Below are 63,425 nucleotides of genomic sequence, written 5' to 3'. Positions count from 1 at the left end.
GGAAATTCATTTTTTCTTATAAAATATGGCAATTCATTTTTCTCGTGGTACCAATTGTTTGAAAATTTGTAAATCAGAAGGCAACTAATTTCGTGTTTGTATCTACGTTCAGTCCGACTGCACCAATCCGGGGACTCCTTGCTTTTCCGTTTTTACATGGGAAAGTGAGAAACTACCCTTCAATGTGGTTGGAATGGTTTTCTAAATACACCTCAAGACAATGAGAGTTGGTTTGAAAACGCTATTGCCACTCCCTAGATGGTCCTGGATGATATTTTAGTCAAAATTGACTTTGGTTGGGATGTGCCAAATAGGGGTATAAGTGAACATAGTAAATGTTGTAATATTGATAAAAAGATTAAAGGGAATGATTAACTTCAAACTTAAATTTTTGGAGTTAAATGAGTATGGGTATGGGTATATGCCTAGAAATTTTAGCAAGAATTTGAGGATGAAATTACATGTTTCTAAGTTTAAGTATCCAAAATCAATGTTATAAAACTATGAAGAAATTAAGAAAGATGTCACACATATAATACAACTTTGATAGTTAAAAAGAAAAAGAAAAAAAATACATTAAAAATTATGTGACTGTAAAATGTCTACGAAATTAAGATTTTTTTTATTATGCTTTAATACATAATCTATTGTATTACATGGTAATAAATATTGTGATTTAGAAGGGTTATGAGAAAATTTAACCTAAAAAAACATGATTTTTTTTTTTACCTAAAAACATGAGAAAGTTTGAGAGTAGTATAAATGAAAAATGTTAACTATGTTTGGTTGTACATTCATGATCTATATTTACTTATATATATATATATATATTCATGTCAAAATTATTAATTTAACGTGGAAGCAAGTATTACGAACTTCCAAGTTGATGCATGTTATAATTATTTGACGCTCGACTAAAAGTGTAGCGTAGTTGATACATGATAAGATGGATGTATTTTAATAATAATGAATATTGATTGTATACGAAAGCATATTAGCATGAGATCTATCGAGAAAATGTTTGGAAAATGATTTAGACATGAACAAAAGGGCCACTAAAAATATCAGTATAGAGATTAAATTACCTAGTTTTTAATTATGTGAAAATTTTGTCATTTCGTTTCCTAAATATAAAGACGAAGCTATAAGTGATCATCCACTGATATTCCGCGACTAACAAACTCGAAGAATGATCTCACTCACAACACCATCAACAAATTACTATGAAGATGAAGATATTAGATAGCAATAACAAGAAGTAGTTTTTAATTTTAAAATGATAAAAATAAGATATTGGATAAGATTTGTCTATTATGATGTTAAAGTTGTAGGACCATTAGTGTACTATTTTTTTTTTTGTTTTTACATTAAATATAGGTTGCAAATATTATTCTAGTACTTTTTTTTTTCTCGATCCACACTTTTTATCTCCTATTAAAAAAGTTGAGACATAAATTTAATCCCTAATTTTTTAAAACGAGAAAATTTACTCCTAACGTTCAATTTAATATTTGACCATAGTTATTAAACTCTTTAGTTAACTCGTTGACTTTTACAAGTTTACGAAGTTCACTTATTCTTTGTTAGTTGACTATTGAGTAAACTCTTTTTTTTAGCATATTATAGCTAGATTCTATAAACTTTAAGTAAACTATAGAGTCAACAAGTTGAAAAAGTTAGACTAAAATGTAAGTCATTTTAAGTTATTTTCTGTTTATTTAGTATTTAACATTTTTTCATTTAGTGTGTTATTCTCAAATACGAAAATTCTCTCCTTTAATAACATCAAACTCTAATTCTCTAAGCTATTATCTAATATTCATATATTATTAGACTTAATTATTTAAATATTGTGAAATTTATGATTTATCATTTTGTTTTATTATATTGTTGAAATATTTAATTAGTATATTATTTATAGATATTTTATTATTATCTTTATATGAAGTGAATTCTTATACGTCTACAAAATTAAATTCACGAATTAAATTTATGAAACTCTCACAAATTAAGTAAAGTTTCGAATTTAATAATCTTAATTTTAACTATTAAGTTTTTAATGTTGACTTTGAGTTGTTACAATCAATACTTATAATAAAACCATCTAATTTCCAATTCGTTGTCCGCATGTCATTACTGTTTTTTAACACGTGTCACCATTTGATGTATGTTGAATTCATATTTGTTTCCTTTTCTCTCAGAATGTCTTTAACGCGGATTCTTGACTTCAAGAATTCATATCCATCATATCTAGTGTTATTTTTAATAAGAAGTTCTTCGTATTAGAAGATGAATTTTAGGAGAATAACTTTAAAGAATTTTACTTTTATCAAAAAATATTATTTTTTAATGTCATTTAAGAATAAAAACAAGTTTTTTTAATAAGTAAAATTTAAAAACTCAAATTAAATTCTATTAGCAGACAAAAATAATAAACGTTCTTATATCCAATATGTAATATCATAATACTCACTAAAAAATATCCAAGAACCCAAATGGGTTATGCTATTAGTCTCTCTTTCTTTTCTTTTTGCCTTTGTGTAACTTCTAATTTGCTAACACTTAATGCACTGGCACACTCCTCTGCCTCTCACTTTTTTTTACGGCATTCATATTTTATTTATTTATTTTGCATTTATCATTTTTAGTTTCATAAAAATTGAATTGTCTACTACCGTGCAAAAGCACGGGAAACTCATCTAGTTTATTTTACTTCACATTTGGTTATTAGCCTTTTATCTTTCTTTCGATTGGTCACAATTGTCTACTACCTTGCATTTATTAAATTTAGTTAATTTTTGAGTGCTCATTATTTTTTAAATGAAAATTAAAAAATTAATATTTTTATATATTTTTAAATAATAATTTATTAAATTGAATAATCCAATCATCAATAAATAAAATAAAAACACAATTAACGTTAATAACTTAACATTCAACTTACTGATTTAGACACTCAAACCAATTTTTTTAATTTTTTAACCTAGAAAGTAAATGCCTCTATTTGAATTAAATGGCTTTATTTTTAATAGAACTACCAAAATAGAAAAATCAAAATTATATATTAGTCTTAAATATAACATTTTACATAACTAATATGTATAGAACGAGTTGGATACTAAAATCCTCATACAACCAAATTTATTTAATTATTAATTCCTCTCTCTTTCATAAGTATTTATAATAGTTACTTGTTGATTTATTTTTTTGAGGCAAGTTACTTGTTGAATTGGTATTCAATTATCATTCATATATGTAGCAAAGGTGTCTGAAATTGAAACACCAAGTTAAGCTACTAGAATGTTCTCAAACTCAACAATTCATGATAACTTTTGTCTAATTAATAAAAAAATTAATCTTATTATAATAAATAAATACATCATAAAAAAATTCAAAGTACAAGGAAAAAGAACAACATCAACCAAATGGATAAAATACAAGCTGTCCAAGAGGACAGATCTTTATTCTTCTAAACTACAAAGAATACAAATAGGAAACTAGCAATGTGAAAAAAAAAATGGTGACAAACACAAATATGTGCTATGATTCAATCAGAAGCAACAATCCAGGACCCAGCAGCAACATAAGGCAGCACAACTGCAAGAAAAGAAGGTAATTAAAACAAATGTTTGGTGCATGTTTATGAAAATAGAAGGTGTAGTGATTTTTGCTATGTATGAACTTACCATCCTTTCCAAAATCCATCACCCCTGCTTGTGGTTTCCTCTGGAACTCTTTGTTGGGGGTACCCTACAGCTGTAGGATCATCTTTGGAAGGATAACCCATAGGTGGTGGGGCACTAACATATGGAGCTGGAGGATATGATACTGCTGCATCAAAATATCATGTCATTAATCCCACATTTAGAAAGATATTCACAATTCTCAAGGAAAGTAACGAATTAATTTTAGCTTAAGCTTTATGTAAAAGAAAGTACATATTATTGAGTATTGAGCATGCAAATACGGTGTCAATTGATTTGGATCAAATGAAAATTCACATATGAAACCATATTATGCTGTGCCATTTTGCTGAATGATATTATAATCAAAACTCACCAGGGGCTTCTTGCTGATTGTTGAAGCGACTCATGTTGATGATGATCAAGTTATTACTCTTTTCTTGTGCAAACAAAGGGTTTAATTAACAATAAGAGGATGTGAAATTGGAAACTATGGAAGCCAATATGCATGCCTGACGGTATATATAGATTCGTCGGGGACTATGATCTATGGTTCCTTAATGCAATAGAACATCAAATAACGTGTGGGACAGTTATAAACGCGTTATTATATTTTATTATATGATGAAAATAAATGAGGTCGGTGTTTGCATTAGAACCTCTGTTGCCAGGTGGATGTACAATTGGCTTGCCACGTATCACATTTCTTATTCTTCGAAATTAATTCACAATTTTTTATTCTAAATGGTTTTCATGTACAATCGGTCTTTGTTGACTGCGTTGGCGTTGGTCTTTTCTTCATGCACTTCATTTACATTCTTTATATGATTTTGCACCAGATAAACCTATGTGACCCCCCCCCCCCCCCAAAGCAACTCAATTTATTTTACCAATCTAAGAAACTTATTTTCTTTCTAATTTTTCTACCTATCATTTCCTTGAATTTTAGTTTATTGTGCCTTTTCCTCCATTCTGAAATAAGTATGATTTATCTTGAAAAAGAAAAGAAAAAGTATGATTTTAGTTCACCCCCAAAATATATATTTTTTTCTTTTAATAGTACAACATTTGTTCTGGATCCGTCTCAAAAGATTTGGTCTCATAATTAAGGCTAAAATTCACTTTCAGCCCTTTATTTTATTTTTATTTGTTCAATTTAATCTGCATCAATCTCCTAAATTTTTTACTTCAATCCTTTATGTTTTGAAAATGATTCAAATTTATTCTTACCATTACAGTACTAACAAAAAACGTTAATAGACCATTTTGAACATTTGTAAAAACTTCAAATATAATGTCTCTTATTTGAATTATTGGTTTTAGAGTAGCCTCTTAAATTTTTAAAGTTTCACTTTATCATTTTTTCAGCACAACCAAAGATATTTTAATAGAATAAATAAGGGAAGATTGACACCAGGCGTGGCAATCACCCTTGGGATTACAATATTTTGTTAGATCAAAATAGTTAATTCATCAGTTTTTTTTACTAATCGTGTTAATTTTGATTGAGTTGACAAATATTTATCAGACGTGACATCTTTCAGTTTATCACATGTTATCAAATTGATTATTTCAATTTTTTCAAAAATTAAATTTCAATATCTTTATTTTAAAAATTAAATAGGTAAAAAAATAATTGTATATCACAATATAAATTACTTATCCTAAGTCTAAAATATAGTTTATATATTAAAAAAAATTATTTATTATAAAATAATTTATGTATTAAAAATATTTATTTATTATAAATTTTAGTTATATAAAAATATATGTTCATACTAAAATACTAGTAAAAAACCCAGAAGGGGATTTATACTTTTTTTTAATCAGCGATAATGATTTCATTAAAAAGCACCAGTAGTGCTGTAAAATAAAAATACAGTAACAAGTTCAACACTGCACCATCTAAGAAAATACAAATCAAGGGTGTTTATGGAGGCCCTTAAGCCATGAACATGCCAAAAACAGTATATTATGCCACAACTTCTCATTATCCAGAGAATGTCCTTAAAACAATTGCATTTCTATGTAACCATAAATTCCAAAATAATGGAACACCAACCCACCATCCATGAGAGTGTAGGCAAAAGTGCTTAATAGGTGTATGAGGAAGTGCCGAACTTAGCCCAATCAAATAATACCATCTTTTCCAAATATTTTGTGAGGTTGTGAAATTGAACAAGAAGTGTGATGTGTCTTCCGGCATGTCATTACAAAATACACAAAGTAACTCTTGAGCTTGAATGTTGATATGCCTTCTAAGTAAGTTCATTTTTGCTGGGATCCTATTAAAAAATATTCTCCACAATAAAAATACACCTTGAGTGGAATTTTAATCCCTCTCAATTTTTTGAAGACCTCTACCTCGGAACAACCAATCATCCTCATGTTATAGAGTGCTTTATACGTGGATTACTTTACAGAAAAATAAATAAATGACGGGTAAGTAATAAATTAACTATTTTTATATAACATAGATCATAATTTAATTCAATTGAAATAATTTAATTTTAGTATCTATTCCAAACACATCTTAAGTCTTAATATAACTATATTTTTTAAAAAAATTAAATCTATATTATCAAAACTGTTTAAGATGCGACATCAAATTAAGTCCACTATTAGAATTTTTGGGTAAATCAATGTATCTTTTTTTCATATACAAACTTGAGAATCAAACCCCTAGTATACGTTAAAAAGGTAAAGTTACTTATCAATAAGATCATACTAACACTACTATTTCAACCGTTAGAATGTCAACGCAATAATTTTATGATAACTTTTTTCTTACTAATACAAAATGACTAAATATACATAATAAAAAAGTAAAATTCAAAGTATATATAACGAAAAAAGAACAGCATCCGCCAAAGGATAAAATACACGCTGTCCAAGAGGACATAAATTCTTGTTCTTCCACAAACTACTAGAATGAATACACTAGAAAGCTGGCAATGTGAAATGACAAACACAAATCTGTGCTATGATTCAATCAGAAGCAACAATCCAGGACACAGCAGCAACATAAAGCAGCACAACTGCAAGAAAAGAGAAAAAGAAAAATGGTCAAAATAAAATAATAAAATACGTGTTTATGAAAAGTTAGAACAATAAAATTAAGGTGTAGTGATTTTGGCAATCAATACTCCCCATCCCTCCCAAAATCCATCACCCCTGGTTTTGGTTTCCTCTGGAAGTCTTTGTTGGGTGTACCCTACAGCTGCAGGACCATCCTTGGAAGGATAACCCATATGTGGTGTGGCAGAAGGTGCTGGATATGATACTGCTTCATCGTAATATTATGTCTTTACATTTAGAAAGATATCCACAATTCATATGAAAATTAACAAATAATTTAATAGTCATTTATGATGGTATAAAATACCTTTGCATGTCATATTTAATCTTAAATGATTATTCACATAACTTTTAAAATAATTATTATAAAAATTAACAAATTTATCATAAAAAAATAAATTGTAATTGAATGACCCTATAAAACAAGTTGTAATTGAATGACCCTATAAAACATGTTAGTGTATAATTTTTTTTTCTCATTAATAAATTATCTACAGCTTAAGCTTTATGTTAAATCTAACTAGGACATTAATTTAAGGAAGACAAAGTAGACATTATTGAATATTGAGCATGTAAAGATGGTCGATCGATTTGGATACATGAAAATATAACACAGGAAACCATGCATGTTTTCTTGTTAAAAAATAGGAACGTTTTGAATGATATAATAAAGACTCACCAGGGGCTTCTTGCTCAATGTTGGAGTGACTGCTCATTATGATGATGATGAAGTTTTTCTTATACAACCAAAGGGTTTAAGTTTAACGGTAAGAGGATATGAAATTGGAAACTGTGGAAGCAAATATGCATGTGTAGTATATATAGGTTCATTTGGTTCAATTCCTTAATGTAATCGAAATCCGAATGGCTTCTGCGACAACTACAAACGTGAGTTAAGAAAACAAAGTCTTTTTCATTTGGTCTTTCTAGGCTGCGTCGTCGTTGTTCTTTTCACTTTTGATGCCCCTAACTAATTCACCATCTTTATATGGTTTTGTACCACATACTACCTCCCTAGATGGCATTTTATAGACATTATTTAATTATTTCACCTTTTTATAGGATTTAATTTTTTAGAGGAGAATTTAATTACTTTATAGGAGTAGTTAATAAACAATAAATGCTACTAATTTCATAATACTTTTCACAATGCAAATTTATAATAATTTTAACATTACTAATTAAATTCACCAACTTTTTTTTAATTCTTGTAAATTAATTAAAACAATCTTATAGAAAGAAGAAGGTAATAAATATATAGTTGAAGAATTTAAGCAGAATACATGGCTTAAAATTTTTTTATGTTGTTATTTAATTATGATAGTCATGTATTATAAAATTACTATCTTTTATATTAATTAATTTAATACTTATATTTGAATAATTTCTTTTTGAAGACTGACTTTATTACGCAAGTGTTTATCATGCATACATGATGTATCTCCCTCTTTGATCTTCTTTTCATTGGTAACACTTGTCGAAACATGGGAGTGATGTTCAATTGCAATTACTGGAAAATTTAAATTGATTTTTTCTTGAATTTTCACGTACTTTTTTTTTTTATTTTTACATTTCTCAAAGAACTGGTTACCAAGTCATGAAGAAAAAGACACACATGGATCCTGAATGTAGTGCTGACAGAGAAAACTGACTCTTTATTTTAAATTTGATTTTTTTTATTTAAACTTATTTATTTTATAATTAATATATAGCATTATAATTAAAGCAAAAAAGTCACGTGACATTGAAAATTGTTACATGACTTAATGTCTTTCAAATAATATGACTTCAATTTAATAAAACATTTCAAAACAATCATATTATAATAATTTTTTTTTATTTTTATTTTTTACTAATAAACTACCCATATCAGTCTCTCTGTCCATATTTTTTTTATAGTCAAACCCTTCCCGAAAGTGTTATTCGGCAATAAATTGTTTCATCAAACATGAAAAATATAAATTCAAGTTATCAGATTTACAAAAAGGGTAACAAATTAGTTCTAAAGTTAAATTTGTGAAACTATTTTATCGTTAAGTTATAATGTTCAAGGATTAATTTGACAATAAATTATATTTTTTAAAGATTGAGTTAACATTAAGTTACAAAGTTTAGGAATCAAATTGTCATTAAATTGTTTATAAAATTAATTTGTTGTACTTTTTACACATTCACGAATTAAATTTAAATATTTTAATTTGTCGTGCAAAACTAATTTTTTAGACTATCACACTTTAAGAAATAAATTTGACTATTTTTTCTTTGAAATTCAAAACATCAATTACTGAATTTGTTGTTTTAAATAAAATAAAAATGTGAGTCTGGGATATGTTACGCGTGGTGTTCCGCAAGTGTACCGAGTCGCACAAGTAGTATAAAATGATAAGACCGAGTATCGTATCCACAGGAACTTTGACTGTACTCTTTGACTGTACTCAGAGTTTGTATATATCCAATTTTAAGCAATCAATGAACTAAAATTGATATCGATCAAATAACAATACGAAATATAAAATTTGACATAAATGAAGATAATTAAACAAAACACATTAAAGAGATAAAATACAAACACTCAGGAGGTGAGTTGTCGGTTGAAGTAGAATTACGGAGCATGTTGAGACTCAACCTAGCGAAACCACTCACTACTAGAAATCGTGTTTTCAACATCGATCAAAAATGGGATTCAACAACATTGACTAACCGTTGTTGTATGTAACGTTGTTGAAACTACAAATTTTCAACAACAGTCCATAATTGACCCGTTGTAGAATTACATTTATTTCTACATCGGTGCCTACGCCAACACCGATGTAGTAAACTACACTTTCAACATCGTTTCTCGCCAGCATCGATATAATAACCGGCGCTTTCAACATCGTTTCTAGTCAGCACTGATGTAGTAACCGGTGCTTTCAACATCGTTTCTTGCCAGCACCGATGTAGTAACCTGTGTTTTCAACATCGTTTCTTGCCTTAGCAACGATGTAGAAATATTTGATTTCTACATCATTGTTTACGCCAACACCGATGTAAAAAAATTAACAACCTGCTTAGTATTTAATCAATATGCTTGATGTAATAATTGTTTATATATAAAAACTGAGAATGAGTGGTAAAAATCATCTATATTTTTAATAATCAATAAATATAATAAAATAATACTTAATTAATTAAAACCTAACAATGAATAATAAAATTATCTATATTACTAATAATGAATAAATATACTTATATAATTTCTTCAGGTTTTAAGTAAACTAAGATTAGTTAAGTATTTTTCCTAGTATGACGCCAGTCCATTAAATAAAAATATAACAACATAAACATATGATTACCAAGAAAAGAAGTAAATAAAATTTTTCAAACCTTCTATACATTTGAAAAAGATCCTTTGGCATACAATCTTCAGCTAGGTGGCCAGGTCTTTGACATTTCAACCTACAATAAAAATAATCCCATAAACATAGACCAAAGCAGATAAGGACGATGTACTATGTATATTCATGCAAGTGAATAGCTGTGAAACATGTACATGCATTTGCCATCAAGCAAAGTCATTTAATTAATTAATTGACTTAAACTATATATCTTTGCCAAGCAAATATAATTATATAGGACATGGGTTGGGGAATTCCTTAACATTTTGGGCATATTTTAAGATCATCGGACAAAGCTTGATATGTACCTAGAGACTTTTTCCAGAAGAATTTCTATAGTAATTAGAAGTGACTAATGATGTAGAAAAAGTTAAATTATATGATTACTTATTAATTTATTACCTGTATTTTCTGAAGGGTCTTGTATAACTCTTCAAAAGCATGGATGCCACTAGTGTCAATATCAATAACAGCTACAAGAATATGGTTGGGCGAATAAATTCATTCATCAAAATTAATCAAAATAGGATGAAAGAATTTGGTAGAAAGCCTTACGTGACATTTCAACCGTGAGATACTCTATTCCTGACAATCCACTTGTCCTTTGGGCTTCTTCATCAGCCAGCCATCTCAAAATTCTGCAAATTGTGATGGAATTATTCATCAAGCTAAATTTAATCAAGTGAATCAACATCTAGACTTTCTTAACCTTGAAGTGGGAGTGTCCATAAAACTTAATTAAAGATAATGTTATACCTCAATGGTCACGGTTCAATTTTCAAAGCAATTTTTACTAACAATAAAACTAGAGACAAAACTTAAATACAACAGTTCTATAGGGTGCTCTAAGTGTTGATCTTTTATTAGAATTAGAATTTTACCTCTGTAATTTATGTTTATCTTAAATTCCATCCTTTACTAGTATATTAAGCAAGGTGAAACTCGTTAGAAAACAGTAACAAAAGCACTTAACATACAACATTTAAGTTTTATCCTAAAACTTATCCATGAAAACACTTGATTCCAAAAGGTTCCCACCTCCAATGTCATAGTAATAATTGTTTCCGAGTTCCAAAAGACATCACAAGGTTCTTAAATTGTCATATTAGTCACTTCTAGTTAGTATATGGAGTGTACAATGCTACATGCACAAGGTTCCAACACAAAAGGTAGACATTATAACAGAGATCATAGGAGAAATTGCAGCCACCCAAAGAGCTTCTTATTCTTTTTAGCCTGTCCATTACAACAGAAAAATTAAGTTATGATAATGAAAGTTCCAATGGAAAGGGGCAGAAAAGAAGGAAAGTTGTTCTTGGCATTCTTACAATATACTTGGTTATAAGAAGGAAAGCCAAGAATGCTACTGCAATGACTATTGTCTTGCAATTCCACTGCAAGCAAAGATTAAGCAAATGAATATGATCCCCATTTTGAAGTGAACTTCTAAACAGAAATGAAACCTTACCCCATGATGTGCTGCATTGAAAACCGAGCGCATGACAGAAACAATATCAGTTTTCTTGGTGAATGTTTTTATGCCAAGAAAACCCTTAAGTTGTTGTAGTGCAATAGTAATGGCAGCTCTATCCATGAATCCCACAATGGAAGCATGGGACAAAAAGTCAATCAAGAAACCAAGCCTGCAAAAATTCACGTTTAGATTGTAGCACTAGAATAATTTAGGAAAAGCAAGAAAGAACAATGCATGAGAAGAGAATCATTTACTATACCTGAGAACATCGAGTGCCATTTGAGTGGCTCCTGCAAGACGCAGGTATTCATGAGATTTGAAGTCACTGATCTCATCGGTTAGCAAAGTCCCAAGCAAGAGGGACACCACAACTACAGGTACTATGGAAATATCTCTTGAGCTTCCCATGATTGCATACACAAGAGGACACACAAAACTGGTGTCTGCACAGAGTGATGGAAAGCCAAGTCAAACACAACTGAAGAACTAATATATCCAAGTTTTGCATTCTTAAAATAAATCAAGATGCTCACAGAGTGCATATTGGGGATCCAAATTTGCAAGCTTTGCGTATGCAATGTCCTATCATGCATTCATATGTTAGAAAGTGATCATCCAAATTCTCAGAATCAACATATTCTTTTATCACACTCTTTTCAACACATTTCTTTTTTTTTCAAGTTGAAATTCATGTAGGTCTCACTAGTTTGGACTGAGACCCCAAATGAGAAATAGGATCTACATATTTCACGTGGTACCCATGAATTTCATCTGATAAGAAAATGTCGAAAAAGAGTGCTATAAATGGGTCAACAAGCTTAGGAAACAATAGACAGATCATTCAACCCTTTTAAAAAAAAAGAAGAAAAGATAGATATAATTCAAAATAGGCCTGTTAAAAAAAACTATATGCATGAAATATCCATTAGATTAAAAGTAAAGAAAAAGGTATCAGATTAAAAGTCTAGCAAGTAATGAATGCAAAACATTTAGTAAGTAATGCCACTCTGGGGTGTCAAAGTCAGAATTGATGGTGATTTCTTGAAAATACACACACGATTAGCAAGACAAAAACCACAGTATATCAAAATTCCTAACATTTGAGAGCTTATACAGTTAACAGCTATTGCATAAATAAAAATTAAGGAGAAGAAATGTTCTAAATGCATTACCTTGTGCAGCCTTTGTTTTTTATCTTCTTTCAGCTGAATGAACTTAGTTACCTGAAGCTTTTTTAACAAGGAACCACATGTGTTTTCTACAAGAAGAGGATTCTGAGCTTCGGTCACTGCCATTGAAGTCCCAACGACACCTAGCCTGCACCTCAAAATATTAAAATGACTTGAAAATTCTTTCTGCTTCCACCAAACGCATAGAGAAACATTTCTTCTCTTCTACGATGATCAAGGAAGTAGAAGACATCTGCAATAAGACAATGCAAATACAATTAAAGCATAATTAAATGCAAAGCCGTAATCCATCATGGGTAAATGTTGAATTCCGGTAACCCAAAATTACCCATCCCGACAGCTAAACTAACGTAACGAATTCAAATAATGATCTTTGAATAGATCAGCAACAAGTAGCAAGAAAATGCGATTATCGAGAGAAAAAAAGGGAAATGTTCACAATCAAGCTTAAGAAAAGAACGAAGCTTGAAAAGAATAGACGAAAGAAAGATACGAACGAAGCGTGAATAATTATTTAACCTAAAAAATCAGAGGATAGGAAAACTCCATACATGGGCAAAGGCAAAGGGCGCGGCCAGGGATAGGGTTGTCATCACGAATCCAACACATCTCTCTCCAACGACGAGGAAAAACCCTAACAACGACGATTGGAACTTCGGTGCGAAAGAAGGAAGAGAAATGGAACCTCTGATTGGACGCATATGACCCACAACATAGTTTTGCCACGACTGAGGCCACGACGGCGGAGATGAAGACCTTTTTCTGAGATGAAGGGGGTTACGCGGCTAGGGATGAAGGGGGTTACACGGCTAGGGTTCTGAGATGAAGGTTTTTGGAGATAAAAAACAATTTAAAAAATACAATCAAAGACAGTGGTGTGTGCACAAACGATGTTATATTGAATGGTGTATGGGTATACGACAACATTGTTTACGGTAACGTAGTCGTTTAATGAGCCACGTCAAAGACCACTACGGCCTTTGCAAAGAACGATGTCATTCGTTTCGTGGTATTTACAAAAATGTCACTGCGTGTATTCTACAACGGTCCCCGACTAACCGATGTTGTCTTCTAGTCGTAGAATGTTGTTTTTCTGGTAGTGACTCTTGATAGAACATTAAGTGTTTTTCACTATTTAACGTTATTTCGATTATTACATTTATCCACTAACATACCCTAACCATGATTCCTCATGTGAAAGAGCCTAAATTACCTAATTTCACTCCTAATCTATCAAATAATTTGCTTTAAGAATAAAGATGCATAAATAAGGCTAAATAATACCATTCTATCCCTAGACATAGATTACCTAGATGCTTTTTTCAGGTTCTTAGGAGATAAACATTTTTCAATGCATAAACCCTATAACACTACATGAGCATGGGTGATCAAGCCATAAACATGACATCAAGCACAGAAAAGAGACTATAATATCAAAATAACATTAAATAGATAGTTAAAATCATTACATCAAGAGTGTTTGATAGTTGAGCTCCCAACAATGGATGGTTTAGCCTCTCATTGTCATGAGAGACCTACTAATACAAAAAGAAAGCAAGAGGTGTGGAAGAAAATGGAAGAAAGGGTCCCCAAGTGAGTGAGTTTTCTCTCTTTTCTCGTGCCCTAGCTTCTCATTTTGGTCCTCCAAAAGAACTACTTGATTTTCCCCCTTTTTTCCCTTTAAAACGCGGCACAATCTTGTTTTGCGATATTGAGCGTGCGCTAAGTCGGCATGTGCTCGTTAAGCACACGTGCAAAGTCCAGCTGACATAAGTGACTGTGCGCTATGCCGCAATGTGCAGGCTAAATCGTAGATGCGTGCTAAGCCGTCAGATGCGCGCTAAGCCTAACCTTCAAGTTGGCTCCTTGCACTGATCCGTTATTGATGTGCTTAGCGAGCTTCTCGAATTCTTCAACCATCTTCCCGGCCTCCTACAGTGTAATTCTACTAAAAGTACACTCTAAAATATTGTAAATTAGATAACTTTAGCATCTATTGGACAAAAACTCAAAAGAAGCTAAATTCCTAATGTTTTAACACAAAAGAAACAATAAAAAAGAAAAAAAATTAGATAATTACTATATAATTTAAATATTTAAATTACGTAAACATATCAATTATCAAGAGACTTTTCTAATAAACCACAGTCTTATCCAAAAGTTGGCCAAAATGTCAAAGGTCAAGATAGTTACAACATGCACTACGAGTGTTGAGCTAATCCATCTCCTATGCACTTATTCATTTCCTTGGAACTTTTATGAATTAATAACGTACATTCAACCGATTTTTTTTAATTTGGACTCCTGCTATGGTGGATGTCGATCTCTCAACTAATGAGTTTGCAGTGTGTCTGATTGTTGTTGTTATAAAGAAATTTTGTATATGTGAAAAGCAAACATATTTTTTTCCGTTAAATAAAGTGATTTTATCAACACTTTGAATTATACATTCAATCTGCTTGACTTTCTAAGACGATTATTTGGATAACCGTCTTAATATGTCAAATAAAAGAGCGTCATTCTAAAACGGTTATTCAAATGAATGTCTTAGATTTTGAATACTTTTTAAGACGGTTATAGAATAATTGTAGTAGAAAGTCTAGTTTACAACGACGATTTTTCACAATCAACTAATATTTTTTAGTATTTTATGACACTCATTTAACCGTCGTAAAAATTTCATTTTCCAGTAGTGAAGATAATGTTATGCTAGAGTATATAAGTAGTTAAAGATATCATTCATCTTATAAACTGAATTTTGTAGGATTAAATTAAATCTAAACTTATATTTTACGGTCTCATACCCTAATTAATTAGACAAAGTGAGATTTTGGGTATAAATGAACTTACCATCCCTTCTAGAAACCATCACCCCTGCTAGTGGGATAGCCCACACTGCTGGATATGCAGTCACTGGTGGAAAATAAAATCCAATTGAGTTTTATATATATATATATATATATATATATATATATATATATATATATATATATATATAAAAGAGTATTTTCCTATATAAATTAATAATTCTAGTTTTGAATATAAAACATGGACTTTTAATTAAGCACCCAAATATAATCAACCCATCCATTAATTCTAGGACGTGAAAACCATAAAAGACTTAGCATGAGATTGTTGTTGGTGATTCATGGTTAGAACTTAGATGAGGTTGCTCTTGATATTTTTTGTATGCAGAGAAAAGAGAGGTTGGGATTAGCTGATTGTGGGAAGGGGTGGAAGATTATGTGTATATAAATAGATTTGTCAAGGGGTAGATGATTAAATGAAGTGTGTAAGTTATTATAAATTTTGTATATTATTTTTTATTTTCACAGAAAAAAAAAAGATTTTTGGGACATCTGTGATGACCTTATGGAATAAAGAAAAGCGCATTTTAGGAGAGAGAGACAAACAGAATAAGGACTTAAGAAGGTGCAAGGAACAATATTTGACCAATCATTGACAATTGTTTCTTTTCAATTTTGTTTAATTTCATCCCTTTAACATGCATGTTCATTTTCTTTCAATTCCGTTTCTTTTTTGACACATTCTTTCAATTCCGTTAACATGCATGTTTCCCATTTTTCTTTCCAATTGCTTAAGTTTTGTCTCTCAATAGCATTTTTTTTTCAATTGTATTTGTTGCCATCACGTTAATTAATTTCCTTTCGTGACCCTTTTTATTCCTTTAATAATAGAAAAGCACCATCAAGCAAAACTAAATGAAATGAAGAAATATAATTAAGTTGGTTAATCGTTATACGTGAGTTATTATTATTGTTATTATTTTTTTTTATTTGGAATGGATATAAAACCCGAATGATATATATATATATATATATATATATATATATATATATATATATATATATATATATATATACACGTGCATAACTTCAACTATTGAATTTACTGTTTTCATAATATGTTAAAACGCAGTCTTGTGAAAGATTTGGCAAAAAATGTCAGGGGTTAAAGGTAACGAATGTTGAACTAATCCATCTACTGTACCTAACTTACCGATTCATTTCCTTGGAATTGGAACTGATAACTGATCAAATTCTTAACTGAAAATTGCAATAATGGTCCATGCATGTTATTAGTTCCCTTCCACAAAGTACAAAAAGATCAACAAGATACAAAATTAATCTGGTAAAGAAAATAACAAAAGACAGAGAGAACAAGCTCAAATCCATAAAGTGAAGGGATGTTCAAGAGGAGAAACAACATTGCAGACAGTGTATGCAACAGCAACCATAGCGGAGTGCCGTACAACTGCAAGAAAAAGAAAGTACATGCTTTTGAGAAATCAAAACATGATGAGATGATGTAAAGTGCTCTTGATTAATGAATTAATTTTTTTTTATCGGTAGGAATAAAAATATTATTAAAATTTATAACAATTGATGCATGCATTCTTCAGTCAATTAAATTAGATCTTTTCACAAAAAATTGACTTAATTATTTAGACGAAGTAAGATTTTGGATATAAATTAACTGACCATCCGCTCCAGAAGCCACCACCCCTGGTAGTGGTTTTGACAGGAACATTTTGTTGGGAAGGAAGATCATCCTTAGTGGGATAACCTACAGGTGGTGGTGGAGCTGCTAGGTTGCTCTGAGCCCCTGCTGGATATGCAGTCACTGCTGGAAAATACAACACCACTTAGATATAATTTATGTACAATATTTTCTTATGCTCCTTTTCAATTATAAATTATATTTTTTATCCATAAATATTATTGGTTATGGGAAAAAGAAAAAAAGAAAAAGTCACGAGAGTTTAATTTTTTCTGTTAACAAAAATTAAATATTCTAATGACTAATATTTATCAATTTAAAAAATAATGATCATTAACTTTTTGTTAGTAGGAATTTAAACTCATAATTTCTCTTTTCTTTTTCTTCCTTCACTACTAATAAAATCTTTAATCATAAACTATTATGTATAATAAGTTTCTTAATTTTAATAATAATCATCCTTTAAGTTCCGTCAAAACAGATTTTTAACTGATGAGTTGCATAAAATCTTTTATACTGTGTATATCCATTGAATTCTAATTTAAGTGATCAATATATATCTTCCTATAGAAATTTATAATTCTAGCTTTGAATATAAAACATGGATTTGTAATTAAACACCCAAATATGATCAACCCATCCATTAATTCTATGATATAAAACATGCATATTTGGTATGAAACTGAGAAAGAATTTTTCCAAATGATGGAGATCAATTATGATGAAGGAATATTGATAATTATCCAGTATAAAAAATATATATACACGAGAGACTTGCCAGGAGATTGTTGTTGGTGATTCATCGTTAGAACTTAGATGATTTTTTTTTTTTGTAGGTAGAGAAAAGAGAGTGTGGGATTAGCTGATTGTGGGAAGCATCGGAAGATGGCGTCTATATAAATAGATTTTTTGGGATAAGTGAATAAAAATCTATATTGAGAAGGAACAACCCTCAACGGCAACAAGTGGACCGGCCAATGCCAAGTTGCTCTAGATCAAGTTAGTCATTACGGCCAATGCCAACCATGCATAGTTGCATACGGTTAAAATTCCAAAAAATTATAAAATCTATATTGAGTTCTGTTATTAAATGTGATAAGTGAATAAAAAAAAGAATAAGATTATATGGAAATAAATAGGAGAAAGATTAATATGTAATTGAATTGAATAACATTGTGGATGAAAAAACATAACACAGAAGAAAGATTCACAATCTTACACAGTTATATGTCTTCATCATACATTCCTTTTTTCTTGATATTCTTTTATTCTCTCACTTTCTTGTTAATCTCACCATCCTACTTTTTATTATTCTAAAACAAATGTAAAAAAACATATTATACTTTTTTTAAAAAAAAGAATAACGAGCAAAACAAAACTATAAGAGCGCAAAAAGGACAATTGAAAAATCGCGTTACAGTCCTGGTCATATTGGCATAAATAATTATAATCTTATACTCCCTTTTTTTTATCTTCATATTATTTTAATCAGTCACTTTCTTTTTAAACACGTCATACTACTTTTTATTTCTAAAATAAATATAAAAAATATGATGAATAATGCAATAAAAAATAAAATAAAAAGCGGAAAAAGAGACTTACAAAAGAACAAAGATGTACAAAAAAATTAATAGGTGAATGAATGGAGTCCAAAGTTTACAGTGTGAAAAGACAGAGACTAGGTTGCATGTTTTTGTCTAATATAATAGCTTCACGTGACACCCCCGAATACACATTAGAAACGTCCCTGCTAATCGCAATCAACAAGTGGACATGCAGAATCAAATGAGAACGATCGCGAGCACATGCAATCCATTAGCAGAAAGAGACGGAGCAAAAGACTAGCTAGAGAAGGAGCAAGGATTTAATATTTGATTTAAGCGGCAAATGTCTACTTTTAAAATAATTTTTAAGAATAAATAATTATTTTAAAGGTTAATCCCTCAACTTTTTCACATTCAAATTTTTAGCCTTAATTTTTTTAAAAATAAATCTTGGTTCCTTCGTTAATTTTCTCTCAGTATTTTTAGTCCCTTAATTATTTTTTTCATTTCTAATCCCTTATTTTTTTTTTATATTTTAAATTAATTTTGAACAATAAAAATAAATAAAAGATTAAAAAGAAAACTCTAGAAAGCTGGCAATGTGAAATGACAAACACAAATCCGTGCTATGATTCAATCAGAAGCAACAATCCAGGACACAGCAGCAACATAAAGCAGCACAACTGCAAGAAAAGAGAAAAAGAAAAATGGTCAAAATAAAAAAATATGTGTTTATGAAAAGTTAGAACTAAATAAAATTAAGGTGTAGTGGTCATGATTTTGGCAATCAATACTCACCATTCCTCTCAAAATCCATCACCCCTGGTTTTGGTTTCCTCTGGAAGTCTTTGTGTTGGGTGTACCCTACAGCTGCAGGACCATCCTTGGAAGGATAACCCATGGGTGGTGTTGCAGATGGTGCTAGATATGATACTTCTTCATCGTAATATTATGTCTTTACATTTAGAAAGATATCCACAATTCATATGGAAATTAACAAATAATTTAATAGTCATTTATGATGGTATAAAATACCTTTACATGTCATATTTAATCTTAAATGATTGTTGGTATAACTTTTAAAATAATTATTATAAATAAATTTATCTTATAAAATAAATTTTGTAATTGAATGATACTATAAAATATGTTAATGTATAAATATCTTTACACTTTTTTTTTTCTTTTTTACATTTCTCAAATAACTGGTTACCAAGTGATGAAAGAAGATAGCCTACCACTGTAGTGAAGAAAAAGACACATATGGATCCTGAATGTAGCGTGCTGACAGAGAAAACTGACTCTTTATTTTAAATTTGATTTTTTTATTTAAACTTATTTATTTTATAATTAATATATAGCAGAATAATTAAAACAAAAAAGTCACAAGTGACATTGAAAATTGTTACATGACTTAATGTCTTTCAAATAATATGACTTCAATTTAATAAAACATTTCAAAACAATCATATTATAATAATTTGTTTTTTATTTTTATTCTTTTACTAATAAACAACCCATATCAGTCTCTGTCCATATATTTTTTTATAAATAGTCAAACCCTTCCCGAACGTGTTATTCGGCAATAAATTGTTTCAACATGAAAAATATATATAAATTCGGTCATTGGATTTACAAAAAGTATTAGTTCAAATGTTAAATTTGTGAGATTATTTTATTATTAAGTTATAATATTTAAGGATTAATTTGATGATAAATTATATCTTTTGAGAATTGATTTAATATTAAGTTATAAAATTTAGGAATCAAATTATCATTAAATTATTTGTAAGACTAATTTATTATATTTTTTACATATTCATAAATTAAATTTAAATTTTTTAATTTATTGTGCAAAACTAATTTTTTTAGAGTCTCACACTTTAAGAAACAAATTTGATTATTTTTTTTGTTCTAAATTCAAAACATCAATTACTGAATTTGCTGTTTTAAATAAAATAAAAACGTGAGTCTGGGAGACTTTTATAATAAAGTGCAGTCTTATGCAAAAGTTGGCCAAAATGTCAAAGGTCAAGATAGTTACAACATGCACTACGAGTGTTGAGCTAATCCATCTACTATGCACCTATTCATTTCCTTGGAACTTTTATGAATTAATAACGTACATTCAACCAGTTTTTTTAATTTGGACTCTAGGTATGGTGGATGTCTCCCAACTAACGACTTCGCAGCGTGTCTGATTGCGGTTGATATAAAGAAACTTTACATATGTGAAAAGCAAACATAGAGTGTGTTTGGGAAACAGAGATAATTTTTCTCAAAACAATATCACCATAATTTTTCTAAAGTAATTATATGTTGTTTTACATCCATCATGATATAATAATTGATTTTAGTTTATCTCACCACCACTCTAAATATTTAATAATTTTTTTCGTTAAATAAAGTAGTTTTATTCATGTGAACATAATAAAATTTTAAACTACTGTATGAATTCTTTGAATTATACATTCAATCGGTTAATAACACATATCAAATTGTTGATTGAAAATATTAAACTATTTTTTTTTAAGGAATTAAACTTTTATGGGGGCGTGACGTGTTTCTTTTGTCTTTTTCTTTTTTATAAATTATGAGCAAGAGCATTATGGCTTCTAATTAGTGATGTTTTAGGTAATTCTAATTAGTGATTGCAATAATGGTTTATGTGATTAATTACCCTTTCCAAAGTACAAAAAATCAACAAGATACAAATTCGGTCACATAAGTAAATTTTTGCTGTCCTAGAGGACACAAATATCCTTATTACAGTAGACAACTACAAAATTAATTAGGTAAGGAGAAAAAAAGGAAATTGCTTGGAATACCCAGCAATTTTCTAAGATGCTGAAAATACCCTTATGATATTTTCAGTTATAAATAGCAGCAGGATTATTTCATTTTTGTAGTGTCATTTTTTTTTTGTAAAATTTCTGTCATTTAGTGTAATTTGCTTTTGTTAAGGGTGATTTGGGAGCATATTTGATTTCTGGTGGTGTACATACATTTGTTAAGAGTATACGGTAATTTTTGGGTCAGTTTTCATCGTCAAAGAAGGAAAGGTAAAAAAAAAATGATATACACATACGGATCAACAATCTGGATTGGCATGATTATACGGATTGTTAATCCATATTGGACCTACGGATTGTCAATTTGTATGTGACCCATAAGATTTATTTTTATTTTTCAAAAATATAATTTACGATTTAATTTAAAATTAATTGTCCAATAAGGGAACGAACTTATGTCACTTACTTTATTAATAAAATACTTAAATCAACTAAGCTAATAAACACATTATGTTATAAACAAATAATATCATTATATATAACACTAAATTTTTTAATTTATATTTAACATATATGTAAATTTACATAATAAATTTTGTGATAATTATTTTTTATATAATAATTAACTTGTTTTCATATATAAATTATAAATAAAAATGATAGGTTTAATAAGTATTTACAGATGTAAAAAATATCAAATTTATTTAACTATCAATTATTATAAAAAACATCTAAATATAATATTCAATTAAATATCATATTTATTTAATTTTTAGTCATTATAATAAACATCTAAATACATCATTCAATTAAATAATAATTTATTAAATTGAATCTTCCTATCATCAATAAATAAAATAAAAACATAATTAACGTTAATAACTTAACACTCAACTTATTGATTAAGACACCCAAACCAATTTTTTTTTAATTTTTTAACCTAGAAAGTAAATGCCTCTATTTGAATTAAATGGCTTTATTTTTAATAGAACTACCAAAATTATAAATTAAAAAACTAGAAAAATCAAATTTGTATATTAGTCTTAAATATAACATTTTACATAACTAATATGTATAGAACGAGTTGGATACTAAAATCCTCATACAACCAAATTAATTTAATGATCAATTCCTCTCTCTTTCATAAGTATTTATAATAGTTACTTGTTTTATTTTTTTGAGGCAAGTTCCTTGTTGAATTGGTATTTAATTATCATTCATATATGTAGCAAAGGTGTCTGAAATTGAAACACCAAGTTAGTTAAGCTACTAGAATGTTCTCAAACTCAACAATTAATGATAACTTTTGTCTTATTAATAAAAAAAATCTTATTATAATAACTAAATACATCATAAAAAAATTCAAAGTACAAGGAAAAAGAACAACATCAACCAAATGGATAAAATACAAGCTGTCCAAGAGGACAAAGATCTTTATTCTTCTAAACTACAAAGAATACAAATAGGAAACTAGCAATGTGAAAAAAAAAAAACATGGTGACAAACACAAATATGTGCTATAATTCAATCAGAAGCAACAATCCAGGACCCAGAAGCAACATAAAGCAGCACAACTACAAGAAAAGAAGGTAATTAAAACAAATATTTGGTGCATGTTTATGAAAATAGAAGGTGCAGTGATTTTTGCTATGTATGAACTTACCATCCTTTCCAAAATCCATCACCCCTGCTTGTGGTTTCCTCTGGAACTCTTTGTTGGGGGTACCCTACAGCTGTAGGATCATCTTTGGAAGGATAACCCATAGGTGGTGGGGCACTAACATATGGAGCTGGAGGATATGATACTGCTGCATCAAAATATCATGTCATTAATCCCACATTTAGAAAGATATTCACAATTCTCAAGGAAAGTAACAAATTAATTTTAGCTTTAGCTTTATGTAAAAGAAAGTACATATTATTGAGTATTGAGCATGCAAATACGGTGTCAATTGATTTGGATCAAATGAAAATTCACATATGAAACCATATTATGCTGTGCCATTTTGCTGAATGATATTATAATCAAAACTCACCAGGGGCTTCTTGCTGATTGTTGAAGCGACTCATGTTGATGATGATCAAGTTATTACTCTTTTCTTGTGCAAACAAAGGGTTTAATTAACAATAAGAGGATGTGAAATCGGAAACTATGGAAGCGAATATGCATTAGAACCTCTGTTGCCAGGTGGATGTACAATTGGCTTGGCACGTATCACATTTCTTATTCTTCGAAATTAATTCACAATTTTTTATTCTAAATGGTTTTCATGTACAATCGGTCTTTGTTGTCTGCGTTGGCGTTGGTCTTTTCTTCATGCACTTCATTTACATTCTTTATATGATTTTGCACTAGATAAACCTATGTGAAACTTATTTTCTTTCTAATTTTCTCCCTATCATTTCCTTGAAGTTTAGTTTATTGTGCCTTTTCCTCCATTCTGAAATAAGTATGATTTATCTTGAAAAAGAAAAGAAAAAGTATGATTTTAATAGTACAACATTTGTTCTGGATCCGTCTCAAAAGATTTGGTCACATAATTAAGGCTAAAATTCACTTTCAGCCCTTTATTTTATTTTTATTTGTTCAATTTAATCTGCATCAATCTCCTAAATTTTTTCTTCAATCCTTTATGTTTTGAAAATGATTCAAATTTATTCTTACCATTATAGTACTAACAAAAAACGTTAATAGACCATTTTGAACATTTGTAAAAACTTCAAATATAATGTCTCTTATTTGAATTATTGGTTTTAGAGTAGCCTCTTAAATTTTTAAAGTTTCACTTTATCATTTTTCAGCACAACCAGAGATATTTTAATAGAATAAATAAGGGAAGATTGACACTAGGCGTGGCAATCACCCTTGGGATTACAATATTTTGTTAGATCAAAATAGTTAATTCATCAGTTTTTTTTTACTAATCGTGTTAATTTTGATTGAGTTGACAAATATTTATAAGACGTGACATCTTTCAGTTTATCACATGTTATCAAATTGATTATTTCTATTTTTTTAAAATTAAATTTCAATATCTTTATTTTAAAAATTAAATAGGTAAAAAAATAATTGTATATCATAATATAAATTACTTATCCTAAGTCTAAAATATAGTTTATATATTAACAAAATTTATTTATTATAAAATAATTTATGTATTAAAAATATTTATTTATTATAAATTTTAGTTATATAAAAATATATGTTCATACTAAAATACTAGTAAAAAACCCAGAAGGGGATTTATACTTTTTTTTTAATCAGCGATAATGATTTCATTAAAAAGCACCAGTAGTGCTGTAAAATAAAAATACAGTAACAAGTTCAACACTGCACCATCTAAGAAAATACAAATCAAGGGTGTTTATGGAGGCCCTTAAGCCATGAACATGCCAAAAACAGTATATTATGCCACAACTTCTCATTATCCAGAGAATGTCCTTAAAACAATTGCATTTCTATGTAACCATAAATTCCAAAATAATGGAACACCAACCCACCATCCATGAGAGTGTAGGCAAAAGTGCTTAATAGGTGTATGAGGAAGTGCCGAACTTAGCCCAATCAAATAATACCATCTTTTCCAAATATTTTGTGAGGTTGTGAAATTGAACAAGAAGTGTGATGTGTCTTCCGGCATGTCATTACAAAATACACAAAGTAACTCTTGAGCTTGAATGTTGATATGCCTTCTAAGTAAGTTCATTTTTGCTGGGATCCTATTAAAAAATATTCTCCACAATAAAAATACACCTTGAGTGGAATTTTAATCCCTCTCAATTTTTTGAAGACCTCTACCTCGGAACAACCAATCATCCTCATGTTATAGAGTGCTTTATACGTGGATTACTTTACAGAAAAATAAATAAATGACGGGTAAGTAATAAATTAACTATTTTTATATAACATAGATCATAATTTAATTCAATTGAAATAATTTAATTTTAGTATCTATTCCAAACACATCTTAAGTTTTAATATAACTATTTTAAAAAAAAATTTAAATCCATATTATCAAAACTGTTTAAGATGCGACATCAAATTAAGTCCACTATTAGAATTTTTGGGTAGATCAATGTATCTTTTTTTTCATACACAAACTTGAGAATCAAACCCCTAGTATACGTTAAAAAGGTAAAGTTATTTATCAATAAGATCATACTAACACTACTATATCAACCGTTAGAATGTCAACGCAATAATTTTATGATAACTTTTTTCTTACTAATACAAAATGACTAAATATACATAATACAAAGGTAAAATTCAAAGTATAACGAAAAAAGAACAGCATCGGCCAAAGGATATAAAATACACGCTGTCCAAGAGGACATAAATTCTTGTTCTTCCACAAACTACTACAAAGAATACACTAGAAAGCTGGCAATGTGAAATGATCGACAAACACAAATCCGTGCTATGATTCAATCAGAAGCAACAATCCAGGACACAGCAGCAACATAAAGCAGCACAACTGCAAGAAAAGAGAAAAAGAAAAATGGTCAAAATAAAATAAAATAATAAAATATGTGTTTATGAAAAGTTAGAACTAAATAAAATTAAGGTGTAGTGATTTTGGCAATCAATACTCACCATCCCTCCCAAAATCCATCACCCCTGGTTTTGGTTTCCTCTGGAAGTCTTTGTTGGGTGTACCCTACAGCTGCAGGACCATCCTTGGAAGGATAACCCATAGGTGGTGTGGCAGAAGGTGCTGGATATGATACTGCTTCATCGTAATATTATGTCTTTACATTTAGAAAGATATCCACAATTCATATGAAAATTAACAAATAATTTAATAGTTATTTATGATGATATAAAATACCTTTACATGTTATATTTAATCTTAAATTATTGTTCGTATGATTTTTAAAATAATTATTATAAAAATTAATAAATTTATTATAACAAATAAATTGTAATTGAATGGTACTATAAAACATGTTAGTGTATAATTTTTTTTTCTCATTAATAAATTATCTAGAGCTTAAGCTTTATGTTAAATCTAACTAGGACATTAATTTAAGGAAGACAAAGTAGACATTACTGAATATTGAGCATGTAAAGATGGCCGATCGATTTGGATAAAGTGAAAATATAACACAGGAAACCATGCATGTTTTATTGTTCCAAAATAGGAACGTTTTGAATGATATAATAAAGACTCACCAGGGGCTTCTTGCTCAATATTGGAGTGACTGCTCATTATGATGATGATGAAGTTTTTCTTATACAACCAAAGGGTTTAAGTTTAACGGTAAGAGGATATGAAATTGGAAACTGTGGAAGCAAATATGCATGTGTAGTATATATAGGTTCATTTGGTTCAATTCCTTAATGTAATCGAAATCCGAATGGCTTCTGCGACAACTACAAACGTGAGTTAAGAAAACAAAGTCTTTTTCATTTGGTCTTTCTAGGCCGCGTCGTCGTTGTTCTTTTCACTTTTGATGCCCTTAACTAATTCGCCATCTTTATATGGTTTTGTACCACATACTACCTCCCTAGATGCCATTTTATAGACATTATTTAATTATTTCACCTTTTTATAGGATTTAATTTTTTAGACGAGAATTTAATTACTTTATAGGAGTAGTTAATAAACAATAAAGGCTACTAATTTCATAATACTTTTTACAATGCAAATTTATAATAATTTTAATATCACTAATTAAATTCACCAATTTTTTTAATTCTTGTAAATTAATTAAAACAATCTTATAGAAAGAAGAAGGTAATAAATATATAGTTGAAGAATTTAAGTAGAATACATGGGTTAAAAGTTTTTTTATGTTGTTATTTAATTATTATAGTCATATATTATAAATTTACAATCTTTTATATTAATTAATTTCATACTTATATTTAAATAATTTCTTTTTGAAGACCGACTTTATTACGCAAGTGTTTATCATGCATACATGATGTATCTCCCTCTTTGATCTTCTTTTCATTGGTAACACTTATCGAAACATGGGAGTGATGTTCAATTGCAATTACTGGAAAATTTAAATTGATTTTTTCTTGAATTTTCACTTTTTTTTTCTTTTTTACATTTCTCAAAGAACTGGTTACCAAGTGATGAAAGAAGATAGCCTACCACTGTAGTGAAGAAAAAGACACATATGGATCCTGAATGTAGTGCAAACAGAGAAAACTGACTCTTTATTTTAAATTTGATTTTTTATTTAAACTTATTTATTTTATAATTAATATATAGCAGTATAATTAAAACAAAAAAGTCACGTGACATTGAAAATTGTTACATGCATATGACTTGATGTCTTTCAAATAATATGACTTCAATTTAATAAAACATTTCAAAATTAAACAATCATATTATAATAATTTGTTTTTTATTTTTATATTATTTTTTTACTAATAAACTACCCATATCAGTCTCTTTCCATATTTTTTTTTATAAATAGTCAAACCCTTCCCGAAAGTGTTATTCGCCAATAAATTATTTCCTCAAACATGAAAAATATAAATTCAGTCATTGAATTTACAAAAAGTATAACAAATTAGTTCTAATATTAAATTTGTGAGATTATTTTATTATTAAATTATAATGTTCAACGATCAATTTAACGATAAATTATATTTTTCGAGGACTGATTTAACATTAAATTACAAAGTTTAGGAATCAAATTGTTAGTAAATTATTCGTAAAATTAATTTGTTATACGTTTTATATATTTATGGATTAAATTTAAATTTTTAATTTGTCGCGCAAAATTAATTTTTTAGAGTTTCACACTTTAAGAAACAAATTTGACTATTTTTTTGTTCGAAATTCAAAACATCAATTACTGAATTTGCTGTTTTAAATAAAATAAAAAAATGTGAGTCTGGGAGACTTTTCTAATAAACTGCAGTCTTATCCAAAAGTTGGCCAAAATGTCAAAGGTCAAGATAGTTACAACATGCACTACGAGTGTTGAGCTAACGAGTTTGCAGCGTGTCTGATTGCGGTTGTTATAAAGAAATTTTGCATATGTGAAAAGCAAACATAATTTTTTCCGTTAAATAAAGTGGTTTTATTGATGTGAACCGTTATGGTTTCTAATTGCAATAATGGTCCATGTGATTAGTTACCTTCCACAAAGTACAAAAAGATCAACAAGATACAAAATTCCGTCACATAAATACATTTTGCTGTCCCTTAGGACACAAATATCCTTATTAGCGTAGACAAATACAAAATTAATCTGCTAAAGAAAATAACAAAAGACAGAGAGAACAAGCTCAAATCCATAAAGTACTGCAGGGATGTTCAATCAGAGACAACAATCCAGGGCACAGCAACAGCACAAGCCCGCACAACTGCAAGAAAAACAAAGTACATGCTTTTCAGAAATCAAAACATGATGAGATGATGTAAAGTGCTATTGATTAATGAATTAAAATAACATTTTTTTTTATCGGTAAGAATCAAAGATATTATTAAAATTTATAACAATTCATGTATTCTTGGGTCAATTAAATTAGATCTTTTTACAAAAAAATGCCTTAATTATTTAGACGAAGTAAGATTTTGGATATAAATTAACTGACCATCCCTTCCAGAAGCCATCACCCCTGGTAGTGGTTTTGACAGGAACATTTTGTTGGGAAGGAAGATCATCCTTAGTGGGATAACCTACAGGTGGTGGTGGAGCTGCTAGGTTGCTCTGAGCCCCTGCTGGATATGCAGTCACTGCTGGAAAATACAACACCACTTAGATATAATTTATGTACAATATTTTCTTATGCTCCTTTTCAATTGTAAATTATATTTTTTATCCATAAATATTATTGGTTATGGGAGAAAGAAAAAAAGAAAAAGTCACGAGAGTTTAATTTTTTCTGTTAACAAAAATTAAATATTCTAATAACTAATATTTATCAATTAAAAAAATTATCATCATTAACTTTTTTGTTAGTAGGAATTTAAACTTATAATTTCTCTTTCCTTTTTCTTCCTTCACTACTAATAAAATCTTTAATCATAAACTATTGTGCATAATAAATTTCTTAACTTTAATAATAATCATCCTTTAAGTTCCGTCAAAACTGATTTTTAACTGATGAATTGCATAAAATCTTTTATACTGTGTATATCCATTGAATTCTAATTTAAGTGATAAATATATATCTTCCTATAGAAATTTATAATTCTAGCTTTGAATATAAAACATGGATTTGTAATTAAACACCCAAATATGATCAACCCATCCATTAATTCTATGATATAAAACATGCATATTTGGTATGAAACTGAGAAAGAATTTTTCCAAATGATGGAGATCAATTATGATGAAGGAATATTGATAATTATCCAGTATAAAAAATATATATATATACACGAGAGACTTACCAGGAGATTGTTGTTGGTGATTCATCGTTAGAACTTAGATGATTTTTTTTTTGTAGGTAGAGAAAAGAGAGTGTGGGATTAGCTGATTGTGGTAAGCATCGGAAGATGATGTGTATATAAATAGATTTTTAGGACAGCTGCCATGACCTTATGGAATAAAATAAAGAAAAACGCGTTTTAGGTGTGACTAAGAAAGAAAGAGACGGAGCAAAAGACTAGAGAAGGTGCAAGGATTTAATATTTGATTTAAGTGGCAAATGTCTACTTTTAAAATAATTTTTAAGAATAAATAATTATTTTTAAGGTTAATCCCTTAACTTTTTCACATTCATATTTTTAGCCTTAAATTTTTTAAAAATAAATCTTGGTTCCTCCGTTAATTTTCTATCAGTATTTTTAGTTCCTTAATTTTTTTTTTCATTTCTAATCCCTTGTTTTTTATATTTTGAATTAATTTTGAACAATAAAAATAAATGAAGAACTAAAAATAAGTAAAAAAAATTGAGGAACAAAAATGCTCACCAAAAATTAATGGAAGACTAAAAGTTGTCAAATAAATTTTGAAAGATTAAAAATTAGAATACGAAGAAGTTTAGGAACTAAATTCTTAATTAACTTTACATTGTTATTCAACCACAAATTGTATATTTCATTTGTCTCTAATTATAAGATCTTTTTTAAAAATTTGTTTGTCATTTTTTATAAGATCATTTTTTCATTTTTAGATGCGTTAACTATTTTTTCCTACATACTTTTACTTAATTATTATTTTTCCAAAAATTATTAAGAAATAATTAAGTATATAAAGAAATAAGAAAATGATAGTATAAATAATTGGCAGATTTAATGTGGTTCACTATCAACTATTTTTCTTAAGAAAAGTGAATTAGTTGAAAGTGTTACATAATTAAGAACAAAGAATAGAGTATATGATAAATTTATTAACTTTTAAACTCTCTTTGTTTCATAACAGTTGATATTTAATGTTTTTTCACACAAGAAAAGTAAGTATTTCAAAAAATAATATTTATTAGGAGACAGTTTTACTAAAATTTCATTTTTTTTCTTTCTTAATTTTAATATATGTATTATTAAGTCTTTCAAAATAACAATATTTATCCTAGAATAAAATATTTAAATATCTCATTAAAAAGTGACTCCGTCAATCTAATTTTTTTTTCAAAGGTTAAAATTACTTTCATTTTGACAAGACTAACCCAATCCAATGGTAAGTGAAAACCAAAACAAATTTTAAGAAAAAAAATTATTACTTTTAATAAAAACTATAATTTGGGCTTCTTGTGCTAACATATAAATGTGGTTTTTTTACAATGTATGAGATCTTTATTGTTTTTATAGAAACTACAAACAATTAAAAAATTGTGGGCCTAAACTTGAGTTTCAACTATTTTACACATGGGACGGAGAGACTAATAACTAGTTTAAAGGTCATAGTGGTAGTCATTTTTTATTGTTTGAGAATGTAAAACTTTTTATATTGACAATATATTATCATTAAACTTTTTAAATAGTATAAAAAAATTACACTACTCCCATCTAATTAAAGATTATTTTATACGACAAGTGTTAGATTTTATAACAATTATATTAAAAATCATATTTAATATAATTTGTGATTAGTTGAAAGTATACAAAATTTTACACTTAAATTTAGTAATTATGAAAATTAAAATCATAAAAATTAATGTAAAAATAATTTTTATTTCTATTTTTATACAATCACAAAAGGAAGGTTGACCTTACGTTTTATATAAACCTTTTTTTAATCAAAATGAATTACTTTGTAAAACTAATTATCAAAGTAGATGTTTTTTAAAAACTATTATCTGTTATGGGTGATTTTTGTCATATAGGATGCAAAAGTATCACCTTATATTTTTTGTTAATCATATAGCAAGAGGTGTCATTAACTTCATCCCTGTCAAGTATTCAGTATATGTCAAACCAATACTAAATACATATTTAATGACTAGATTTTATGTCACATTTTGACTCATCCACCAATGTTAAATACTTGATGGAGCATGTTAGAATAACGTCTGACAAACAAAACAAAAATATATAATACGTCACTCAAAAACATATCCTACATCCTACATAACAAAAATCATTTATGACAAGTAAATAATTTTATAAAACACCCACTTTCATAATTAATTTTATAAAATAATTCATTTTTGGTAAAAAGTGCCCTTATATATCTATTCCAATTTCCGCCTCTAATCAACTTTTTTTATAAAAAAAACTAATAAAAAATATGATCCCATATATGATAGAGTAAAAAAAAAAACGTGAACTTGGGTGGGGCCTAAAATGCGGAGCAGCCTTGGAACGACGCCGTATTTGCTTCACAACCCACAACTGTTCCGTCTGCGCATATGATAAGTGCCAATTTGGCAATTATGTCTTAGGAAATGAAAACAATTAAAATGAAAACTATGATAGTATGATTCACCCACAAAAGAAAAATAAAGTGAAATGAAAAATAAAAAAACAGTTAATATCGTAATAAAAATCAAAGTATTAAACAGATCATTCATACTTTCTTTTTTTAGTTATTAATAATTAATTTAATGAAAACATAATAAATTCTTCTGTTAACAAAACCAGTCTTGTAAAACATGCATCTTTTGAAATATATCTTATATTTTAGTTATTAATAGTTATAACACATTTTTGAAAGAGACTTATGGATAAGGTCTATCCAAATCTTCTTGTTAATTAGGTAGTGTCTTAGGAAAGTTGTTAACGGGGACCCCACGTGTTGATAAGTTAATAGAGTAGTAATATTTTTTTATTTCTTAAATATATACACTAAAAGCTTTAACTTTTAAAAACAAGTTATTATCGTTGGGTTAGTGACAAGTTACTTAAATTATTCCAGTAAAAAAATGTAACGTAAATAATTCATGTGAAACCATAAATTAAAACTTGTTTAACCAATATATTGTTGTTTTAAATGAAACTGAACTCAGATTCTTTAATAAAATAAAAAATAATAATTAGCACTAGCTTATCGATATTAATACCATTATAATAAAAAGAAGATGCCTTCGTTTTATTTCTTTTTTCTTTCTGTGGTAATATAACACTTGATAATGTGCGTAAAATATTTTTTGTGTGTAGTTGACGCACGTCATTTTAAATTGTGTTGAACTTTGAATACAATAAGTTCAAAGAGAACCTTCCTTACCCGAGAAGACATTTCTTCCTTCAAAAGGAAGCATCCACCCTTTTGACTTTGTGTGACGTGCCTAGTATTGAAAAAGGAAAATCCTATTTGTAAGCAGCTTTTGTCATAAGCGCACGACAAGTGATTTTTTGAATTTTCCTATTACATATTTTTTAATTGATATTTATTTTAAAAAATTAATGATATGACCGGGCAGAATAATGATAGGATCTTGCTACTAATATTTTTATAAGATTTAGGTCTCTTTGGATACGCAGTTTGGTAAAGATTTTATTAAAGAGTAATTAAATATAACCAATAAGATTTAGGTCTCTTTAGTTATTGATTAAATTAGTTTTTTAGTCCTCTAATTTATTATTTAAGTTTAATTTAATTTTTTAATTTAAATCGTAAAAAAAATCATATTTTATAAAGTTGTTTTAAAATCGTCATTAAGTAAATGTTAAATGACTACAAAATGCATATTTTTTTTTAAAAAAATGTTTTTTAAAATTAGAGGACCAATTGAACCTTAAAAAAAATTAGAGAATCAAATTGATTCAGTTTTAAAAATTAGATAATCTAATTAAACAAAAAAAATTAAAGGACCAAATTGAATTTAAAAAATAAATTAATATTTACCTTAGATATAAAACAATTATATAAGTATTTATGTATAAGTTGTTTTTATAATAAAAAAGGATAGAGTTAAATTATTTTTATATAAGCAATAATACGTTTCATAAGCTATCCTTAAAGAGTTTATTAAAATCAGTTGAAAACAGTTTACCAAATATCATAAGTTCTTTCAAACATGTCCACAAATGCTTATTTCATAAGGTAAGTTGTTTACAAGTTTTTTTAAAATATATACACAAGTGTTTGCGTCATAAGAAAAATTAAAAAAATAGTTAGGTAAAAAATTGTCTCTTATAATTTTGTCCAAACTATGATTTATAGATATTTTAACAAAAAATCAAAGAAACAAACCAAAACCATTAATGGTCAAATGTAATGTTACATTTCAAAGACCAATGGCTGACAAATCAAGTTGCTATGCTGATAAGCCTAGTGGCTGTGGCCCAGATACGCTATTACTAGGGGAGGCTACAATTATTCTGCATGCTATGTATCAAATATATTCAATCTATACTTTGTAAATTAATTGAATCAAACCCTTTTTCTTTTCTTTTTGGTCTAACTTTTTTTTTCTTTTCTTGAAGTGACTTTTTGGTCCAATTTAAACCAAAACATTTCACTAGTTCCTTTTGCTCTATACAGGAAATTCCAATGTTTACCATTTTTTTTTAATTATAAAGTGGGTCAAATTGTGAGTGCTTAAATAATGTTAAAATGCATTTTTGTTAAGTACTGAAAATAATTGTGAAGGGAATCTAAATAATTGTGACTTCTGAACCTAAGGATTTGTTGTCAAATTAACTGTAAAAAATAATCTAGATAAAATAATTAAATACTGTTCAATTTCATAAACCTAGAGCTTGGTGTTGGTTTTATTGACGCAAATAGTGATCGAAAAACACTAAAGAGATAATTATATATTATATACAATATATTTTGAGTACTGAAAGATCGAGTTTTTTTTTAAGGTTATGATTGCATTATAATTATAATTATGTCTATGTCCTTTTATAGTTGGTCTCAAGCCCGAATTAAGGAGAGTTGTGTTAAGCCTTCAACAGTCAATGCAAAACTCGTTATACTTATCATGGATTATTCATCACAAATTTCATTGTTATATATAATTGAATTACTTACCTTTTAATAAAAAAAGAATTTCTTGGTTGTATATGCTAATGCTAGGTTGTTATTCGGAAGTAACGCATTGTATCATCTGGATATAGTGTCAAATGAGCAAGAATCGCTACATCGACGTCCAAGGCAGTGTTAAATGAGCAAGGGTCCTCATTTTTTTTGGACAAATATGGGTAAAGAATCTAGTTCAAAAGTGTTGGATCATATCTGCTATGTGGAATATTGGTACTTTTGACAAGTAAGTCTATAGAGGTGGTGGATACCGTGATTTGGAGAAGGATTAACATTATGTGCGTACAAAGGGTTAAATGGATTGGAGAAAAAAGCCAAGGAGATGGATACTACAGGTTTTAAGCTTTGGTACACGAAAAAAGTCAGAGGAAAGAATGGAGAAGGTGTTATGATGGACAAGGTTTGGAAAGAAAGTGTGGTGGATGAAAAAAATTGGAGACAAAATCTTAGCCTTAAAATTAATGGTGGCACAAGAGACTTTCAATGTCACCAACTTATAAAAGTGGAAGCTCAAGATCGCAGACTGATTTCTTTTTGGTGAGAAGTGCTGACAAAAGGGTCTGTAAGGATTACAAGGTGACCCCAAGATAGAGTCTAACTACACAACATAAGGTTTTGATTCTTGATGTTTAGTTCAAAAAGCATATGCGGAAAAGCAGACAAGTTACAAATCCAAGGATGAATTGAATGGGCATAACCTTTCTATGGCCAATGTTTTGTGTAATTTTGTCAAAATATCATAATCGAACACATGGCGTAAAATGTGTCATCTTTCTATAGTCCAATTTTTATTTCTAGATATTCAAGAAGCCACATTAATAACAGATGAAGTCAATATTGACTAATTTCAACATGGCCATGCATTTCAGTATCTTCCTCTATTAAAGGGATCCAAAGATATCACTCTTGTTATGTAAAAGGGATGAATCCCTTCTAGATTGCTCACATTCCTTTCCATGACTCGTATGCCAAATCACCAACTTTTATGATCACCTTATTACAGGTGATGTTTAAATGGTATTAAAGCATACAACTTATGTAAAAACTGTAGTGACTTCAGATCAAAAGACTACATACACCATGGTCACTTTGAAAAGCGCTTGTGACATAGTATTTTATGTAGCATTCTTGTGTTCCAGCCACAGCATCAATCCATTTTCAGCAATTTAAGTATTGAACCATAAAAGAAAAATGACTATGTGGGCTCAATTGGGCTCAGCATTTCATGTCATACAATGTGGTTGTAGCCTAGCTACTATTCTTGCACCCTTCAGAAGATAGTCATCTATGCTAAATTATTATTCATACAACACAATTGTCGGGTTACAAGCAGAGGCTAACAAACTGTTATTTTCTTTCTTTTGATTGTGATCAGTGGCCTGAAGTTCAGTAATATATATCTTGTCCGAATATACTATGCTATTAGTCAATCAGCATGAGGCATGTTTATTATGTCTATCCATTGTAACCACAAATGTACCATTACTATTTTGATAAGAGTTTAAGGGCCGGCAAGGCAGGACATATGAATGAATAGTTTACTGCCATCCTCTTGGAGAAGTGTAACCCAGCCAGCGAAAGAAGAAAGTAGGGATACCCGAAATCATATATTGAAAAATCGAACTATTATCTGCTCCCTTGTTGAAAACAGACTCCGTGGAGGCATCAACTTTGGCCCTGAGAATGCTATTCTCCCTTTTGAGCTGTAAAATTACATGTGCAACAAAATATATATTTTATATAATTCATACAACATTTGTTTAGACATTTTAACAACAGATTTCCTTTTTCCTATCTCTATTAGTATTTACCACATTAATCATGTTTCTCACATCTTTCTCTTATCATAATCAGATAAATTATCATTTTTTAAAAGTAAATAATTATATGTTTATAAAATTAAACAAAAGATTAAGTAATTAAGTTGATAATTTCTCTATTCTTTTTTTTTTTGTCATTTCATTCTTTAACCAACACGTAGGGATAATCTTGCAAACAAAAAGGCCCTGAAAGTTTGAAAGTGACTGACTGAGACAGTATTATCTACAGTGAGAGAAAGATTGTAGCACATTTTTCTCATTCTTACCTCATCAGCAGTAGCCGTGAGCTTCTCCACGGATGTTTGTAATGAGGATATTATCTGCAAGGTAAGGTCTTCTATGTCTGACTCTTCTTCCACTGATGGAGGTTCAAAGAGAATGCCCTCTTGTATTAATAATTCCTCTAGTAACTTGACATCTTCAACGTTCAATTTTTCCCTCAACTGTATTAACACAAGTCTTATTAGTTATTACGAATTCTAATTTACAAAAGGATTCTATAACAATATTCTCACCTTGTTCAAAATTCTAGCACTTGACTCGTCGCCAGATGGAGAAGGAGAAGCAGCACTGGAACTTGTGTCGCATTTTTCTTCACTGTAATTGATACGAGGAGACTCCTTTATATGTTTCGCCCTGCAAACAGCTTTCAACATAATATTCCACAAAGAAGCAAGGATTGCCAGTAGAAGTGTAAAACAAATAAAAAATCTCAATTGCAATTTGCAAATGAAGCTCGATACGATAGAATATGAGGCCGAGGTAATTTTTCATGGATAACATACCTTGCACCGAAACGAAGTGTGGACAGACTCTCGGATGCATTAAAAGCGCTGGGGGAGCAACAACAGAGTAGTGCAGTTCTAGCATTTCCTCCCTGCGAATAAGAAATACCATGCATGCATGTTCAATAGAAAGTGAGGCTAAAGCAAAAGTTGAGAGAATTTTTATTTATTTTAATGGCGATGATTTGAATGATTATATATATAAAGGGGGGAGGGGGGGACTAACAAGTGCATCCTGAAGAATTCGAGTGAGCTTGGAATCACGATAAGGGATATGGCTTGCTTTTCCTTGCAAACCACACGTAAGAGAATTGATTACATTCCCAAGTGCAGACAAGGATTTGTTTATGGTCTTAGCTTCTTCTAGAACTCTTCCCCCAGCACCTGTTTTCTCCACTTTCTCTGACCCAGCCAAGTCCACTAGAATTAGTTTCCCGGACCTCGTCCTGGTCATAGTCTCAAAGTGTTTAACAATGATTCATAAGCAGTACCACAGAGATTTAGGGAGATGCAAGACCTTTTATCTCTGGAAAAAAATTCTTGCTGAATTGTGAATATATAAATGCAGTGACTTCTGCTGCTGGCCACGTTCATTTCTACATGTTTTGTTTAGGAAGGTTGTAGAGGGCAAGTGACCTTCCTACCACTACTTTTCCTCCCTCAAGAAAAGAGGGAATTTACTCTAATCTATTACTACATCCTGTCCAAAGTTTTGATGTCTAAGGCTAATATACGGCTATTAAAAAATATTTAATATTATCCATAAGCTATAAAAACATAAAATAAAAACACTGATTTTGATATCATTATAAGATTAAGAGTCAAAGCAGGATACGGGTCTCACCAACTGCCCGATTAGCTATTCCCCTCTACATATTTGAGAACAGAATTAGAAGCCTAAATTTATTGTAAAATAAAACCAAACAATGCTATTCAGCTTGCTTCTTTCTTACAGATAGGCTTTGCAATGCTTCAGCGGGGTCCAGTACAGTGATCTGAAGGAAAAACAGGGGTCCTGTTAGTACTATATGACGTTAATTGAATAAGAATCTCCAACTAGTGTTTTTTTTCTTCTTTTCAGTAAAACAAATATCTTCTAGCATATAAGGAAAGGGAAACTTTTAAAGTTGCATATAAAAATACAAATGATTCATTATACTCTACTTGCTGAATCAGCTCAAGGAGTGCCTCATCCAATGCTCTTATGTTGTTACCTAAAGAAGTTAGGCCTTAGATAATTTGACTTAAAACACACGTGCATGTATGTACATGAGCTTACTGTTGGATTGGCCAAAAGTTATAACTAAAGGAAACAGTGCAACTTTATTTTATTAATGTTTTCCAGGATAACCTCAAGCTTAAAGGGCTATACCAATTACAACTTACAAGCATCATCAATCAAAATGTGAAGTACACAAAATAAGGATACAACCTACTTCCTTGAAGTTTTTCAAATCGGCATCGAGCAAGGGGTTACTTTTTTCACTAGGGTCATGGGTGAAAACTGAAGACATTCAGCCCAAAACCCAAATAAAGGCAACAATACCCCCCTCCTCCCTCTTCCCGCTAGGGTTCAAAAGTAGAAGTAAACTCATGATTCTTTGATACCACTTGTTAAATCAACTTTTATCATTAGACCAAAATTTATAATTAATAGTAAAGCTACAATTTTATTTCCTCAAAACTTCTTATAATCACGTTAAGTTTAAGAGATTACAATCATCATAAGCATAGGCCAGACTATTAAGTTTATGAATCCTAAGAAAAATGCTAACAGGTAAAGCCAACTCCTACGTTTTTGAATGTCAGTCATTGTCAGTACATAAGTCGAATTCAAGTTTCAAAATTGAAATTTTACATCTTAGTACTTGTACATAAGACCATATGCCTAATTGTGAACAACAAAGTAACTTCAGAATGAAAAAGAATAATCGGAATGCATTGAGATAATATGCAGCTAACCTCTGTAACACCAGGTAGAATTATTCCTCGTGATTTAATCTCCTTAATTTGTATATTATCTTTTGATAAATCAAATAGGTCCCTATATAAGAAGATAGAGTTATTTTGAAGATTCATCAAAATTCAAATTCACATCAAAATTAGCTTCTCGAACGAAGAAATTTGTCAATCAGAAACCAATGGAATATGCTCTAAGTACCTATATAGGGACAAACATACTTGCTTTTTCTATGCATACCTTACTTTTTCCATGTAGATTTCAACCTGGAAAAATCATAAACAGAATCAGAAAAATAATTTACTCTAACCTGATGATTTTGCCAGTCATGTGTGGTTTTAATTAGTTACTCTGTACCATTGACAATTTAATTGAATATGTCTTTTCTTTATCCAAAGAATTTATGGAATCAAAAAGTCCTTCTACAACTCTTGGAAGCAGCCCCTTGTTCTGTTCTTCACATTCAAGTATTCCAGGACCCTGCTTCGGAGAAGTAGTTATTTATGTTTCTGTATATCAAGTTTTAAAAGATCATTTTAGAATACTTTTAATATGATAATTTCCAACCTCCATACTATATGTCTTTCCAGCTCCAGTCTGCAATTGATTGTAGAAAAACGAAACATGTAATCAATTAGGATCCAAAGAAATGTAAGTTTAACAGCATTGTAGATGTTGCAAATTCTCTTAGCTAAATATTTAGAAGGGAGATGTCTAGTTCTTTAATCATGCGCTCTTCCCTTAATTACTTCCAGATTAGCTAGTATTGAAGTCAAAACGGATACACCGTGAAATAACAATTCAAAAGGTATGTATGTATGTATGTGTGTATGTGTGTAAGTTCAACTAAAAGAAGCAAAAAACTTATATCAAACGGGGACACGTTATGATATCTTACTTGGCCATAAGTGATTACTGTCCCATTGAATGCATCAACAACAACATCTGTTTCATTCATGGGAATACATATAAAATGTAAAGCGTGATCTCAATAAAAAAACAAATCTATAGTTAAGGCAAGTATCATTTTCCCCATTTTCAAAGTTAAGAAACATTCCAAATTTTTTTCTCAAAAAAAGAAACATTCCAGATTTTTTTTTCAATGCAATGCAATTAGTGAAAGCTTCCTTAATTTGGAAAAGGCATGTACTAGCATTAAACAAACTATAAGGATAAAAAAATTCAAATAACCGAAGTAGATGCACTACTTCGTAAGGAAGAAAAAGCCATTCAAATTAAGGAAGATTCCAATAATTGATTGTATTGCATTAACATATAAAACTGTAGTGAGAATTCAGTAGTTGTACCTCTTACTATGGGAAGAGCTAGGAATTGATAGACATCAGCTTGCTCAGATTTTTCATAGAACACTCTATCAAAGCTAAACACAAATTCTTCATCCTTCTCATCCTGACCGAAATTAATTCAAAATTATGATTCAATTAAGTGGTGAAGTTCACAGCTCTTAAGTATATAATGAACAAAAACAGAAACTAATAGATGCTTAATCTGACACATGAAAACCTTGCAAATGAAAGTTTCGGTGTCTATGTTCCGAATGCAGCCAGAGTCATTGCCATTTTGCTTCTCTTTTGAGTTCGAAGGTCTAAAGCGCGCGCACACGGTAATGCTCGACATGATATTTCACTGCAAACAGTACTTCGCTGCAATTTTTTATTTAAACCTGCCGATAGAAGAGATGTAAATTTATACAGGAAATGCGAAAGCAGAAAAAGATTTAATTAAAAGCTAGCTGAAAATTTAAAACAGATCTACATTGTTTTCCTGATAACATCGCTCTAATGTTCAACAATATCTTGAAGCTTCCTAGTTCCTAAATAGAAGTTTCAGATCGAATCAGAAATAAATTTGAAAGTACATCTACAAATTCACTTGTTCGGAAGTTGAATTATCGCGGTTAAGCTTAAGCACGAGGCAATCTTCGCTCAAACCATTAACGATAATATCGAAGCTTCCTAGTTCCTAGGTAGAATTTTCAGATCGAATCAGAAATAAATTTGAAAATACGTTAACGAGTTCACTTGTTATGAAGTTGAATTGTCGTGATTAAGCATGATGCAATCTTCTCTCAAACTCAAACGCAATGCGTTAATGATAATCTCGCAGTGTAGTTAGAAGCATTTTTCTTCTTACATTTTTTTTCTCGGAAGGGAGAAGGAGAGAGAACCACCTTACCGAAAGAGCTTGCTCGTGGCGAAATGAAGTTCGCGTGATCCTTGTTGGCGGGAAACAAAATAAGGCAAAATATATTTATATCTGTTCGTTCCTTTTGGTGGGTTGAGACTTGAAATTTGAAAGAGAAACAAAAGAATTGATGGAAGTTAAATGGGCCTGTGTTAGAAGCCCAATTATTGGAGTTATCACACTACAGCGAAACCTATCTTGTGGACCAAAAACTACATCACCCTCTCTGTCTATGTTTAATTATTTAGTTTAGAAAATAAAAATTTTGAATTAATAATCTTTGTACGTGGAACATGGCCCAATACCTACTCAGAAGTGGATGACCAATGTTTCTGTTAGTCAGTATAATTTTGTATTGGTTAATTTATCTAAGTTCTAGGCTGCAAACTTGAACCCTCTTTTCTTAGGAGTCCAATGCGCAAAGTCCATTCTCATTTCAATTGGTTTTGTCAATCAAAATTATTTTGTGCATGTATATAATATCTACTAAAGATACTAGTTACCTAAGCTAATATTGATTTATTTGCTTATTCCATATTTTGTATGACAATGTAACTTTTGTTAAAGGATCATTGTCTCCTGTTGTATCACAATAGAGGAAATACTGCACACCCAAAATCCATTCATGTCAAAGGCCTTATCGTCAACACATTTAAGTTTTCAACTTAATATAATTTTATTCAGTTAAAAGATCTCAATATATAATATATCTTATTAAAAATTGAAATATGTAATAGATATTTCGGTCATGACAAACAGTAAATATGTATCCCATTATATGTGTACCTCAATATATAATAAATATTTCTATAAAATTTGATTTAATATATAAAACATTTTTGTGTGTCAAAACTATATGTCAAACTATTTTAAAAAAATAAAAATATATAACGGAAATAAGATTCTATTACACGATGCATAATGGACTTTCAATTTCATTTTAAAATTTTGTTTGGAACAATATGTACAACAAATTACAAAAGTGAGATTTTATTATACACTGTCTAATAGAATTATACTTTTGTTATATACAATGTCTCCCAATATAATAAAATCATAATTTTGTTGTGTATTGTAAAGAAAAATAATTTTTAAACTTTGAATGATGAGAGGGATTAATAGTAAATTACATTAATGCGAATAACAACTCCCAAAACGAAGCCTTCACCTACTTTTTAGTGAAGTTTTTTTTTTTCTGGTCTAGTATATCATTATTTCTTAAAACCCAACCCAACATTTTTTTAGCTTTGGGGTGACGGAATTTTTAATCACAAAGGTGGAGTCCAAGAATGATATAGCCGAACCCTTGGAATCTTTTTTGGCATGCAAACCTATTGAAATAGAAGAATTACAAAGCCACCGTCATATTTTCTGTCAAGAAGTCACGTAGAACCAAATATACTGACTATTGCACGTAAACTTGATGAAGAAAAATCAACAAAATTAAAATTCTTTTACTTTGAGCATTTGAAATTGTTTTATGTTTGCTTCAATTGCCTGTTATAGGGGAATGCATAATAGAACAATTATCATTTTCATATTTTGCTTTCATAATATTTTGAGAGTTTAATAAATATGTAATTATTTGTTGTTATTAAAAGTTTATACAACGCCAATTAATTTGAAATTATGTTTGATATGAATTTTAAAATAATTATTATCAAAATCAATAAATTTATTATAAATAATGATTTTAGGAGTTATAAAATTAGCTTCTCTACTAAATAAAAGAAAATATATTGTCATTTGTAATTTTTTTACTATATTTTCTTTTTCTCAACCAAACATTCTATTAATAATATCCTCTGATTCAACCTTAAATAAGGTGTTTTTTTATATATATATAAAAAAAAGAATACATAGCAAATGAAGTGAAAAATATAAGAAAAAAACTGCTAATGTGCATCTACACAAATACAGGATTTGATCAACATTTAGCCTCTTGTAGTGCTTATGCCACAAGATAGTGTATTTGTTTTATGATAAGACTTAAATATAGTATTAAACGTATTTTTATTCTATTTTTTCATTGAAATTGAATTCTAACCAATCTTCACTAACCTTTAGTGTCGGCTTTTGTTTTATAAATTACTAAAATAACTCCATTTTTTCATCAAAATAATAATATAAAAAACATTTATAACACTTCACCTAAATTTGTATTCCACTTATTATAGTTATTTCATCAATTTGCACTCGAACTTGACAAATCCAAATTTAACTCCTTTTTATCCAAGCTCTGATACACTTACCTACCCTACTAACAACAATATGTTGGTTGAAACTTCTATTTCTTCTCACATGGTTGCACTATTGATCCTCTTTACCTATCCAGATAATTTTTTAGTAGCAGTACTATATATAACTTACAAGACTTTTTGCAATGATCAATGTTATTAAAGGGTGGGTTTTCCCAATGGAACCCAAAAAAATATTAGACAATAAATATTGTAGGGAAACTTCACTATCGCAAAAGGGTCAAGAAATTAGTATAGACAACTCCTCTTTCCTCTAATTGCAACTGCAAACTCATAATCCTCACCAGCAAATGTGGTTCCTCTAGAATAAGCATATTTTCTTGAATACAATGTGTGAGAGCTGAAACAATAAATGTGAAATGACCTGTCGTATTGTGGGGGAAGGAGAATCACATTAATGCACATGGAATTATGAAATCTGACAAAAAAAACAGAAAAAATTAGGCCTTGTATTGGGAAATGTATTCTTCAGTTTGAGGTCAGGGATTTGGCCAAGTATTCACGTATAAGTATTCATTCCCATTGACCACGTCTAAGCTTCACTTGCCAAAATCTTTCACTTTCACTTTCATTGGCACATCCCCGTTATTCAATTTTGGTAGTTTTTCATTTCACGGGAATTGAATTCTGATAGTGAAGTTACATGCTGCTCTGAATAAGGAAGTGCTAGAGATAGAAGTGGAAGATCATAAGAGTTAAATTATAAAATGTTTACATGTTTGGTTTGGTTTAATTTTTAAAATAAAAAAATTAATATTCCTTGGGTTAAGTTTTTACTCGAATTACTATTATCTAGATCTTACTAGAAATTAATAATGTATTTAGATACACAGCACAAGAATAAATTCTACTGGACTCCATAAAATTATGATAACATCATAAAAAAAACTATTTATTATTATGTCTTTACTATAAAAATAATTGATTTTTTTTTTGCCATTAAGCTAATATAAATATTCTATATAAAACAAACATATATGATGTAAGTGACTAATTAAGTATGTGTTTGGATAGGGATATAATCGATTTTGAGACCAAAATTTGTGATGTGATCGTGAATTTTGAAAAACAAGTATGTATTGTTGTTATTTAAAACAAGTATGTATTGTTGTTATTTAAGCATAAGAATAGTCACAATTTTTTTCATCCTGTTGTCACTCTAAACATGTAGTAAATGAAAGTTTATAAAAAAATATATTTATATTACAAGTAAAGATAGGAAAACAATCAAGTGGTACTTCAACTTTGCTTAAAAGGGGGTCCACACAAAGATCGACCCTACGGATGAGTGCATGCAATTTCTCTGAAATTCACTCCTTCCAACCTAACGGTCAATTTTTTTTATTGGCCATAGATAGATGTAAAGCTACCCTCTTTCAAGAATCCGGAGCACAAGTAAGGTATGTTTCCAATACAAGATATAATGATAGCTCAACACACACAGACCCATTTCAGAAAGAAAAAAAAAAAAAAACTATGCCTACAGTTTGATATAAAATACAAATTTAATAATTATGTATTAACAGTATAAAGTTACATAACAGTTCGATCATAATTCGTATTAACATAATTTTTAAAATAATTATTATAATAATTATAAAATTTATTATTATAAATAATGAGGTATGATTAAATGATGGTATAATTTTTTTTATATATCAGTGTATAATATTTTTTCTAAAAATAATACTAATAATTAAAGAAAACTTCGTAAAACCAAAACAATAAAACAAAAGAAAAAGAGAAGCGTTCTTTCACCTCCACTTTGTCATGCAGAAGATCCTCCCTCATTAATTATCAACCTTTGTTTTTTTTCTACCTCTCTCTCACACACACTCTGACTGACAGAGAGAAAGTGAGAGATAGAGGCTTGACATGTTCAAAGATTAGTTTTTATATGCTTGTGTTGTGGAGGTGATAAATGAGATTCCCAAATAAAGAAAACAAAGGCCATGGAGAAAGTATAGGAGATTCTCTCAATGCAAGAGTTAGAAACGGGGTGGAGATCACATGTAGAATATCAAAAACTTTAGGTTGAATGGAGAAAAAGAGAAAAATAAAAAGGATCACATATTAAAGAAACTATTTTCACAAGTCAAGATGCAAAAGATTTTCCCTTGAAAGAAGGGCAAGCACAAACACACATAATATATCCCTTATTATTATTATCCATCATCCTCCACTAAAGTAATTACTAGTACTAATCAAAATGTAGTTGTTTTGTGACCCCTCTTTCTTTTTCTCCCCCAACTTTTTTATTACATTTTTTTTCTCTTTGGTGTTTTCTCTCACCCTTTTCATATTCATTTCGTTGGTAGTTAAAATAAAGTAGGGTCAATAAGGTTGGGAGTATCTATGTGCAATAATGGAGCTACAATATTGAAAGAGAAATGTGAAGAGAGTTGACAAGGTGGAATCAATCTAGCAGCTACTTCTCATCTACTCATCTTCCCAATGGATTCTTTATCTGTCTAATTCGTCTCACTTTTTCAAGAAACTTGACAAGGTTGGCAGTTAGTTATTGTTTAAACCTCAAATTCTTTGGTTAATTAATTGGGTTAAGTTGAATGTTCTCTTACTTTCCGTCTTATTAATGCCGAGGGCCATACCATACTTCAAGGATAAAATAAATAAAGGTTATAAATTTTTATATCATGAAAAAAGATGGCCCTCCATATGCAATAATAATTTCTTTTTCTGCCAAGATCCTGATGTAATAATTCATGTTACTTCATGATCAAGTCCCATTCGTTTCCATAATTCATAATAATATAACCAAGTTAATGTCCCTAGCTTTTTTATATGCACATTTTCTAATCCAACATTAAGCTATCGGGAATATCGAGGACTAGAAAAAAGAAAGGCCAATTTGCCATATATGAACAATGGCATTGTTTCTCTGTCTGTACGGCATGCCTGCTTTATGCAGCTTACTTTTACTTTAAAATAAGGTTAAGGTTTCAATATATATATATTTTTTATTTTTAGAAATTTTACTAGTAAGAATATTTAAATGCATTTTTATTATACACTAATAATAATATGATATTTGTGTAAACATGTCACATTGGAGATTATTTTAAAGTAATGTATGACATTTCATGATTACATGATTAGATGCATGTTTTGTCATTTTTATTTGATAATAGACATCACTTTTAAATTTTAATATATAAACTAAAAAATTATTGGAAGGAAATGATATTAATTATATCATATTTTTAGAAATTAAAATCACACATTTTATCCTAAACTTAATTATCTATTTATTTAATACAATCATACCCTTGTGAGTCCATGTTAATCATATTTAATTATGTCATATTATTATAAGGCTAAACTCCACAATTCCTCCGCAACGTTCTAACTAAAATTTGCATTTAAAAACTAAATCAACAACTTGGGGAATCCTTGGTTGGCACTGCCATTAATTTCATTTGCCTTTGTAGTTTTAATTTTTTTTTCATGGATTGATCAGTTAATATTGACCTGGGAATAAAATTCTGGCCATGCTTCCTCGTTGGCACTTGCAGAAGAGATTCAAGTATTTGTTATTTCTTTTTTGTCTCCTAAAAGCTAGCTAGCATGTCCAAGATTTGGATATGTAAACAAATATAAAATGTTTAAAGTAAAAAATATGCTAAAAAAAAGAAGAAAATCTACAATAACATTGTATGCTTTTATTTTGTTTGAGATCATTATGTAGGAAATTGAATATCGTTGCAGCTCCTCCTTGCCCCTTATGTCACTCATAATAAGAAATAATAATCATAATAAAAGCATATATGCAGATAAACTATTTTAGACAAACAACATCTCTATGTCTCGTTGTAATGATATTGCCCAAGTAATGAGAAAAAATGTTTTATATTTTTATTGATTAATAATTATAAAAATATCATTATTTTTATTTTAATAATTTGTATAATAAATTGTGAAATATTAAAATATTATTTTTATTATTCATATGAAACCTTTTGAAATAAGACAACATCAAAATCATATAAAATTTTATAATCGTTAATAAAAATAAAAACATATTTTCAGTTTTTTGAGATATTATACGTATTTATTTTATTCAATACTTTATTTTTTTTATAACAATGATTTATTATTTAATATTAAGAACATATAAATAAACACGAAATATTTTCTTTAAAGAAATCACATATGTATAGACTTTGAAGTCAGATTTGTGTTAGAATCAAAAGTATATTTAAGTTTTATATTGAGATTCTATCACAAGAAAATAATAAATATTATAAATTTATTTATGATCTCAACAATAAATATTTTTTGCTTTTACGTGGGAAGACAAAAAAAAAATCATATTGATCGACACAGAGAGAAATAAGTAATCAATTTATATTAGATACATTAATTTCAAATTTTCATCTGAAGTGATACGTTGAACTTTTTCTTGGGAGGGGGAATCAAGATATATACGGTAGAGTTTTTATTAATGCATTTATTTTGTATTTGTGTGTCGCATGTGTGAATATGTTAATTAATTACATGAAGTTAAAGGTATTCAATGTTCTAGAAATATAAAATGTATTTAGCATTAAAAAATTAAGAATATTATTAAGCTAATTGATTACTTACGAGGATTCAAATTTTCTTTTCAAGCATCAAAACGCCCCATGCATATATGTTAGTTGGTATCTTTTCATGTCGAAGGTAAATCATGAACTTCGACATGATTTTATGCGCACTTGAAAAAGAAAATGGCAGCTTACTCAAACAGTAATGAGATAGATAACTTCCTAAAAATATTGTATACCTTAAATAAAATAGACACGCATACTTTATATAACATTTCATTAACACTGTATTCAAACTTCAAAGTATATACCGTCTATCCTTCATTTGTTACCACTAATTCTTCAACAGAAAGATTAATTTTTAGAAGAATGTTATTCCTTTCCTTTCGGGTTAAACCTTAGCGGCTAAGTTTGTCCAAATTGTGAACTCAACCACTGCATGTGTGTGTCAATTCTAGCTCACCTTACTTTTAAGTTGTTTCCTTAGGGTTTTGGCAAGTCTTGTTGATAAGTAATAAGTAATGAAGAGAATGAACAGCTAAATTGTAACATGTGTAAAGTTTTGAATAAATTCTGACATGAAATTTTATTGAAAAGGAAGGACACATGTCACACGATTTGTATCACATGAGAGTCAAGAAAAACACATGGTTGAGGAGGAAGAACATATTGTTAAAGGATTTCGCATATTAGGGATATGATGAAGGTAATCTTCTCTTTGCTGTCTCTTCCTCTCTGAAATTCTGATTTTATTTTCCTCTTTCCTCTAAAATACTTTTCTGATTTGTTTAAACTTCAGTTGATCATCGTGAGTTATACTGTCATTATTCTGTAAAGATTGTTTGTCAATTCTTTTCTTTAACAGATTCTGCTTTGCTGTTTTTGAATATTATTAATTCAGTTTTATAATCGGAAAACTATATTGTTACGTTTCACAAATAATTATAAGTTCACAATTTTAATTTATCAATTATCATAAATTTTGGATCTTCAAAATGTAATTAATAAGCAATACATATTTTACTATTTATTCTAAATATTAATACCTTAAATAGAGACATAGGTACTGAACATGACTATATATGATAATAGGCAACTTTCATGGAAAAGTGACAACGTAATACACGCAACCACGCATGGAAACTAGCTAAACAATAATGGACTCAACACATTCATGTCTATCCACAACTTCGAAATTCTTGCCATGAATAGGTGGATATGGACAAAGTGTTGGATTCAGAGAAATGCATTATATGAAAGCATGGCAATCTCGAAATAATTAGACCTTACTAGAAGTTAGATTTTGAAGGAAATTTCAATGGAAGAAAGCCTACGCATAAAAAAAAAAAAAAAAAGATAAAGTCACGACCACATGACAAATTTGATATCCTCACAAAAGTTCAACATTAATTACTAGGAATTAATGCATACCCCCTTTTCCCCTTTTCATATTCGAAAAAGATGTGTATTCTCACTTTGATTTTAGAATTTTGTCACATATTTGAAGCCCATCAAAATATATTGTTTATATTCAATGCATTGTTTCTATTTTTAATAAAAAAATACTTTGAAATTTTTTTCCCATTTAAAATTAAGACGTAACGCAAATTTGAACCAAAAAAAATTAAGGAGAAAGAATTAATATAAGAAAAAAATGTCTAAATGTTTATAATTTGTTTGAATGGAATTCTTTTGACAAATTTTACGTTTCTAGAGTCCAAGGTTGGTCATAAACAAACAAACAAACAAAAAAGAGTCCAGATACAAGGTTAGGGGAAATATAAGTTCTAGATTCAAATGAAAATGTCTTTGGAGTTATTTTTCTGTTTCTTTTTAATTGTTTATTTCAGGAAGAAAAAAAAATGGTTTTCTTATTTATATTAAAAATTGAATATTATCAGATGCATCACCATCATAGTTATACCCTTATTTTTATTCATTTTATGCACACATCGAAGAAGAGACGGAATTAATGATAGAAGAAATATATATAAATGATAAGTAAATTATTAATAAAAGAGACAATAAATAAAGCCGTGATTTTTTTTTTTCAATTCACCCAAAAAAAAAAACTTCACAACTATACCATTATTTTTATTTATTTATGCATATGTCAAAGAAGAGAGAGAAGCCGCGTGTTAGAAGAAATATTAGAGTAATAAATGAGAGATAAATTCATTAATAAGAGAGACACTAGATAAAGCTAAAGATAAATACTACTCCGTATTACGTTAAGAAGTTAGAAAAAAAAAATACTTTTATCATCGTCATAATTATACCCTTATTTTAATTTGTTCTATGCAAGAAGAAAGAGAAAAACAATAGAAGAAACATACTAGTGTTAAATTTTTCCGAATGATAAAAAAAGTATATTAGAGTAATAAATGAGAGATAAATTAATTAATAAGATAGACAAAACTACAATGGAAGTATATTAGAGTAATTTTATTTTATATTCTATTTATACTTTTTTTTACAGAAAACTTATTTACACTTCTAAGTACTACAATATGTTATAAGTAATTACTTTTTTTTTTACAAAAATAAATAATTACTTTTAAACATCGATAGTTAGGTAAATCTAACAGTATTTATATAATATTTGAGCCGAAAGAATTCATTATCTTTGAGAATTGGATTAATTGTTTTCTATATTCAAACAGTATTTAATATTTGAGCCTGAACAATTCATTATCTTTGAGAAATACTCTAGATATTAATATCGTCTAAGTTCCTTGCCAATTAAAACACTCTTTCAATGATTTATATAGCTGTATTAAAACTGAGTAGAAATACTGTCATAAAAAACTCAAAATTCAACTTATAAAGTACTCTTAAACTCAAATACGTATATGAAAAAAAAATCATCAATTGTGAATAAAAATAAACAAATTCTATCCACTCTCTATCTTATTTGATGATATTACTAGTATTTTAAAATAACATTTATTTAATTGAGATTTGTTCAATAATATTTTTTATTCTTGATAGTACTAGATTCTAATGAAGGATAATATTTGGAAAAAGATAATTAATAAAATTAAATAATATTAGCCAATTTTCTTAATTAATACATAAATGAATTAATTTTACTTATTTTGAGTTAACCCTCTTAAGTTGCTTCACATCAGCAACTTAAATTCATTCATTTAATAACAGTGCAAGTTTTTTCCGAAGTTGATTTTCTCATTTCACGCTTCATTAGTGATAATCAATGAAATGGGAGCTAGTAATAATGGAGTATACTAATAAACAAGGCACGGTGGAATCAAGAGCGTTGAAACATGTAACTTTTGAGGGCTGCGATTTTCCAAATGACATAAGAAGAAGGGGTGTGATTGTGGACCATAACGCACCCCAGAAAAAGGGGACACGTGGTGCAGAACATCGCAAGCAACAACGTTTCCCATGACTCAACAAACCAACCAACACAAACAAAACAAGAACCAATTTTTTTGAAACAAAAATAAAAATAAAAAACAAAGGAAACTGCCAAAAAGCCCTTCTTCTTCTCCTTAATCCACCGTACTCTCTCTTCCACGCTGGCATCTCGCACGTGCCCCCTTCTGTTGTTCCCCCACAACCCTGCCACACACGTGTCCATCCCCACTCCCCGGGCCCCATCACCTTCACGTTCTTCTTCCTTCCCCCAACACATCACAGAATAACAAAAATTAAAACAAAAAATATTCAAAATTAATAGTTGCCTACGTGGCTCCGTCTAGTCGGCAGGTATTACCTGGCACCGTTACTTATCTGATTCATTTAATTTAATTTTTACTATTGGTTAAAGTAAGATATAAATTAAATTAAATGATAATAAAAGTTTTACCAAAATGCCCTTGGAAAATCTCTATCTGGTCTAGTTGCTCGGGATTATTATTTATATAGACAAAAAGATCTCCTCTCACTGGAGCAATTGAACAAACAAACACTATCTTTACTCTTTTCTCTCCTTTTTTTAAAAAAAAAAAAATAATTATTGGGCTAACGTCTGGTCACATTTAATAATAATAATAATAATAAAATTTAATTTTAATAATATAATAAATCTAGTAATTAATAATGTGTGGGGAGGGAAACCCCCGAATAAACCCCACCATCCAGCCTTGCCACACCTATTTGCATGCCATTCTCACTTTCGTTTCCTTACACACTTGTTGTATTTTTCCTCCTCCCTTCTTTCTTTCCTCACCCATTGCTCTCTCTTCTCTCGTCCAAAAAAAAAAACACAAACCATTCTTATTAAGAATCACGCAAGAATCGCACAACAGAAAGTTAAACAACAACAACAACAACAACATCATATATATCTCAGATATATCATCATGGCCGTTGAGGCGCGCCATCTCAATCTCTTTCCCTCTCAATTCATACCCAACCGGTATATATCATTCCCCCTTCTTCTTCTCATCTTTCTTAATATTTCTTTTTTTGTTATTCACTCTTTTGTGGAATTTCTTAAATGATTATTATTCAGGGAAGTGATGAATTCTGTTGAGGCGAATATGAACATGTACAACAACACCACTCCGATGGGTGGTTACTCTTCGTTTCTGCCGTTATCTGGCGCCGTCACGGAGACGGTGCTTCCGTCCTCGGTTTTCAACAACCATTCTCTCGGTAACGCCGTGAAATCCGAAAGCGGCGTTACCTATAACAATAACAACAACCACCACCACCACCACATTAACAACGTTGTTATGACTCCCACGTCGAGAAAGCGTTCCCGAGATAACAGCAACAATTACGGTTACAACAACAACATCAACAACGATTCATTCTCGTTTCTCGGCCAAGACGTTTCTCTCCAGATCCAACAGCAGCAACTCGACATCGAGCACTTAATCATGCAACGCGTAAGTCTCGTTCATTCATTTGTAGTTTTTAAATATCGGTGGTGTTGTGGTTTTGTCACATTTGTTGATATCACGAACAAATGCGTCCGTAGTCTCAATTGCGGTCGCCGAGAGTTAAAAAATCTTGATTTTGCGACCGTTTTTTGAAACCTTGCATGTAATTTTATTTCATTGTGACTTGGTTTTTTTCATCTTCTGATTCTGATTATTTTTTTCTTTATTTTGTTCAGATGGAGAAGGTGAGAATGGAGATTGATGAAAAGAGGAAGAGGCAAGCGAGGAGGTTCATCGAGGCTATTGAAGTTGGAGTGATGAAGAAGCTGAAGGCGAAGGAAGAGGAAATAGAGAAAATCGGAAAACTGAATTGGGCGTTGGAAGAGAAAGTGAAGCATCTTTGCATGGAGAATCAGGTGTGGCGCAACTTAGCGGAAGCGAACGAAGCCACGGCAAATGCTCTACGCTGCAATTTGGAGCAAGTTTTGGCGCAGTGTGGCGGAATCGCGGCGGAGGAAGACCGCGGCGGCGCAACCGTGTGCGGCGGCGCGGAGATGGACGACGCGGAGTCCTGCTGCGGGAGCACAGAGGAGGACTGCGAAGGAAAGAAAGTGGGGTGGCGCACGTTAGCGGGGTGCGCAGGGGTGAAGGATAAGGACGAGGGGGGTGAGAGTAGTAATGGTAATGGGAGAATGTGCAGGAATTGTGGGAAGGAAGAGTCGTGCGTGCTGATTTTGCCGTGCCGGCATCTGTGTTTGTGTACTGCGTGTGGGTCTTCACTCCACATTTGTCCTATATGTAAATCCTTCAAGACTGCTAGTGTCCATGTTAACATGTCCTAATTTTTGGATAAAATAGGACTATCTAGGACCCTAATCAAAAAATCATCTCTCATCTCAACACAATCTCCAAAAGAAAAATATATCAATTTTTTATAAATTGGCAGATGATAAAAAAAAAAAAAAAGTTCACTTTGATCCTTCTGAATTCTCTATTCTTCTCTCCACTTTATGTTTTGTTTACTTGATTTAGTTGTTTTGTGCATTGGATGTTGTTACGACCTCAAATCTGAAAAGCACGTCAGGGTCTTGAGAGATTGTCCGATTAAGGTACACTTTATGTTCGGTTCATCATTATGGACTTGTTCTTACTTAAAGGCGTTTTGATGGGTTGTTTAAAATGACTCGTTTAATGCCAATTGCATTTCATCAAATTTGCATGTTGAGCTATTAATTAATTATTAATTAGTTAATCAAACATTAGGTTGATTGGATTGAAATTGATTTCAATTTTCTGAAGAGTTTCACTATTGTAGATGAAAAAAAGCACGTAAGAGGAGAGATTTTACTTATAAAAAAAAAAAGAATAAATAACAGAAACTTATCACTAGTGCTGTTGAATTAAAATTTCGGTTTTCTAATGTGAATTTTGAGTTTTTAACAAAGTAAAATATAGTGGGACCCGCGGTGGATCTACTAGATAATTTCCCGAATGGAGAAACTGGGAAAGAGGAAGGGGCGCGTGGGGACAGAAAGGGACAGGTCTGCGGCAAAAGCTGACACGTAGGACGCTCGTAAATGTCGCTGTTGTTTGAAGAGTGCCTGCAACGGCCATTTTCTAATTAAGAGCTCAGGCATTGGACCAAAGGCCAATACACATCGCACAACCCGACACGATAACCGGTGGTTCCCAACACCCCGCCAAAAATGTTATTTTTATTTATTAGATTATAAATAATTAAACTTTTCCTTTTTTTTTACTACAAAATAATATTTTTCTATAAATAAAGTAAAAACAGTGCAAAAAGTCTTGGTGAAGTTGTCATAATGGCGTGGAGAAGACGACGTTGTTTTGTTTTTATATGTTTGGAAATCACTTGAAAATCATAACTAAAAGTTATGAAATTAGCTTTTGAAACATACACAGATCATAGAAGTGTATGTTCGAAAATCACTTGAAAATACTTGAGACAAAGTACTTAAAAAAAATAATCTGAATCCTTAATTTTATTTTCATATTATTTTTATATGTTTGCCTTGTATCATACATCATAATAATTTTAACTATTAATCAAAAGTACACTCAATCATTTCACATATACAATTAGCAAATCAAATTTTGTGAGCATGCTTATAAAATTTAATCATAGTATGTTGGACGTTGTTGGTTTATAGAGATAATCCAAAAAAGGTAAGTGTTAATTTCGGGGACGGTGCAGGAGAATGAAGGTTTTGTGGAGTGAAAAAGAAAGGTGGTGATTGAATGTGGCGTGTCATACGGTTCTTACTGTGCGACACTGCTGGCTTCAATCTCTCTCGTCACTTTTAAATAGGGACTAGAGCTACCAGTGCCTATACCTACCCCAATTATATTCTCTCCCTTTATGTTAATACCACTCCGATTTTGTAGCACAAAAGATTTTCTTACGGCTTTGTTTAGTAAAAAGAAGAAATAGTAAAAATTGTTTAGTAAAAAAAACTGACGTGGGAAAGAGAAAGAGAAAGAGGAAGATTTGAGAATTTCACTCGTTTGTTTTGGTGAAGCGAGCAGAGGGGAAAAAAAGGAAAACAAAATTGCGGGGCTTACACTTAAAAAAAAATATTATTTTTCTTTCACAATCAATAATTGATTAGTTTCTAAAATTAGAAGGTGCTATTATATTGATTTATAAATTAAAAAAACTAATATTTTCAATTTACAATTACAAAAGTCTTAAATTCAAATAAATATACTGAAAATATAAAATAATTTTTTATTATTATTTAATTATAAATAATTAATATAACTTAATTTAGTTTATTATTTTTGCTCAACAAAATAGTTAATATTATAAATTTGTTATTTTTTTATTAACTATTATATTCAAATAAATATAATAATTTATTATTAAATATACTAATGTAAAATTATTGAAAAAATAGATGATATCCCTGACAACATAAAACAATATTATCTAACTCACATGTTCTCGCACATGATAGATTTATTAACTTTTATAATAATTATTTAAAATTTATATTAATAGTAATTTTTTAATAATTGAGAAATAAATTATTTTATAAAGTAAATGAACAGTAAAATAAATTTTTTTATACCATGAGTATGTTTGGTTTTTCCGTGACTGACCTCAAACTTACATTTGCATAATTTTAGAGGAAAATCTGACGGACCACCATAAATACAACAACAAAAAAAACAAAAAAAAAAACAAGGGTTAAGATGCTTTGGGTTACCTTCATTTGCAAACGAAAACGGTAACTCAAACAGACCTTAAGGGTGCATTAGTTTATAAAAATTATGTTTCATAAAAATTTATTTAGTTAATAAGTTTTTTTTTAGTATTTTTTTAAGAATGTTACTTGTTTTTATCTTATAACTTTTTATATTTTTTTCAGTTTTATTTTTAATATATTTATTTTTTTCCTTATTATCTTTTTAAATTAATTACAATTTTATTATTTTTCTATTATTTTATATTTTTTTAACTATTTTAATAACTAATTTTATTATACACTTATAATTTAATAAATTAATTTTTTTTTTCAACTATCAACTTTTAGCTTCAAACTTTCAGCTAGATTTTTTATAACTTTTAATTAATTTTAATATTTTTCAAGTACTTCAATGGTTAATTTTATCAAACACTTTTTTAATTTAATAAACTATTTTTTTATCTTCCATCTACCAAATTTTAACTTATAACTTCTACCTAATTTTTCAGTATTTAACTAACTTTTTCAAATAATTTTATCGATCATAACAAAAAAAAATATAATAAAAAAAGAAAGAAATGAATAATAAGATGATATGAGACTGGTTTTTATACTCTATTTTAATTTAAAACTTTTATTTTATTTTATTTTTTCAGTTTTTTCCACTTGACTCTAAGTTAATATATAACTTTTTTTATATTTTGATTATTTTTATTCTCCTCTTTAATGTTATCTAGATGTAAAATACGTATATAGTAGTAACACATAAAATAATTAAAATAAATCTCTAATTTTAGTAATTTAAAATTTTGCAAAGATTATTTTCCGAGGTGGGTACGGTCGTCCTTTGACTAATTATTATTGTGGGTGCAGGAAATAGGATCCGTTGCAGTTAAGATTTGACGGAACGCGGTTAAAAATGGCAAGCCCTGGTTGCACTGCTATCTGCTGCTATTATTACAACTACTGTTTCTGTTTCTGAATGGATTGCTACTACTAGTACTCTATTTTCATTCCCTCGAAAAGGCCAAAAGATAAATATACAATCAAACGTGGCTCGGACCGCATGTCACCTGCACGTGACTCCTCAATTTCTTTTAGTTTTCTTTTGTGGCTAATTCCACTCAATCATGCGTTTATGCCTTTTATTATCAGAATTTGAAAGTTTTCTCTTTTTTAAATATGAAACATGTTGCTATCTTGCTCATTGCTATAGATAATTGTTGATAATTAAAGTAAAATCTTTTTTTATGATACATAGATTCGCATGAAGTAGTCTACTCAGAAGTGTAGTAACTAATTTATTTTTGTCGAAAATCTTGAATTTATATAATGTAAAAATTATTCTCTCAAGATTTATTTTCTGAGTACCAATATAAATTATTATTATTTATGTCAATCATTTTGTATAAAATTAAAATAGTTATAGCATAAAGATAAATTCTATATTCTCTTACATACGTTGTTTGAAAAAAAAAGTTTATTAATTATAAAATAAACTATATACTAATGTTTTTTATGTTTTTAAGATAATAATATTATGCTTGATAAAACTAATTACTACAAAATTACTTAGAAGTAAAAAATTAGCTGAAAGATAAAAACTTTTAAATTAATTTATTAAATTATAAGTTTGATAAAATTAACTATTGAAATAGATGAAAAATATAAAATAATATAAATGAAATATTTTTAAAAAGATAATAAAAAAATTGAATAAATATTTTAAGAATAAAAGAAAATAAAATATAAAAAATTAGAAGTTAAATATTCAGTTAACAAGATCTAGTAAATATCCTAAAAAAACAAGAAAATAAAATCTTGGAAATATATCGACCATTTGTACGTCGGAAATCGAGTAGCTAAATATTATCTGCATTCAAACAACATATCTAACTCAGATAACTCAGATGAAACATATATTACGTAAGTTGTTACTTTTCCTACAGGTTGTCCCACTAGTTTATTTTAGATCACGGAGTATTAGTTACTTTGTAGTAATATATTTATTTGTTAATATCTTTATTTATCATAAATAATTACTAGTATAATTTATAATTTTCTTTAAAGATGTGCATTAACTTAAAAATAATATTCACAAAAAAACTTAAAAATAAATAATATGAGGGGGATTGGAAAGCATTTGTTTAGCATTATTACTTCTGCTGTCCCATATTGTATTACTTTGGATGATTTGGTTTTGTTTTACAATATTTATCATTTTAAAATATCAATTATTTTTTATAGTATCTATATTTAATAGTACCTCACATAAGTACTTTTTTTTAATTAGGCACCTAACATAAACACTTAAATTTATAATTTAAGTATTTAGTAATACAATATGCTGTTCGATTACATTAGCTAAAAAAAGCATTGAAAAATATTTAGTAATGGGAATGCAAGCTGGGATACTTCACCACTTACATCAACTCGTGTTCTATTACATTAGCTATATAGCATACAATCCAAGCGGTGAGTTCAATTAATTTTATATATTATCACAAAATTGTTGCTAGATGGATAATGTTGTTCATTGAATGTGTAAATGGTAATGGGAACCGATCTTCCATTATGAAAAACGACAAATAATTTTCCAATTGATTTTTATATTATGAAGAACAATTCAAGCATTTGTTGCATGATAAATACGATATGTAGTATATAGATAAAATAGATAAGAATAAGAGGTGATCAAAAGAGGCAAGAGTCGTGCGGGGTTTAAGAATCAAGAATAAGTCAATGGTAGCAATGAGTCACTATTGACAAAAGAATTTCAATTTGACCAATGAGAAAGCCATATATGACTAACTGTATTTACAAAACATGAATGGCATTTGTATATCACCAACATGGACACATGGTTAAGAACTTTTGGTGTTTTTATTCTTTTAAGATGTGCTGAAAACAAATTAAGCATGTCTTAACCAATCACATTAAGATGCGCTGAAAACAAAGCATGTCTTAACTAATCACATTTGTCAAAAACACAACTAGGCTACTGGCTAGCTTTGTTTTACTGTTTTTTTAGTTATACATTAACGAGCAAATGGTCAACAAAGAAGAAGAAAAATGGACGGAAACAACTACTCTTTTTTTTTTTTTTTTTTTTTATGAATTCTTCACAAGAAAAAGGGAATCATTCATGATTGTAAATACATGCGATGCAATAAATTACCCTTGCACTTAACCTCTAAATTCTATTGCATGCTAAAAGTAAATATTTTCATATTATTTAATAATATTTCTTAACAATTAATTGACCAAATTTGGCCCATGAATTTTGCCTAACCTTCTCGGTGTCAGTGCATGAACGGATAATATGCATTTTGGTGAATGGCAAAACATCGCATGAATAAGCTAACAATGAAATTCATCAACTTACATCACGATAAACACTAAATCAGCAACCTCATATTTGTCATTATTTGTAAATATTTTTGACTTCCAATCAATGTATATATTTACAAATCAAGTTTCAGACTGTACGATTATACATCATTAACAATATGTATTTCAAAAAAATTATAAGAAATATTTGGAATAATGATATTTGCAAGATTTCAAGGCAGCACGAAGAGTGCAAGTTAAATAATGTATTTTATAAGTTTGACTCTTGAATTAATTTTAATAATAATAATAATAATAAAGTTTATCAAATCTTGTACTTAAAAAAATGCAACAAATAAAAAAAAGATAACATTGCAAATTAGATTAAAAAAAAAAAGGAATCTCACTTGTACTCTTCGTATAATTAGCTGAAATTCATTGCAAATTATTAATTACTCTATTTTTTAATTTAGGAGTGAGACCAACCAAAATTTATAATTTTAAATAAATTTTAGCTTACAATAGAGAGTGTTAAAAAAATATTACTAAGCATTCCTCTAAACTATATTTACTATGCTTATTTATTTTTAATCATTCAAAAAAATATTATCTATAAATCTTGTAAATGTATATATCCTACAAGCTCTTAGACTATAATTTGATATACGTAAGTTAAATGAAACGATAGTTTAGGGATATTATTTTCCTTCAAATTTTGAAGTTAGTTAAAGCTTGAAAAGCGTTGTAGAAAGAATTTATTGATTTATATTTGAAGAGGCAAGAAAAAGAATACTTAAATTGATTGTCTAAACAATAAAACTTTTTTAATAGTGTAGATCATGATTCTTGTGAAACTATGTGAGTGAAAACTTTAATCTTGTGTTTGAACTAGAAATTTTAAATTTTAAGGAATTTAAGATGTTTAAAATTTGAATTGTTTTAATTTTAATTTCCTTCATTTTAAATATTTTATTTGGATAAATCAATTCAGATTTCTTCAATTTTAAATTTTTTGTTTGGATAGGGCAATTCAATTTCCTCTATATGTAAAATTTTAATTTTATATTTTAAATAGATGAAATTTTAATACTAAACTTTATAGAAAACAAACACAATCAAATTTTGAAATATTAATTAAAAAATATTTTTCAATTTTTAATAATTTAAAAATATAAAATATTGATAATTTTAACAAATATTGTTTTATTTGACCACAGCCAGTGATGTCTTTAAACCGACATCAACCAAGTTTATTTTTCGATCGATATTAAATATGGTTTTTTTTTGTCAAAGTATGTTGAAAATATTTGTCAACTGATATTAGTCGAGACTATTTTTCGGCTAACATTGGTTGAGTCTATTTTTCAATCAATGTTGGATAGGTTTTTTTTATCAACAATAGCTAGGGTTTTTTTGGCCGACACCGGCTAGGGTCTTTTCGAACGACATTGACCAAGACTATTTTTAGCCAACGTCAACCTAAAAAATACTAACAGGCGTTGAAAAAAATCTATCAAATATCGGCTAAAAAATAGCTTAGTCGATGCCGACCAATAGAAACTACCCGATGTCGGCTGAAAAATATCATTGGTCAATGTTGATTGAGAAATCCCTATTCGAAGTTGGCTAAAAAATAGTCCTGACCAATGTTGAAAAAAAAACCTACCTAACATCGACTATAAAATAGCCTTGGCTGATGTTGGTTAAAAAATAGCTCTGATCGATGTCGACCGAAAAAATTCTAGTGGATGTCGACTGTAAGAACCTAGTCAATGTCGACTAAAAATAGTCATACCCTATGTCAGTAAAAAATACTTAGCCGGTGTTAGCAGAAAAAACCCTAGCCAACATCAACCAAAAAACCTAGCTAACGTGGTTAAGAAATAGCTCTGACCGTTGTCTGTTAGAAAACCCTAGTCGATGTTGGAAAAAAAATCCTAACTGATGTTGACTAAGAAAATCTAGTTGACATAAGTCAAAACACCCTAGCTAACATCGGCTGAAAAATAACCCTAGCCGATATTGGCTAAAAAATAGCTTGGCTGATGTTGGCTGGAAAAACCTGGTTAACATCGGCTGAAAAATCCTAGCAGGTGTTTACTCAAAAGTTAGTCATGACCGATGTCAGTAGAAAAAATCTAGCCAATGTCGGCCAAACAAATCATTGGTCAACATCAATTGAAAAAACTTGGATGACAACCGCCAAAAAAATTCTTGGCCGACGTTAGCAAAAAATTCCTATGACTAACGTGAGATACAAAATAACCCTAACCAACATCATCTTAAAACAATCTTAGCCGACATCGATAAAAAATAACTTTGGTTAACATCATACAAAAAAATTCTGACCGAAAAAATCTCAGCCAACGTCAGCGAAAAACAACTTATGTCGATGTCGGCCGTAAAAACTTTGGTCACCTGTAGTTGTGAGTGTTGAGCGAGAAAGAGTCAAAAGCAAGAACATGAGTTAAAGTGAACATCTCTAAAAAAAGAATTTCAAATAATATATTTTTTGAGAGAATTTGAAATTTCATTGTTTTAGTCCATCAAAATGATTCATAAAAATACTAAAAATTAAATATCCTTTCAAATATTTTATCTAGACAAACTATTTTATTATGAATCATTTTAAATTATTTGAAAAAATGAATTTCCCTGCTGAATTAATCCATCCAAACACAATATAATACTTATCAAGGACAAAAAATAATTTTGTGTTGTGAGATGTACCAGTATAACATCCAATATTTGTCATGAAATTTAACTTAAAATTACAATATATTTATCTAGTATTTTAGTTTGTGCATCACAAGGGATCAATATTTATTTTACATAATTAAAATTCATAATAAATACATTTTTTAAGCATGATAAATACATATTTTAAATATAAATTATATTATAGTTAAAATTTACAATAAATATATTCATCTCTTTCGTTCATTGGTTTTTGATAATGGTGTGCACTAGCATATATAGCACTACTTAGTAAATTCTAAACATTGGTTTTTGATTATAATAACATCCTTTCATTGTCTTTGTTATTACTTTTTTTAAATTGCAAGGGTAAACAACTTCATTTTTCTAGCATATAGCATTTTTGTGTGTGTATAATAACAAAAATGAAAATTAAACCTAAATTTTCATGAAATTATCTCAATTTTCATCACTAGACTGGCGTTAATGAGTTCTAACACATAGCACTGGTGTGTCTTTAATAGAATAACGTGATTCAGTGTTATATGTCCATCCTATAATTTCTATTGCATTGATTTAACAAAAAAAAATATAGAAATCTAAATGTCATTGTGTTGAAAATGACACGAAAACATTTTTAGATATTATATATGTGTTTTGTGAATTTTGAAGGTGCCGAAATTAATTATCCATTGGGTTAATAAAATATATTAACATGCTATTAAGAGGTGATGTAATAACCATTGTTTTTTTTTTATTGT

At 29.1% G+C, this 63,425-nt stretch overlaps 6 protein-coding genes and 2 long non-coding RNA genes across 16 annotated transcripts; 1 reads left to right on the top strand and 7 right to left on the bottom strand.

Moving 5' to 3' along the window:
- Positions 1–3,430: 3,430 nt before the first annotated feature.
- LOC100811721 (cysteine-rich and transmembrane domain-containing protein B) lies at positions 3,431–7,492 on the bottom strand. 3 transcript variants are annotated; one of them, XM_006585359.3, is made up of 3 exons: positions 7,441–7,492; positions 3,687–3,831; positions 3,431–3,597 (listed from the first exon to the last, which is right to left on the bottom strand). In XM_006585359.3, the coding sequence occupies exons 1-3, from the start codon at positions 7,475–7,477 to the stop codon at positions 3,552–3,554; spliced, it is 228 nt and encodes a 75-aa protein (XP_006585422.1). In that variant the 5' UTR covers positions 7,478–7,492; the 3' UTR covers positions 3,431–3,551. The 3 variants fall into 3 exon arrangements, with proteins under 3 accessions (XP_006585422.1, XP_006585423.1, XP_003531512.1); XM_006585360.3 differs by having other exon boundaries at positions 3,687–3,828; XM_003531464.4 differs by lacking the exon at positions 7,441–7,492 and adding an exon at positions 4,060–4,269.
- Positions 7,493–9,293: 1,801 nt separating this feature from the next.
- LOC100815818 (high affinity sulfate transporter 2) lies at positions 9,294–13,679 on the bottom strand. Of its 4 annotated transcripts, none has more exons than XM_006585357.3 (11): positions 13,354–13,679; positions 12,836–13,034; positions 12,146–12,194; positions 11,872–12,055; positions 11,607–11,781; positions 11,467–11,532; positions 11,177–11,374; positions 10,694–10,776; positions 10,541–10,611; positions 10,128–10,199; positions 9,294–9,762 (listed from the first exon to the last, which is right to left on the bottom strand). In XM_006585357.3, exons 2-7 carry the CDS (start codon positions 12,905–12,907, stop codon positions 11,327–11,329), a joined length of 594 nt encoding a protein of 197 aa, XP_006585420.1. In that variant the 5' UTR covers positions 12,908–13,034; positions 13,354–13,679; the 3' UTR covers positions 9,294–9,762; positions 10,128–10,199; positions 10,541–10,611; positions 10,694–10,776; positions 11,177–11,326. The 4 variants fall into 4 exon arrangements, with proteins under 4 accessions (XP_006585420.1, XP_006585418.1, XP_040874183.1 ...); XM_006585355.3 differs by having other exon boundaries at positions 12,785–13,034; positions 13,354–13,678; XM_041018249.1 differs by having other exon boundaries at positions 11,177–11,532; positions 12,785–13,034.
- Positions 13,680–16,870: 3,191 nt separating this feature from the next.
- On the bottom strand, positions 16,871–18,353 carry LOC100814413 (uncharacterized). Of its 2 annotated transcripts, none has more exons than XR_415527.3 (3): positions 18,102–18,353; positions 17,305–17,449; positions 16,871–17,077 (listed from the first exon to the last, which is right to left on the bottom strand). It is a non-coding gene; the product is annotated as an uncharacterized lncRNA (long non-coding RNA). The 2 variants fall into 2 exon arrangements; XR_415528.3 differs by having other exon boundaries at positions 17,305–17,446; positions 18,102–18,313.
- Positions 18,354–22,993: 4,640 nt separating this feature from the next.
- On the bottom strand, positions 22,994–23,814 carry LOC100811368 (cysteine-rich and transmembrane domain-containing protein B). 2 transcript variants are annotated; one of them, XM_006585354.3, is made up of 3 exons: positions 23,696–23,814; positions 23,323–23,467; positions 22,994–23,233 (listed from the first exon to the last, which is right to left on the bottom strand). In XM_006585354.3, the coding sequence occupies exons 1-3, from the start codon at positions 23,727–23,729 to the stop codon at positions 23,188–23,190; spliced, it is 225 nt and encodes a 74-aa protein (XP_006585417.1). In that variant the 5' UTR covers positions 23,730–23,814; the 3' UTR covers positions 22,994–23,187. The 2 variants fall into 2 exon arrangements, 1 of the variants encoding a protein (XP_006585417.1); XR_003267887.2 differs by lacking the exon at positions 22,994–23,233 and having other exon boundaries at positions 23,379–23,464; positions 23,696–23,812.
- Positions 23,815–25,847: 2,033 nt separating this feature from the next.
- LOC121175307 (uncharacterized) lies at positions 25,848–27,074 on the bottom strand. 2 transcript variants are annotated; one of them, XR_005892593.1, is made up of 3 exons: positions 26,833–27,074; positions 26,254–26,408; positions 25,848–26,134 (listed from the first exon to the last, which is right to left on the bottom strand). It is a non-coding gene; the product is annotated as an uncharacterized lncRNA (long non-coding RNA). The 2 variants fall into 2 exon arrangements; XR_005892594.1 differs by having other exon boundaries at positions 26,254–26,389.
- Positions 27,075–28,679: 1,605 nt separating this feature from the next.
- Positions 28,680–30,171, bottom strand: LOC100811198 (cysteine-rich and transmembrane domain-containing protein WIH1). The gene is made up of 3 exons (XM_026129645.2): positions 30,023–30,171; positions 29,221–29,362; positions 28,680–28,989 (listed from the first exon to the last, which is right to left on the bottom strand). Exons 1-3 carry the CDS (start codon positions 30,045–30,047, stop codon positions 28,944–28,946), a joined length of 213 nt encoding a protein of 70 aa, XP_025985430.1. The 5' UTR covers positions 30,048–30,171; the 3' UTR covers positions 28,680–28,943.
- Positions 30,172–36,051: 5,880 nt separating this feature from the next.
- On the bottom strand, positions 36,052–41,848 carry LOC100810299 (kinesin-like protein KIN-1). Its single transcript, XM_041018241.1, has 16 exons — positions 41,757–41,848; positions 41,090–41,249; positions 40,873–40,975; positions 40,464–40,510; positions 40,133–40,162; positions 39,923–40,045; positions 39,806–39,831; positions 39,568–39,649; positions 38,559–38,600; positions 38,441–38,474; positions 38,123–38,201; positions 37,832–38,051; positions 37,606–37,697; positions 37,336–37,456; positions 37,087–37,263; positions 36,052–36,703 (listed from the first exon to the last, which is right to left on the bottom strand). The coding sequence occupies exons 2-16, from the start codon at positions 41,201–41,203 to the stop codon at positions 36,539–36,541; spliced, it is 1,455 nt and encodes a 484-aa protein (XP_040874175.1). The 5' UTR covers positions 41,204–41,249; positions 41,757–41,848; the 3' UTR covers positions 36,052–36,538.
- A 10,641-nt stretch (positions 41,849–52,489) lies between these two features.
- On the top strand, positions 52,490–54,700 carry LOC100809593 (probable BOI-related E3 ubiquitin-protein ligase 3). The gene is made up of 3 exons (XM_006585353.4): positions 52,490–52,956; positions 53,053–53,431; positions 53,662–54,700. Exons 1-3 carry the CDS (start codon positions 52,901–52,903, stop codon positions 54,265–54,267), a joined length of 1,041 nt encoding a protein of 346 aa, XP_006585416.2. The 5' UTR covers positions 52,490–52,900; the 3' UTR covers positions 54,268–54,700.
- Positions 54,701–63,425: the final 8,725 nt, after the last annotated feature.

The sequence above is a fragment of the Glycine max genome, chromosome 8 (assembly GCF_000004515.6).
Source record: "Glycine max cultivar Williams 82 chromosome 8, Glycine_max_v4.0, whole genome shotgun sequence".
NCBI lineage: Eukaryota > Viridiplantae > Streptophyta > Magnoliopsida > Fabales > Fabaceae > Glycine > Glycine max.
Note: the sequence above shows the minus strand (reverse complement) of the source record. Positions and strands in the feature narration are given on the sequence as shown.

Coding starts and splice junctions, on each gene's coding strand:
- LOC100811721 (XM_006585359.3), bottom strand. CDS start 7,477: ATGAGCAGTCACTCCAACATTGAGCAAGAAGCCCCTG. Junction 3,832..7,440: donor CATTGAGCAAGAAGCCCCTG/GTGAGTCTTTAT, acceptor ATTTTGATGCAG/CAGTATCATATCCTCCAGCT. Junction 3,598..3,686: donor GATGGATTTTGGAAAGGATG/GTAAGTTCATAC, acceptor CTTTTCTTGCAG/TTGTGCTGCCTTATGTTGCT.
- LOC100815818 (XM_041018249.1), bottom strand. CDS start 12,907: ATGGCAGTGACCGAAGCTCAGAATCCTCTTCTTGTAGAAAACACATGT. Junction 11,782..11,871: donor ATGGCACTCGATGTTCTCAG/GTATAGTAAATG, acceptor GAATTTTTGCAG/GCTTGGTTTCTTGATTGACT. Junction 11,533..11,606: donor TCAATGCAGCACATCATGGG/GTAAGGTTTCAT, acceptor CTTTGCTTGCAG/TGGAATTGCAAGACAATAGT.
- LOC100811368 (XM_006585354.3), bottom strand. CDS start 23,729: ATGAGTCGCTTCAACAATCAGCAAGAAGCCCCTG. Junction 23,468..23,695: donor CAATCAGCAAGAAGCCCCTG/GTGAGTTTTGAT, acceptor ATTTTGATGCAG/CAGTATCATATCCTCCAGCT. Junction 23,234..23,322: donor GATGGATTTTGGAAAGGATG/GTAAGTTCATAC, acceptor CTTTTCTTGTAG/TTGTGCTGCTTTATGTTGCT.
- LOC100811198 (XM_026129645.2), bottom strand. CDS start 30,047: ATGAATCACCAACAACAATCTCCTG. Junction 29,363..30,022: donor TCACCAACAACAATCTCCTG/GTAAGTCTCTCG, acceptor ATTTTCCAGCAG/TGACTGCATATCCAGCAGGG. Junction 28,990..29,220: donor GATGGCTTCTGGAAGGGATG/GTCAGTTAATTT, acceptor TTTTTCTTGCAG/TTGTGCGGGCTTGTGCTGTT.
- LOC100810299 (XM_041018241.1), bottom strand. CDS start 41,203: ATGTCGAGCATTACCGTGTGCGCGCGCTTTAGACCTTCGAACTCAAAA. Junction 37,698..37,831: donor GAATTCTTCAGGATGCACTT/GTTAGTCCCCCC, acceptor TCTTATTCGCAG/GGAGGAAATGCTAGAACTGC. Junction 37,264..37,335: donor GTGCTAGAATTTTGAACAAG/GTGAGAATATTG, acceptor GTGTTAATACAG/TTGAGGGAAAAATTGAACGT.
- LOC100809593 (XM_006585353.4), top strand. CDS start 52,901: ATGGCCGTTGAGGCGCGCCATCTCAATCTCTTTCCCTCTCAATTCATA. Junction 52,957..53,052: donor TCTCAATTCATACCCAACCG/GTATATATCATT, acceptor ATTATTATTCAG/GGAAGTGATGAATTCTGTTG. Junction 53,432..53,661: donor AGCACTTAATCATGCAACGC/GTAAGTCTCGTT, acceptor TATTTTGTTCAG/ATGGAGAAGGTGAGAATGGA.